A 72,089-nucleotide genomic window follows, 5' to 3' on the forward strand; every position below is an offset into this window, starting at 1 on the left:
CGATTCCACATCCTCCAGCCTAATGTCCTTCCTTTCTATTGCGTTAATCTCCTCTCTAACCAGCAATGCTACCCCACCTCCTTTTCTTTCCTGTCTATCCCTCCTGAATATTGAATATCCCTGGATGTTGAGCTCCCATCCTTTGTCACCCTGGAGCCATGTCTCTGTGAGCCCAACTATATCATATTCATTAATAACTATCTGCACATTCAATTCATCCACCTTGTTACGAATGTTCCTCGCATTGACACACAAAGCCTTCAGGCTTGTTTTTACAACACTCTTAGCCCTTATACAACTATGTTGAAAAGTGGCCCTTTTTGCTTTTTGCCCTGGATTTGCCTGCCTGCCACTTTTACTTTTCACCTTACTACTTTTTGCTTTTACCCTCATTTGACATCCCTCTGTCTCTCTGCTCCTGTTCCCATCCCCCTGCCACAATAGCTTAAATCCACCTGAACAGCAGTAGCAAACGCTCCCCCAAGGACATTGGTTCCAGTCCAGCCCAGGTGCAGACCGTCCTGTCTATACCGGTCCCACCTCCCCCAGAACTGGTTCCAATGCCCCAGAAATTTGAATCCCTCCCCCTTGCACCATTTTCAAGCCACGTATTCATCTGAAATGAACTAGTCTGAAATGGCAAACGAGTTGAACAGGTACTTTAGATTCGTCTTCACTAGGTAACACACAAACAAACTCGCAAATGTAATAGTGGCCAGAGGACCTAGGGTAACAGAGGAACAGAAGGAAATTCACATTAGGCAGAAAATGGTGCTGGGTAGGCTGATTGGCCAGAAAGCTGATAAATCCCCACGACCTGATGATCTGCATCCCAGACTACCTAAGGAGGTGGCTCTAGAAATCCTGGACGCATTGGTAATCATTTTCCAATGTTCTATAGATTCAGGATCAATTCTTGTGGATTGGAGGATAGCTAATGTTATCCCACTTTTTAGGAAAGGAGGGAGAGTGAAAACAGCGAATTATAGACCAGTTAGCCTGACATCAGTGGTGGGGAAGATGCTGGATTCAATTATAAAAGATGAAATAGCGGCACGTTTGGATAGCAGTAACAGGATCGGTCTGAGTCAGCATGGATTTACGAAGGGGAAATAATGCTTGACTAATCTTCTGGAATTTTTTGAGGTTGTAACTATGAAAATAGACAAGGGAGAGCCAGTGGATGTAGTGTATCTGGAGTTTCAGAAAGCCTTTGATAAGGTTCTACATAAGAGATTAGTTGGCAAGATTAGAGCACATAGTATTGGGGGGAAGGGTACTGACATGGATAGAAAATTGGTTGGCAGGCAGGAAACAGAGTAGAGATTAACGGGTCCCTTTCAGAATGGCAGACAGTGACTAGTGGGGTACCGCAAGGCTCGGTGCTGGGACTGCAGCCATTTACAATATACATTAATGATTTAGATGAAAGGATAAAAAGTAACATTAGCAGAAGTAACAAAGCTAGTGGCAGTGTGATATGTGAGGAGGATGTTATGAGAATGCAGGGTGATTTGGACAGGTTGGGTGAGTGGGCAGATGCTTGGCAGATGCAGTTTAATATGCATAAATGTGATGTTATTCACTTTGGTGGCAAGAACAGGAAGGCAGATTACTATCTGAATGGTGTCAAGTTAGGAAAAGGGGAAGTACAACGAGATCTAGGTGTTCTTGTCCATCAGTCACTGAAAGTAAGCATGCAGGTACAGCAAGCAGTGAAGAAAGCTAATGGCATTTTGGTCTTCACAACAAGGGGAGTTGAGTATAGGAGCAAAAACGTCCTTCTGTAGTTGTACAGAGCCCTGGTGAGACCACACCTAGAGTATTGTGTGCAGTTTTGGTCTCCAAATTTGAGGAAGGACATTCTTACTATTGAGGGAGTGCATCGTAGGTTCACGGGGTTATTTCCCGGGATGGCAGGACTGTCATATGTTGAAAGATTGGAGCGATTGGGCTTGTATACACTGGAATTTAGAAGGATGAGAGGGGATCTGATTGAAACATATAAGGTGATTAAGGGATTGGACGGGCTAGAGGCAGGAAACATGTTTTCGATGTTGGGGGAGTCCAGATGCAGAGGCCGCAGTTTAAGAATAAAGGGTAGGTCATTTAGAACGGAGTTGAGGAAAAACTTATTCACCCAGAAAGTTTTGGATCTATGGAATGCTCTGCCTCAAAAGGCAGTGGAGGCCAATTCTCTGGATGCTTTCAAGAAAGAGGGAGATAGAGCTCTTAAAGATAGCACAGTAAAGGGATATGGTGAGAAGGCAGGACAGTGAAAGACGGTGCTGGCTCGAACGGCCGAATGGTCTACTGCTGCACCTATTGTATACTATCTATTGTCTATTGTCTACAAAACAGAGATTGGCAATATGTGGAGACCGAAGGGATCGAGGAAATGAAGATCAGGCAGAAACATGTGGCTGAAATGGGAGAGCAGCAGCCAGCTTGTTGATGTTTAGAGGGGCTGAATGGTCACCTCCTGGTGTTTCTCACTTTATGTTTCAGTGTTCCTGTCCAGTGAGGCCAGAGGAATGTGAATAGAAATTAGTGTTTACAAACATAGACTGATTTAAAAGAAACCTGAATATTTCCTGTTTGGGTCTGAATTGTGTGTTGGACCGGGATGGGAATCAAACTATAACTCTGAAAACTCTGTGACCTGGGAGTGGACGGAAAGGTACAGGGAAGATATGGAGGGTAAAATTAAAAATATTACTGAAATAATACGGGAAGTGATGAAATAATGTGGGGAAATGCGGCGGTGGCTTGGGCAGCGTGTGAGGGGCGAGGAACAGTCACCGGGTCACGTGGGAGACCCTCCATTCTTCATGTAATCCCGTTTTACCGCGGATCGGCAGCACCTGCAGGTTTGTTTCCGACGCCCCGCCTACTGCCCGACGCGTGACGACATCACGCATGCTCAGTACGGGAATGGCGGTGTGGTTTGTCGTCCTTTGTGAAAGCCGGACGTCGGTGGGAACGGGATCGGTAGCGGGAGGGGGTCCTCACCCCATGGGACGGGGAGTCAGGACGGATAATTCTCTGCGGGGCGGTACCAACAATTTCCCTTCGGTGAGTATTGAAGCCGATCCCGAGCGGGGAGGTCTGATGTTAGGCAGTGAATCTCATTAACTTTCCTGAGCTCAAACAAGAAAAAATCTGCAAATGCTGGAAATCCGAGCAACCCGTGCAAACTGCTGGAGGAACTCAGCAGGCCGGGCAGCATCTTGGAAAACAGTACAGTCGACTTAACGGGCCGAAACCCTTCGCCAGGACTAGAGTAGAAATGGTTGGGAGTGGGGAAGGGGGAGAGAAAAACACAAGGTGATCGGTGAAACCTGAAGGGGGAGGGGATGAACTTCCCGAAAAAGCGACCTCACCTCGCTTTCAGTCCTTTCAGGTGAGGCGACACTTCACCTGTGAGTCGGCTGGTGTGGTATACTGCGTCCCGTGCTCCCGGTGTAGCCTTTTATATATTGGTGAGACCCGACACAGACTGGGAGACCGTTTCGCTGAATACCTACGCTCTGTCCGCCAGAGAAAACAGGATCTCCCAGTGGCCACATATTTTAATTCCACGTCCCATTCCCATTCTGATATGTCTATCCGTGGCCTCCTCTACTGTCAAGATGAAGCCACACTCAGGTTGGAGGAACAACACCTCATATACCGTCTGGGTAGCCTCCAACCTGATGGCATGAACATTGACTTCTCTAACTTCCATTACTGCCTCTCCTCCCCTTCTTACCCCACCCTTGATATATTTAGTTTTTCTCCCCCTCCCCTTTTTTTCTCCCTCTCTGCCCATCACTCTGCCTGTTCTCCATCTCCCTCCACATTTCTTTCTCCCTAGGCCTCCTGTCCCATGATCCTTTCCCTTCTCCAGCTCTGTATCCCTTTTTGCCAATCACGTTTCCAGCTCTCAGCTTCACCCCACCCCCTCCAGTCTTCTATCATTTTGCATTTCCCTCTCCCCCTCCTACTTTCAAATCTCTTACTATCTTTCCTTTCAGTTACCGTAGATTCCGGACTACAGAGCGCACCTGATTAAAAGCCGCTGGCTCTAATTTTAGAAAGAAAATCAATTTTTTACTTGTACAGGCCGCACCGGATTTTCGGCCGCAGGTGTCCCACGTTGTAATATGAGATATTTACACAGAAAGATATTACACGTGAGGATTTTTTAACTTTTAATTAAATCCATATGGTAACATAAACAAATACATATTGCAAATGCTTTTTTTCGAACCGTGCCTGTAACGCGGCTACTTTTAAATATATGTTGCGTATACTTTTTTACTGAACAACATTCCAATATCTCCTAACGACTGGTAAAAAATATATATACTGCAGCCTACCAGGAAAAGTTATTGATCGCCTTTAACTTAAAAGCAGCGTTTTCGCTCCGCCGCTCCCCCCCCGTCGTCCCGTTTATCGCAAACGGCATTTTTCCCACAAGACGCGGCGAAACCGGGTGTGACGTCATAGCATCCCGCGATGTAGCACAGAAAACAAATATAGTTAAAACACTTCTAACTTTAACTAACAAATGAATTACTAAGCAAAAATATTATAAACTAAATAACTGCCATAAAGGCAGCACAATGCTTTTCTTCGAGTGTTTTCCATGTTGATGAGGGTGAGTACAAATGACTGATTTACAATAATTTAATTGTGAAAGTGCGCTTGATTTATCGTACAATTTCATTGGACCTCTGTGAACTACTCATCAATTTTATTGGTCTACTGTTATGAGGCAAAATGTTTTTGGTGGCATGAAAAAAATAATGCATTAGCCGCTCCGTTTTAAAGGCCGCAGAGTTCAAAGCTGTTCAAAATGTGGCAAAAAAGTAGCGGGTTAAAATCCGGAATCTACGGTAGTCTTGACGAAGGGTCTCGGCCTGAAACTTCAGCCGTGCTTCTTCCTATAGATGCTGCCCAGCCTGCTGCATTCCACCAGCATTTTGTGTTTTGCTTGAATTTCCAGCATCTGCAGATTTCCTCGTGTTTGCTTTTCCTTTGCACCGAACCGTCTGAGATGAGCCGCCGCTCAGCCCCTGTTGTTCTGGTCCTATTAGCAGGATGAAGTAAAACATGTTTCTATATTGTTACTGACAGAGAATTGTACAATTTATGTTCCATGTGTTATCTGAATGTACTTGCCTGTGATACTGCTACAAGTCAGTGTTTCCCTCTACCTGTACCTTCCTGTACTTGTGCACTTCATAATAAATTCAGCAGGACCTGCGAAAACTCAGTGAGATTTGATTAGTGATGATCATCTTGGCAGCTCAATAGGTCAAATGTAAAGATACGGTACACTGTTAAATGCAAGACCCTGAACAGTGTAGATTATCAGAAGGACCTTAGGGTCCAAGTTCATCGCTCACTGAATGAGACTGCACAGATTGATACAGTGGCTCAGAAGGCAAATGGCATGGTTGCCTTTATCAGTTGAAGCATTGTGTTCAAAATTCAGAAGTTGTGTTGCAGCTTTATAAAACTAGTTAGACCATATCTCATGCTGGTGGAACACAGCAGGCCAGGCAGCATCTATAGGGAGAAGCATTATCGACGTTTCGGGCCGAGACCCTTCGTCAGGACTAACCGAAAGGAAAGATAGTAAAAGATTTGAAAGTAGTGGGGGGATGGGGAAATGCGAAATGATAGGAGAAGGCCGGAGGGGTCTTTCTCCCGAGGCCTCCCGTCCCATGATCCTTTCCCTTCTCCAGCTCTGTATCACTTTCGCCAATCACCTTTCCAGCTCTCAGCTTCATCCCACCCCCTCCGGTCTTCTCCTATCATTTCGTATTTCCCCCTGCCCCCACTACTTTCAAATCTCTTACTATCTTTCCTTTCGGTTAGTCCTGACGAAGGGTCTTGGCCCGAAACGTCAACAGCGCTTCTCCCTATAGATGCTGCCTAGCCTGCTGTGTTCCACCAGCATTTTGTGTGTGTTGTTGTTTGAATTTCCAGCATCTGCAGATTTCCTCGTGTAGACCACATCTGGAGTGTTTCATACAGTTCTGGTTGTCCCCATTCTAGGAAGGATGTCTGGGATTTGGAAAGGGTGCAGAAGAGGTTTACCAGGATATTGTCTGGATTAGAGGGCATGAGCTATAATGAGAAGTTGGACAAACTTGTGTTGTTTTCTCCAGAGCCGTGCCGGCTGGGGTGAGACTGGATCGACGTTTATAAGATTACCAGAGGATTAGAAGCAGTGTCTCAGAATGGCAGCGTCCATTATTAAGGACCTCCAGCACCCAGGGCATGCCCTTTTCTCAATGTTACCATCAGATAGGAAGGTAAAGAAGCCTGAAGGCACACACTCTGTGATTCAGGAATTGTTTATTCCTGTCTGCCACCTAATTGCTAAATTAACATTGAACCCTTGAACACAATCTTACTTTTTAAATATATAGTACAGTATTTCTGTTGTTTGCACAATTTTTAATCTATTCACAGAAACATAGAAAACGTACAGCACAATACAGGCCCTTCAGCCCACAAAGTTGTGCCAAACATGTTCCAACCTTAGAAATGACTAATGTTACCCATAGCCCTCTATTTTTCTAAGCTAGATTTTCACTAGTTTTCTCTAGTGTCCCCAGGTATCTATCGAAAACTCTCTTAAAAGACCCTATCGTATCTGCCTCTACCACCGTTGCCGGCAGCCCATTCCACACACTCACCATTCTCTGATTAAAAACCTTACCCGTGACATCTCCTCTGTACCTACTTCCCAGCTCCTTAAACCTGTGCCCTCTTGTAGTAACCATTTCAGCCCTGGGAAAAAGCCTCTGACTATCCACACGATCAATGCCACTCATTATCTTATACACCTCTATCAGGTTACATCTCATCCTCCGTCGCCCCAAGGAGAAAAGGCCGAGTTCACTCAAACTATTCTCATAAGGCATGCTCCCAAATCCAGGCAATATCCTTGTAAATCTCCTCTGCACCCTTTCTAAGGATTCCACATTCTTCCTGTAGTGAGGAGACCAGAATTGAGCACAGTGGGGTGTGACCAGGTTCCTATATAGCTGCAACATTACCTCTCGGCTTCTAAACTCAATCCCACAATTGATGAAGGTCATTGCACCATATGCCTTCATAACCACTGTTAAGAAACTGTCTTTCCCTCTGTTTCCGAGGCCCCACCATCCGGATGATGCAACAGTCTCTTTGCACATGCCCACAGTCTCCGGATTGGTGGTGTTTTCCTTTCCGCTCAGTGCTGAAGCGGATTGTCTGCAGGATCGCAAAAGTGTCCTCGCCTCCATGGTCAGGTAGCCAGGGGTTGGGATCACTGTGTGTGGGCCAAAGATATCGCTTTCCCATCGATGAGGATTTAGACCGATCCCGAGCAGGGACATCCGCTGTTGGCCATGAGCCCCGAACTGAGAGCCAATTACTCATTTATTTTCCAATTATCTGGGCTCATCAAAAACATGTCAACTTCACTTAATCCACATTGAATGATCCAAACCAGGGGCCAGGCTGTCTACTTACGCAGAGTTGAAATGGGAGACCCGCCAACAGGTCACGTGAGGCTGTTTACCACTGATTTGTCCTGCCCTCTGTTTTGTGAAGCAAGATGTTTGTGTACAGTTCCTGTATGGGTGGTGATGCTTCCTCCATGTTGTGTTGGGGAATCTGATGTTGGCCACTGAGTCCCGTTAACTTCCTCCAACTCATCTCACTTCCTGAGACACCTCGCATTTGTCCTTGAGCTTTATGGCTGTTGTGTCTTCTAACGGACTGAGGTGGGTGAGAAAGGAGAACGTCCCAGGTTGTGAGGATCTTTGATTTCAGTGTCTGCTTTACCAAGGGACTGGGAAGAGTAGGGGAGAGAATGGTTTCTGTGATGTGCTGATCTGTATCCAAAGGTCTCTGCAGTTCCTCGCAGTCATGGGCAGAGCAGTTACAGTGCAAAGGCAAGATGTGTCTGGATGGGAAACTTTTCTATGGTGTGTTGATAAAAATGTGGTGAGGGTCAAAGTGTAAATGCCAAAGTTCTTATTGTTTATTCTAACTTTGTGATCTTAAGATCTTTTATACAGTAGTGTATAAAAGTAGTGTATCTTTTAGTGTATCTTTAGATACAGTAGTGTATCTTTTATACTGATCTTTTATTCAGGATCTCTGTATTGCTGGAGAACCATCATTGATTGTCCTTGAACTCTTCTCCACCTGGTTCCATTTGCTCATTCCCTGCCCACCTTGTTCAAACTCTGTCCAGTCTCTCTCCCCTCCAGCTTCTGTGATGTGCATTAACCATCTGGGTCAACCTTGGTCCACCCTGTATCACACCTCTTCAATGTTATATATCAACAATCTTTCTTCTAACCCTTGTCATCATTATGGAGTATTCTTTTACACCTTTGGCCTCACTGAGCTATTTCCAAAATCTGTTTTAGTTAGCTGAAATGTCAGAGGGTCATCAGGCACTAGTTCTGTTGTGCATTGGTGTGGAGTTCCGAGGTTTTGAACTGTGACTGGCTGACACACTTCATCATATTACTGTCAGCAAAGAGTACTGGGAGAGTTGGTGCTTGGGCTCTAATCCTGTGTTTGGCATTCCAGGCAAATGGAACTGTCGGTGTTTTGCCTTTGCCTTTGGTTAATGTTTCTACAGATGGAGCTGGATGGTCATCCTGCAATAAAGCAGAAAATTCGAGCAGCTGAACATTGGTTGTAGGGAAATCCTAGATTGCACTACCCAGTGTGAGTTGCGGGGATGATGTGTGAGACTGTCAGGGTCAGTGAGTGGCAGATTCATCTGTGTGACTCTGTGAGGTTGGGTCCTGGGATTGAGCTGTTTAGGCTTATGAGGTGTTGCATGAGTATTTCTGGTTTGGGATCAGATGTTTGTTTCTGGAGTTCCTTTGGAAACAATGACTGCTAATCAGAGGAGAGAATGAGTTCCCATTCCATCCTCACAGTGAGAGGCTATGAGTAAGTGGGCTGTTCCATGTTTACAACAGTAGAAATAGATCCATAAGTTTGGTGTTCAAACTGTATTTGGAAATCCCCCCCCCCCCACTCACTATCACCTGTCTGTCACTCGGTGGAAATCAAGCAGAATCTCAAGTTGCTGGAGATCTGCACTAAAAACTAAATATGTTTGAAGTCATTCTGACAAACCGTTATTAACCTGAATTGTAAAGTTTGTTTTTCTCCCCACAGCTGTTCCTTACCTGCTGAGCATTTCTGGTAATTCCAGTTTCTTTTTATTACATTCACCCTGGAAATGGTTTATATTTCCTGAAATTAACCTGTTTTAACCTGGAAATGGAAATGGCTCATTCTTTGATAGTAGAACAGTAGTAAAGAAACCACAGCTTTCCCTGTAAATTATGCTGCTACTGTTACGTATTCAGGCAACAATAAATATATATGAGTTAGGCAAAGGTTTTTATAACAAATAACACGTTTATTAAACACTGAAAACAAACCCCCAAAAGTAAACAAACATTAGCTTAACCAGAATTCAGCTGCTGTGCGGCAGATTCACAGTTATTAATAGCGTTGCAGTTCAAACAGTTCTTAAAGCAGTATTGAAAAAAAACAGTTCTTTAAAGTGGTATGCCGAAAGTTCAAAAGCTCACAGTCCATTTAAAAGGGAGAGACTTTTTAAGGCGATTTAAATTCTCTTCCACGTCGATGTCCTTCAATCCCCGGCGTCGAACTTTCCCACGAAGAATTTTATGAAATATAACGGCTTAAAGGCACTGAACTTCCTTCCACACTATTCTCAATCTCCCGCTATCCCAGCGGAGATTAACACGAGAACAGTCAACGAAATCCTTCCGAATGAGGATCACACAAGGTCGAACTTTCCACCGTCAAAAAATCGATTCTCCTCGATCTTTATCTTCCAAATTCTTATCTTCACTCTCCACCAGCAAAGAAACCACTAGCAATGACCTTTTAAACTTTGGGCAATATATAAAACTTCATTTTTCAACTAAACTGCGTCATCACATTAAATCACGCAGTGACATGAAGTCAGCTTGGCAAATCTAGCCACGAACTGCCCCACCTGGCAGGGTGGGTCTTCCTTTTATAACCTGTAAAAAAAAACCTGTCACATGACCTCTACTGGCGGGAAAATGACATCACTCCACCATCACAAGACCATTACCTTAAGTCCAGTATAACTTCAACCCCAGTCACGTGACAAGGGTACCACTGTCACGTGTCACGGGTACGTAACACCTCCCTCCAAAAAAAACATTTTTGGTCTGACAAGAACAAAAATTTTAACAATTACTTATAAGAAAACAAATGTATAAATTATATAACATACACAATATACAATACAGTAGGAGTGTTACAATAAAAAAAACCACTCCAAAAAAAAATGACATTGTACATTCAACATCGAGATAGACAATCAGCAACCACATTATCTTTACCTTTAACGTGAGTTATCACAATATTGTACTCTTGTAACATCAAACTCCAATTTAATAATCTTCTGTTTTTGTTTTTCATCTTACTCAGAAAAACTAACGGATTATGATCAGTGTAAACAATAAGTGATTTTTGAGTTGTACCAATATATACCTCAAAATATTCCAAAGCTAAAACAAGAGATAACAATTCTTTCTTTATTGTTGAATAGTTTCTTTGATGCTTATTAAATTTCTTAGAAAAGTAAGCTACTGGATGATCAACCTCATCACCCTCATTCCTTTGCATCAATACTGCTCCCGCAGCTTCATCACTAGCATCTACAGCTAATGAAAAAGGTTTTCCAAAGTCAGGTGCCTTAAGCACAGGTTGTTGACATATCATTGTTTTCAATTTTTCAAATGCTTCTTCACAAGGCACTGTCCACACAAACTTCACATTCTTCTGCAGAAGGTTAGTTAATGGAAGGGCAACATTAGCAAAATTCTTACAAAATTTTTGATAATATCCTACCATTCCCAAAAATCTTCTGAGAGTTTTTTTTTCCCGTCGGAGTGGGAATCTCTAAAATTGCCTGAACTTTTGCCTGAACAGGAGCCACCTTACCTTGACCCACAACATAACCAAGGTAAGTCACAGTGGCATGTCCAAATTCACTCTTGGCTAAATTAATAGTCAAGTTAGCTTTTGAAAGCTTTTCAAACAATTTCTCCACCGCAATTATGTGTGCTTCCCAAGTATCATTTCCTGTCACTAAATCATCAATATAAGCATCAGTATCTTTCAATCCCTGAATCACAGAATTAATCATCCTCTGGAAAGTACCTGGGGCATTCTTCATCCCAAATGGAAGAACATTATACTCATATAACCCAGATGGAGTTACAAATGCAGAAATCTCTCTACCTCTGTCCGTTAATGGAACACACCAATACCCTTTCAATAAATCAATCTTTGTAAGGAACTTTGCTTTTCCAACTTTATCCACACAATCATCTACTCTAGGAATTGGATATGCATCTGTTTTCGTTACAGCATTCACCTTCCTATAGTCCGTACAAAGCCTAATACTACCATCAGGTTTTGGCACCATAACACATGGCGAACTCCAATTCGAGTTAGAATGTCTAATAATATCATTCTCTAACATGTATTCAATTTCTTTCTCAGCAAGTTCACATTTTTCCATGTTCATCCTATATGGATGTTGTTTAATAGATTTGGCATCTCCAACATCTACATCATGTGAAGCTATAGTAGTCCTTCTCGGAACATCTGGAAACAAATCCTTATACTTAAAAATCAATTCCTTCATCTGTTGTTTCTGCTCTAGCTGTAAATGTGCTAATTTCTCATCCATATTTTCCAGAATGGTCGAATTAGGTAACCTAACAGAAACAATGTTAGAATGAAAGTCAGATGAATCATCTATCATGTTCCCAGTTAAATCTAACTCATTCTCACTAACCACAACAGTCACAGTATCTGATTGTTTCCCAAAATATGGTTTAATCATATTTATATGGCAAAGTTGTGTTGACCTTCTACGATCTGGAGTTTTTATTACATAATCTACATCATTGATTCTAGACACAATTTCATAAGGACCATGAAATCTAGCTTGTAAAGGATTTGTCTGCACTGGGAAAAAAACCAACACCTTATCTCCAGGCTTAAACATCCTCATCCTAGCTTCTTTATCATACCAAGTTTTCATTTTCTCCTGAGCCAACTTTAAATTTTCCTTGGCTAAACTACAAGCTTTATGTAACCTGTCCTTAAATTTCAAAACATAGTCCAACAAATTAGTGCGCACTTCCTTACTAATCCACTGTTCTTTCAATAAAGCTAAAGGTCCTCTAACTCTATGCCCAAACACAAGTTCAAATGGACTAAAACCTAAAGATTCCTGTACTGATTCCCTTACTGCAAATAAAAGTAAGTTTATACTCTCATCCCAGTCACCTTCATTTTCCACACAATATGTCCTAATCATATTCTTGAGGGTAGAATGAAACCTCTCCAAGGCACCTTGCGATTCTGGATGGTATGCAGACGAAGTGATTTGCTTAGCTCCCAATTTATAAACTATCTGTTGAAACAATCCAGACATAAAATTACTGCCTTGATCAGTTTGTATTTCCTTAGGCAATCCAAAATAAGTAAAGAATTTTATAAGAGCCTTCGTCACAGTTTTAGCTTTTATATTCCTAAGTGGTACTGCCTCTGGAAACCTAGACGAAGTACACATAATAGTCAACAAATACTGATAACCAGTTTTTGTCTTTGGTAATGGACCAACACAATCTACAATAACTTTAGAAAACGGTTCACCAAATGCTGGAATAGGTTGTAATGGAGCTACTGGTGTAACCTGATTTGGTTTACCCACAATTTGACAAGTATGGCACGTCTTACAAAACATCGCCACATCTTTTCTTAGACCAGGCCAGTAAAAATGTTTTAAAATCTTGTCCACAGTTTTCCTTACCCCTTGATGTCCACCTAATGGCACACTATGAGCTAAAGTCAAAATCTCATTCCGATAAACTTTAGGAACAACCACCTGGTAAACAACATTCCATTCCTCACTTGCAGGAATTGTAGGTGACCTCCACTTCCTCATCAACACTCCTTTTTCCAAGTAATATCCTACTGACACCTTCTCAATTTCACTACCTAGTAAAGCTTGTTCCCTTAATTTTATAATCTCAGGATCTCTATTCTGCTCTGCTATCATCTCCTTCCGAGACAGAGATAAATCTTCATAGTCAGACTTACTCCCAGAATTTTGTTCAAACAACGAAGGTAAGAAAGTCCCTGACACATCCTCAAAACTCGAATCCTGAGTTGAACAGTCATGAGTAACAACCTCATTCTGCACATCAATTTTTTTAGCCATAGCTCTAGTCACAACACAGGAAGAATCTGTGTTAGAATTCATCTCTGGTTCCTCTGACTCCATTGTCAAATGCACTTCAGGAAAAACTTGTCCACCTGCCAAGTCATTACCTAACAATAAAGAAATACCCTTCACAGGTAAGCTATGCTGTAATCCTACTTTAACAAATCCTGTAACTAATCCTGACTTTAAATTTACTTTATGTAAATGTACAGGCATAAAATCACTTCCAACACCTCTTATGTAATTTACCTCACCAGTATCACTCTCTTCATTAAACTTCAACACACTATCTAACATCAGTGATTGAGAAGCTCCATTATCCCTAAGGATTTTTATTGGCACCAGAGTAGATCCTTCTTTCAAGGATACAAACCCTTCAGTTATAAAATGATCATATCCCTTTCTAACTTGGTCAGACTCTAACAAATCCTCATTTGTGTTTACCAAACCCTGTAACTTTACAGGTGCTTCAGTATGTTGCACACAAGCATCTGGAACTGCTTCCTTCTCTTTCTTTTTCAATTTGAAACAGTTAGCTATTACATGGCCAAATTTCTTACAATAGTTACGAATAAGACCAAACTGTCTTTCCTTCACAGGAAACTGTCTTTCCTCCTTACCTTTCTCATTAACCTCTGATTTAATTTCTGATTTACCTTGAGTCTCCATATTATTTATCCTCTTAAAAATTCTACCCTGAGGAAATTTATTCTTATGGATTTAAACATACTCATCAGCTAATCTAGCACAGTCCTGCAATTTATCAGTATCCCTCTCATTTAAGTAGGTCCTTACTTCAACAGGAATGCTTCTTTTAAATTCCTCCATTAAAATCAGCTCTCTCAATGTATCATAGTCCTCATTTACATTTTTAGAAGAAACCCATCTCTCAAAACACATAGCTTTATCATAGGCAAATTCCACATAAGTATTTTCCACAGACTTTTTCAAACTTCTGAATCTTTCCCTATAAGCTTCTGGGACTAATTCGTATGCTTTGAGAATATTCGTTTTCACAATATCATAATCTAATGCTTGCGCAGCAGTTAAAGCTGTGTAAACTTGCTATGCTTTGCCTTTAATCACACTCTGTAACAACACTGACCATTTATCTTTCGGCCAGTCTGACATCCGAGCAATAGTTTCAAAATGTTGAAAATATCTTTCCACTTCTGTTTCACTAAATGGAGGGACCAATTTAATTTCTTGGCTAGCAACAAACGGTTTTTTAGAATCAGAAGACTGATTCCCAGACCTTAAATTCACCATTGCATATTCAAACTCTCTTTTTTTCTGGTCAGCTTCCAATTTATAATGCTCCAATTCTGCTTTACTTTGATCCAACTTCATTTGTTCAATTTGCAACTGTATCTCCAGATTACTTATTGGAAACGATTCTAAAATCGATTCATCAAAATCACCCGAAGCCACAAAGTGTGATGCGATTTTTCTCTGTATTACAGCCTTTCATGTAGTCTTCAAAATACCTTTAAGTTGCAATCTATTAGCAATCTCAGATACTTCAGTTTTTTTCGCCTTCGCTAACAAATCCGCGGCTGGCGAATCCAGAAACTCATCAATATTCATCGTTGCCGAATACCACTCACAAGCCAATCAAACAAAAGAATCGAGCAATCCCCGTTACCAAAACACCAATTCAAAAGTTAACAAGCATTTAAACTCAAACGATCCAATTCCGGACGCAGCCTCCATATTTATGTTACGTATTCAGGCAACAATAAATATATATGAGTTAGGCAAAGGTTTTTATAACAAATAACACGTTTATTAAACACTGAAAACAAACCCCCAAAAGTAAACAAACACTAGCTTAACCGGAATTCAGCTGCTGTGCGGCAGATTCACAGTTCTTAATAGCGTTGCAGTTCAAACAGTTCTTAAAGCGGTATTGAAAAAAAACAGTTCTTTAAAGCGGTATGCCGAAAGTTCAAAAGCTCACAGTCCATTTACAAGGGAGAGACTTTTTAAGGCGATTTAAATTCTCTTCCACGTCGATGTCCTTCAATCCCCGGCGTCGAACTTTCCCACGAAGAATTTTATGAAATATAACGGCTTAAAGGCACTGACCTTCCTTCCACACTATTCTCAATCTCCCGCTATCCCAGCGGAGATTAACACGAGAACAGTCAACGAAATCCTTCCGAATGAGGATCACACAAGGTCGAATTTTCCACCGTCGAAAAATCGATTCTCCTCGATCTTTATCTTCCAAATTCTTATCTTCACTCTCCACCAGCAAAGAAACCGCTAGCAATGACCTTTTAAACTTTAGGCAATATATAAAACTTCATTTTTCAACTAAACTGCGTCATCACATTAAATCATGCAGTGACATGAAGTCAGCTTGGCAAATCTAGCCACGAACTGCCCCACCTGACAGGGTGGGTCTTCCTTTTATAAACTGTAAAAAAAACCTGTCACATGACCTCTACTGGCAGGAAAATGACATCACTCCACCATCACAAGACCATTACCTCAAGTCCAGTATAACTTCAACCCCAGTCACGTGACAAGGGTACCACTGTCACGTGTCACGGGTACGTAACACTACCAATTTGTCTGTTATTCCTGGAAGTGTGTTCAGTACAATTGTTGTTAACAAGACTTACAAGAATAATCTCAGGAATGATCGTCGTCATGTATGAGGAGCATGTGATGTTTCTGGACCTGTGCTCAATGCAGTTCAGAGAGACAGTGGGGGTGGTGGATGGATGTATGGTTAACTAAACCTATCAAATGCTGAAAGGCCTGGTTACAGTGGACATGGAGAGGATTTTTTCCATTTTTTGGAGAGTTTGTGATCTGACAGCACATCACTTTTACTTTACTTTATTGTCACCAGACAATTGATTCTAGAGCGTACAATCATCATAGCAATATTTGATTCTGCGCTTCACACTCCCTGAAGTACAAATTGAATTAAATATAATAAAAATTTAAGTTATAAATCATAATTAGAAAATAGAAAAGGGAAAGTAAGGTAGTGCAAGTCAGGTCTGGGTATTTGGAAGATACGGCCCAGATCTGGGTCAGGATTCGTTCAGCATTCTTATCATAGTTGGAAAGAAGCTGTTCCCAAGTCTGGCCATATGAATCTTTATTCTCCTGAACCTTCTCCCAGAGGGAAGTGGGACAAAAGTGTGTTGGCTGAGTGGGTCTTGTCCTTGATTATCCTGGCAGCACTGCTCTGACAGCGTGTGGTGTAAAGTGAGTCCAAGGATGGAAGATTGGTTTCTGTGATGTGCTGGGCTATGTTCACAATCTTCTGCAGCTTCTCCCGGTCTTGGACAGGACAACTTCCATACCAGGTTGTGATGCACCCTAGAAGAATGCTTTCTACGGTGCACCTATAAAAATTAGTGAGGGTTTTAGGGGACACAGTCTCAGAATAATGATGCTTACCTTTAAAACTAAGATGAGAAAAATTGTGGTGAAAAAATGTCTGATCAATGTTGTTTCTGCAGAAGTTGGTTGAGGCTGCCATTTGGGTATATTTATGAAAGAGATTAATATACTAATGATTGCTAAGCAGCTCAGGATGACAGGAGGAAGGCAGGAATATGATTTTGGAATGAAAATCGGCCATGGTTGAATGGTGGGGCAGACCAGATGGATCGAATCACCTAATTCTGTTCTTGTGTTTTATGTCTTACCATGACTGAATGATGGCTCCTTCTTATCCCATATCATTTTGTGATGTGTGAGGGACAATAAAAGATTGTTCACTGAGATCATTATTTCTGCCTTCAACATTTAAATTTCAGTGAGTTTGTTCTTAGTAACATTAAGCAGAAATGTTTGGTTCTGCTTTTTACTGCTGATGTGCTGCATTATCTCTCCGGTTAAAGTTAGATCTGTGGTGAGAGGTTTATTGGAAGAGAAACCCCAACTGCAGGCAAACCACAGCTGAAGACGAGGGAACAGCAACAAGTGAACCAGCCCAAGGACTGACAGCGTCAACTGGAGAGAACAACTCTGAATCCCATTGATTCCCATTGATTCAGTCAGGAGAAAGTTTGGTGAGTCTCATTTACTCAAACACCAGTCCTTTAGGTATTACACAAAAATACAACTGCAGATGCTGTGGATCAAAGAATACGTACACAACACTGGAAGAAATGCTACACATGTCCCCACACCTCCCCCCTTACCACCATTCCAGGCCCCAGACAGTCCTTCCAGGTGAGGCAACACTTCACCTGCAAGTCTGCTGGAGTCGTCTTTTGCATCCAGTGCTCCTGGTGTGGCCTCCTCTACATCGGCGAGATCAGACACAGATTGGGGGACCGCTTCGTTGAGCACCTACTTCATCCATCACAATAGACAGGACTTCCCAATTGCCACCCACTTCAACTCTGCCTCTCATTCCCATCTAGATATGTACATACATGGCCTCCTTTACTGCCATGATGAGGCTAAACTCAGGTTGGAGGAGCAACACCTCATCTACCGTCTGGGTAGCCTCCAGCCTGGTGGTATGAACATTGAATTCTCCAATTTCCGGTAATTTCCTCCCCCTCCCCCTTCCCCTATCCCAAGTCCCTCTCTGCCTCTTTCCCCTTTCAACTTTCTGCTTCTTTATCTCTACAGTTCTTTCATGCTTATCCCCTCCCCCTCCCCCTTTATCTTTCCTCTGATTGGTTTTCCACCTGGCCCCTCCCCTATCTCTATTACTGGGCTTCGGCCCTCTCTTCTCCCCCATTCCTGATGAAGTGTCTCAGCCCGAATCGTTGACTACTCTTTTCTCACGGATGCTGCCTGGCCTGCTGAGTTCTTCCAGTGTTGTGTACGTATTTAGATATTACATATCTGTACAAGGGAAGTTAGGAAATAGTTGGACTGATATTGAATATGCCCCAAAGTACCAGTTATGCCTCTGTCAGACCCAGTTGCAATCACTCCAAGTCTGGTAATGTGTTTCCAGCAGCCCAGATTGTAATGGTACCGTCCGTGAAGTCCGCGTTCCAGTTCACGGTCCGGTCCATTGAGCCCCAGCCCTACATCCTGTTCTAAGGAGAGGTCCCAGCTCTGTGTTCTGTGTTCCTGTCTCCCAAGACCAAGGCTCTGTGTTCTGCATTCCCGTCTCCCAAGTCTGAGTCTGAGCTTCATCTCCTTATCCAGCCCAGGTGTCCCACATCCTGCCCCCACATCCGAGCCCAAGTCAAGACCCAGGTTCTGGGTCCCTGTCTAGTCTCTGTCTTGGAGTCCTTATCCAGGTTCTATGTTCCTAGTTCCTCATCCAGGTCCCGCTTTCCTAGTCTAGTCCTAGCCCTGGCCCAATATCCTAGTCTTCTCCAGGGCCTGTGTCTCATCCAGCGTCGTTTCTTCCCCACTTCCCTTGCTTTCTTGATACACCTAGTCCTGTCCCTAGTTCTTCAGTCTCTATGTCTTGCATTTAGGTCCACACTCAATGCCCATCTTATGACGCAGCATTGCCTCTCCCATTCTGTGGAAGTCGAATCCGGAAAAAGTCACTCAAAGACCATATAAGTACAAACACTTTATTCCAAGCACCCAGGGCTTACTCAGTTAGTCGCTCAAACAGGAACAGTCTGTGACTGTTCCCACCCAATCCACTAACTGACTAACAATTCCCCTTACACCACAGATATATCCGTCCAGATATCTCACACAAGACAGGCTGGCACCAAAGTTATTTAGTACATGACAGCCCCTAAAGACAGATTACAAAATAGTCATCATGGCTTACACACAGAGAACAGACTGAAGCTGTCCCATCCCTACACATGAATGCACAAGGAGAGAAACATCCTGAAACCTGAGCTAGCTACCCTCAATAAGAAATATCGGTCAGCACATATGTTGATCATCAGCAGTTTCTTTCAGAAAAACAGGCTGCTATTTTTTAACAAAGTGTTAATTCTTTTACAAACTTTACCATTCCCTCCTTTTGATCATTACATGATCAACAAAGCAGTATTTTTTTACAGAGAAACAACCGAGGACAGCGCTGACTTATCAGTGGGTAAAAACAGTGTAAATCAATAATTATAACAATGATATGTACAACTATTAGACAATGATGCAGTATCATGCTCCACATATTACCGAACAGGCTTTGAAGACCACCATTTCGACCCTTCGGTGAACCCGTGTAAATCCTGCCCTACTGTCTTGTTGCAGTCAATCTCCTTGGCAGTGTGCTCGGAGAGGGATGTAATGTTAGACTCATCAGGGATATAGGTGCAGCATTCTGTGTCAATAAAAGCACGGGTTCCCCCTTCCTCAGCTAGGATAATATCTACAGCCATACGATTCTATAGGACTGTTTGCTGTATTGCAGTCATTTCAGTGGATATTTCTGTTACTTTGGCCTGTGTTTCTGTCAGGGCCCCTGCAATAGTTTGGCCTGCTCCTCAAGTGCTGTAGCCAAATTGATTATCTCCTGTGAATTCCTGGCTACTCCATAGGACAGAAAAGTGATCATCCAAAATTGCTCAGTCTCAGTTATTCCTCTCCACTGCTGGGCACCTGCAAGTATGGCCAGGATGCATGTTTCCCAGTTTAGTAAGTTCCTTTCTGTCAAAACACTGACAGCTGCAGTCATTCTGACTGGACCACAGTTCCTCATATCTCTTCCCCGGGTGTTATTTGAAAAAGCCCAGGCTGAGAATTCCTCACTCTGGTTGAGCGGGATTACTGACATTGGAATCATAGTTTTACCATGCTGTGGAATTTCAACACAACCCCAGCAGGCCCCTAGTTCTATCTGTTTGGCATAGGTGTGACAGACAGAATGCTGTTAACATGGGGGCTCCCGGATGCTGGGGTGAGTCCTCTCAAAGACATAAACATGAACACCACTGTTACGTACCCAAAACTGTTTAAATGAACCAGCAACAATAGACCGCACTTGGAGTCTGGTTTTGATGTTAAAATCACTATCTTTATTAGTATCTACTTATAATATAACAACTTCAGCAAAATAATCAGAAGTTAAAAGTGTTATGAGAATACATATGTGTAAATATAACTCCCAAACCATTGAGCTCAGGGAATACCAAGCTTAAAGTCTTGAGATGGTAAAGTATGAAAGTTCAGTTCATCCGCAGAATAAATGATGAGAGAGAGATTTGTAATCCAGGGTGAATGTCGAGAGAAGGCAATTACTTCGAGTTCCATGGAGGTAAAGCAGGATAACAGTTGCCGTAGGTATTATCCGTCGTTGTTCCAAATCCACATACAAATTACCAAAAGTAGCTTATCACAGGGGTACTGTCTTCAAAAGGGATTACCCCTCAGGCAAGGGTGAACACACAGGTAGATTCCACAAGGTACTCCCAATCCAGATCCAGCACACTAAGTATTACCGACAATGATTTCCACAGAATATCCCTTCTCACAAGTGGTTACCACATAACACACCCAAACCCAGCTAAGGGTTAACAAAGTGGTAGCCATGGGATATTCCAACAAAATGCACAAAGGGATTATACGATTTATACACATACCCACATTGTACTTGAAAAATTTTGCTTTGAAGGCCTCCTATTTCCCAAGCACACCTTTGCCATAAAGCAGCCTGTCCCAATCTGCAGTTACCAGATGCAAGTCTCATAATTCCAGGTGCTGTTCCATGCCCTGAACACATCAGCCTTTCATACACTGCTCCTTGTATTGAAATATACAGGGCTCAGCATATTCACTGCACCATGCTCAACTTTTTCATTCCTGATTTTGTATGAGGCCTGAACAACATCTGTCTCCACAACTGATGCACTCTCTGTTCTGTTATTCAGGCTCCCATTCTCCCTGCAAATTTAGTTTAATCTCCCTCACCCCTTACCATGCAGCACTAACAAGCCTTACCACTGGGATATTAGACACATTCTTGTTTTGTTCCCCAACATAACAGATTCTCTATCACTTCTTTGGCTTTCCTCACTCAGATCAAAGAACGAGGAGTGCATACCAGGTACAGGCAAATAGGAACAAGTGGGGTACATATGAGTTATAGGAAATTCAAGTTAACACTTATAACAGAAATAAAAGAAGGCATGAGGTTGTTCCAGCAAACAAGGTGAAAGAGAATCCTCAGTGATTCTGCAGTTATGATTACAGCAAAAAGATTGCAAGGGACAAATTTTGTCCTTTGGAGATTCAGAATGGTAATGCACACAATGAGACAAAGTAGATGGGAGAGAATTAAAATATATATATATTTTTTCCATCTGTATTTACTCAGGAGATGAACCCAGAGTCTACAGAATTGAGGCAAAGCAGCATCAACTTCATGGACTCTGTACAGATTACAAAGGTTTGCAAATTAAGGCAAATTAGCATGGATAAAGCACCAGCTCCTGACAAGTTTTTTCCCTAGGACCCTGCAGAAGATAAGTGCAGAAATTGTTGGGGCCCAAGCACAGATATTTAAATCATCTTGAATGACAGGTGAGGTACTGGAGGATTGGAGGATAGACAATGTTGTTCCACTGTTCAAGTAGGGCTCTAAAAATAAACTAAGAAATAATGGCAGTGGTGGGAAAGTTATTAGAATGTATGTGCAGGAACTGGATATATAAGTATTTGGATAGATGTGGACTGATTAAGGATAGGCAGCATGGCTAACCAATATTATATAGTCTCTGGAGGAAGTTACCAGGAAAGTGGATGAAGTCAAGGCAGTGGATGTTGTGTACATGGTCTTTATCAAGGCACTTGACAAATTCTCATATGGGAGGTTGGTCAAGAAGGTTCAGTCACTCAGCATTCAAGATGAAATAATAAATTGGATGACACACAGGCTTTGGGAGAAGCCATAGTGTGGTAGCAGATTGTTACCTCTCTGACCAGAGGCCTATGACTAGTGGTGTGCCATAGCAATCAATGATGGATCTGTTGTTGTTTGTCATCTGTATCAGTAATCTGGATGATAGTGTGGTTAACTGGATCAGCAAATTTGTGGATGACACCAAGGTAGGTGGTGTCGTGTGCATCGAGGAAGACTATCATGGCTTGTAATGTGATCTGGGCCAGCTGGGAAAATGGTTTGAGAAACGGAAAATGGAATTTAATGCAGACAAGTGTGAGGTGTTGCACTTTGGTAGGACATACCAAGGTAGGTCTTTCACAGTGATTGGTAAGGCACTGAGGAGTGTTGGAGAAGAAAGGGATCTGGGAGTACAAGTCCTTAATTCACTGAAAGTGGTTTCACAGTTAGATAGGGATGGAAAGAAAGATTTTGGCCCATCGGCCTTCATGAATCAAAGTACTGACAATAGATGGATGTTACGTTCACATTGTATAAGACATCAGTGAGGCCTAATTTGGAGTACTGTGTGCAGTTTTGGTCAGCTACCTACATGAAAGATGTAAAAGAGGTTTAAAGATGTTGCCAGGTCTGGAGGACTTGGGTTATAAGGAAAGATTGGACAGATTAGGACTTTAATCCTTGGAGTGCAGGAGATTGAGGGTAGATTTGATTGTGATAGACGGGCATAGATAGGGTAAATGCAAACTGGCTTTCTCCACTAAGATTGGGTGCAACCACAACCAGAGGCCATGAGTTAAGGGTGAAAGGTGAAACATTAAGGGGAACATGAGGGGAAACTTCTTCACACAGACTGTCATCCAGGTGGAGAATGAGCAGCCAGCACAAGTGGTGCATGCGAGCTTGAGTTCAATATTTAAGAGGTTTGTATAGGTACCTGGATGGTAGGGGTATGGGAGTCAACAGTTTAAATAGTTCAGTACAAACTAGATGGCCCAAAGGGCCTGTTTCTGTGTTGTATTTTTCTATGACTCTGACAAGAACCTGAAATAATACTAATATTTACGCTCAGTCCATTTAATAGCTGTGCGGACCAACCATTCATCTCAGCAAGAAATTTCTATATGGCATTAAACCTGTGGTACTTTAAGTTAATAGTACATAGAAGAAAATCCCAGCTGCACATCAACAAAGGCTATTTGTGTGAGAGTATTTCAGTTACTATGGGGCCTGGCACCCATGTAGCTCAGTGGGAACAGGGAATAAAACCAATGGAGAGAGTCAAACAGAGCCAAGTCACAAATTGGAGATGGGAGAAATGCCCTATTCTTATATATCCAGGAAGAGCATCAGAGAGTTTGAGGGTCATTTCAGATACCAGCACTGTGCCCAGTTAGAAGATTTGTCTCTCCAACTTGGGTTGAATCTCACAGTAACAGTGAGAAGCCAGATCACACTTTGACAACTCAAGTGATGACATCTAAAATGTTGTCCTTCACCCATTGATGGATTTTGTAAATCTTTTTACAGGTTAAAAACGAGAAAGAATTTGTCTCCGGGAATCTGGAACATGACATGCCAGTTTTGCTGTCGCTGTCTAGATATTTAAGAAGTATAACAAGGAATTCAATCGATCATTCTTCCGGCTCAGACTATGGGGAGGGATTCACTCAATCATCTGACAGATTAGCACGCCCATCATTTTTCACAGGGGAGGACGTTCAACTGCTCAGACAGTGGGAGGGGATTCACTCAGTCATCTCAACTGAAGGTACATCAGAGCAAGTTCACACTGGACAAGACCATTCACCTGTTCTTTGGGTGAGAAGGAATTAAGTTGGGCATCCCACCTATGAACACACCAATCAGTTCACACTGGGCAGAGGCTGGTCATCTGCTGAATTTGTGGGCAAGGATTCACTCGGTCATCTGAACAAATGGCTCACCAGCGAGTTCACGCCGGGGAGCAGCCGTTCTCCTGCCTCGACTGTGGGAAGGAATTCACTCAGGCATCTCACCTACTGAGACACCAGTCAGTTCACACTGCAGAGAGGGATTTCACCTGCTCAGATTGTGGGAAGAGATTCCCTCACTCTTCCACTCTACAGAGACACCAGTCAGTTCACACTGGGGAGAGGCCATTCACCTGCTCAGACTGTGGGAAGAGATTCACTCAGTCATCCAACCTACAGAGTCACCAGCGAATTCACACTGGGGAGAGGCCATTCACCTGCTCAGACTGTGGGAAAGGATTCACTTTGTCATCTCACCTCATGACACACCAGTCAGTTCACACTGGGGAAAGGCCGTTCACCTGCTCAATCTGTGGGAAGAGATTCACTCAGTCATCCACCCTACAGAGACACCAGCGAGTTCACACTGGGGAGAAGCCATTCACCTGCTCAGAGTGTGGGAAGAGATTCACTCAGTCATCCACCCTACAGAGACACCAGTCAGTTCACACTAGGGAGAGGGATTTCACCTGCTCAGTCTGTGGGAAGAGATTCCCTCTCTCTTCCACACTACAGAGACACCAGCGAGTTCACACTGGGGAGAGGCCATTCACCTGCTCAGACTGTGGGAAAAGATTCACTTCATCATCTCACCTACTGACACACCAGTCCATTCACACCGGGGAGAGGCCGTTCACCTGCTCAGTCTGTGGGAAGAGATTCACTCAGTCATCCACCCTACAGAGTCACCAGAGAGTTCATGCTGGAGAGAAGCCATTCACCTGCTCAGACTGTGGGAAGAAATTCACCCAGTCATCCACCCTACAGAGTCACCAACGAGTTCACACTGGGGAGAAGCCATTCACCTGCTCAGTCTGTGGGAAGAGATTCACTCAGTCATCCAACCTACAGAGTCACCAGCGAGTTCATACTGGGGAGAAGCCGTTCACCTGCTCAGAATGTGGGAGGGCATTCACTCAGTCATCCAACTTACAGAGACACCAGTCAGTTCACAATGGGGAGAAGCCATTCACCTGTTCAGAATGTGGGAAGGGATTCACGGACTCATCCCAACTACTGGCGCACAAGTCAGTTCACATGGGAGAGGCCGTGCACCTGCTGTGAATGTGGGAAAGGATTCATGCAGTCACCGCATCTACAGAGACACCAACAAGTTCACACTGGGGAGACTGGAAAGGGATTCACTTGATCATCTGACCTATTGGCACACTAGTCAGTTCACAGTGGGGAGTGGCGGTTCACTGTCCAGAATGTGGGAAGGGATTATCTTGGTCATCTGATCTGCAGGTACACCAGTCAGTTCACACTGGGGACAGGCCAGTCACCTACTGTGAATGTGGGGAGGGATTCACTCAGTAATCTAACCTTGTGACACACTGCTGGGTTCACACTGGGGAGAAAGTTTCAATAAGATGCAATATTTGTCCAACACCATTGCTGAATGCAATTTCGAGAGAGACTGTTGGTGCTGAATTCTGCACTTATTGCTGATGCTCACCACAACCAGTTCTGCAGCCTGGTTACTGGGCATGGGAGGAGTTTCTTCTGCTACATATTTGCCTTTTAAAGGGACTGGAGTTTAATATTTTGGATCTGAGACAAATAAATCAGTTCTATTTTGAACGCTGTATCTGGTTCTTAGTGAATTTATAATACACCTAGTTAACAGTAGAGTGTCAACTCAGGCCAGCTGGACCCTGCCAGTGAATCAGTTCCACGATGGTCCTTTTAAATCCTCCCCTGTTGTTCCCTGTGATGATGGGTTCCAAACAGTCACCACTCTGTGGGTGCAGAGGTTCCTCTTGAATTTTCTGCAGACTGAAGAAGTCGAGCTGACTGCAGTTCTGTCTGAGATGTTCTTTGCCCTTCAAATCTCTGGGCTGAGGAATTACATTGGTAGTTATTCACAGCTCATTCCACACTATGGGTCATTTTCCCTGCTTCTAAAGGGTTAGCAAATAAAACCTGCAGCACAATAGAGGCCCTTTGGGCCATAAAGTTGTGCGGAATATGTCCCTACCTTGGAAATTACTAGAGTTACCCATAGACCTCTATTTTTCTAAGCTCCATGTACGGATCCAAAAGTCTTTTAAAAACACAATTGTATCCGCCTCCACCACTGTTGCTGGCAGCCCATTCCATGCACTCACCACTCTCTGGGTAGAAAAATTTACCCCTGACATCTCCTCTCTACCTACTCCCAAGCACCTTAAACCTGTGCCCTCCTGTAGCAGCCATTTCAGCCCTGGGAAAATGCCTCTGTCTATCCACATGATCAATGTCTCTCATCATCTTATCCACCTCTATCAGGTCACCTTTCATCCTCCAAGGAGAAATGGCTGAGTTCACTCAACCTGTCTTCATAAGGCATTCTTCCCAATCCAGGCAACATCCTTGTAAATCTCCTCTGCACCCTTTCTATGGTTTCCACATCCTTCCTGTAGTGAGGCAACCAGAACTCCAAGTGGGGTCTGACCATGGTCCTATGTAGCTGTCAGGTTTGTTAGAAAACTGAAAGCAGAATGGGAAACCATTAGTTGGATGTTCTACAGAGCAGAGTCAGGAACCAGAGCTGGGTTTGCACAGCGCAGAGCTTTGGTCTGTGGATGATTGTCGGGGTAAGAACGTATGACGAGGAGAAGGGAATCAGCAGCAGGGCATGGCAATGAATGACAGAGTAGCTACATTTGGAGAAAATAATTCATTTGTCAGACTCCTGACACAATGCCTATTGTGAGGTGTTCCATTGGTTGAGGAACATGTGTGTTTTGGAATGATTATATCTATTTAGGTAGTTGTTCCTGCTTGTCCATCCTGTAATATTATATTTGGATGGTTATTATGGATTGTCCTATCTGTAATGTATTGATTATCATATAATTTGTAAGATTTTGACTCTAAAACTCAATCAAACTTGAATTTATGCTGCCTTTATGAAGTTATACTGGTCATTCATGAGTTTGTATTTTAAAGCAAAATTTTGGTGAATGATATTTGCCACTTGATTGTACCTGTGTAAGTAATCAGATTGAGTTAAACTGCTGCAGGATCCTGGAATGTATTGGCTTGTGTCTGGTTTCTCTTAGCATTTTTTGCATTTATTGCCTGGTTTGTTGGTCCTTTATGTATCTTTTTTGATTTTTTTTTAATGTTAACCCCTAGTCCTCTATTTTCATAAGGAACCTCTCTTTCTGCGAAGTGGTCCCGAACTCTGAGTTGGACATTTGATGCTTCCATGACAAACATCTCGTCTGCTCAGATCGTTGGGATGTTTTCCATGGAGGGTCATAATCATCCCACTGGTTAACATTTTCTTCAATAGTGATGATTTATTTTTCTGAGTTGGCCTCACATTTAAGTTTTCTGGTGTGTACTTCATATCACAAATGCATATGTTCACATGAAGTGCTGAATCCTGTTTAGTTTTTGGAGAAAATATATACGTAGAAGTTTATCTGACAGTTTTGTGAGTTTTGGATGTCTAATTTCTTGTCCTCCTCCTGTCTTAGGAGGTGTTGATCTAACTGTTTCAATGTAAATACTGTTCCCAAAATTTATCATTTCGGTTGTTATTTTTCTTTGTAAATTTTCAAGATCAGAATGGAACCAAGATATTTTCTCCTAAAGAATATATTAATATGGGTACAGTGAAAGTGTTTATTCCCTTTGTCGAATTTTATTATCATTGAGCTCTGCATGAGTTTTTTTTTTACGACTTGAAGTAAACGTTGTCAAAAGTTTTCACTACTTGACACTACTGTCTAATTTCTAATTACTTGCATCCAGATTCCTGGATATCAAGAGCCCTGATGAGGGGTCTTGACCCAAATCATTTATTCCGATTTATAGATGCTGCCTGAGCTTCTGAGCTCCTCCAGCACAGTGTGTGTATTGTTCTACAATATTTCCAGCATCTGCAGTATCTCTTGTGTCCAATATACTTGTATGTTTCTCGAAAGGACAGAGGTTGATAGATAATTTATTGGATTGGGCATGAAGGGGTACCAGGAGAAGGCAGGAGATTGGGGTTGAGAGGAAAATTGGATCAGCCATGATGAAGTTGTGGAGCAGATTCGATGGGCTAAATAATCTAATTCTGTTCCTACGTCTTATGGTCTTCTGTTTCATATTCATCTCTCAGTTGTATTGTGTTTTGCTGATCTGTTTCATATTCTACCAGCTCTACTGCAACTTGCATTTTTTTGGCTCTGCACTTATCCTGTCCAACGTTCATGTTTATATCTTTAGAAAGTATTCCTACTATTTAATTTAATTGTTCTACCTTTGACGATGAAGACACAATCATCCATCTACAGAGGGTTTTTCAACCCATACTAATTACAATGATACATATTCTCGTTTCTCAGTTTTCTAGGAACTTGTCTGCTCTAATCGCAGGGATATTTCGTATTCACCTCTCTTCTTCCTCTGCTGTCCCCTACATTTCTTACTCTGACATATTTTTTCCCAAAAAATGCAAATAATCCAAGAGTATCAAGGGCAAAAGAGAATATGGATGCTATTGCTAAAGATAGAATGTGCTTTGGAAGCTGAAAGGCCTGAAGGTTGATAAGATTCCTGGACCAGATGGAGTGCAGCCCAGAGTTCAGAAAGAGGTTGCTGAAGAGTTTGTGAAGGCATCGGAGTCATAGACCACTGCAACACAAGAGAATGCCATTCGGCCAATCTAGTCTGAGCCAAACTATTAATCTGCCGAGTTCCTGTAACCTCCACAGTGACCTTATCCCTCCATACCACTCACATCCATGTACCCATCTAAACTTCTCTGAAATATTGAAATCGACCCTGCCACTTACTGTGGCAGCCATTTCCATATTCTCACCGGCTCTGAGTGAAGAAGCTCCCCCTCATGTTTCTCTTAAAGAATAAGCGATGACCTCTCAACAATCACAAGATTTGGAAATGGTTCTGGTGGACTAGAAAGTTGTAAACGTCAGAAGAGAGGGAGGCAGAAGAAAGGAAATGATAGGACAGTTAGTCTGTCTTCAGTGGTTAGAGTCCATCCAGGATGATTTTTCTGAGTACTTGGAGGCACCTGATAAAATAAGCCGACGTCAGCATGGTTTCCTTCGGGGGAAAAATTGAGAAATCCGTTGGAATTACTTGATGAAATAGCAGGCAAGATAGACAAAGCAGAGACAGTGGATGTTGTTTGCTTGAATTTTCAGATGGTCTTTGACAAGTTCTTGCACATGAGGCTGCTTAACAAGATCACAGCTCATGGTATTACAGGAAAGATACCAGTATCGATCGTAGATTGTCTTACTGGCAGGAGGGAAAGAGCCATAACAATGCAAGCCTATTCTGTTTGCTGCCGGTTGCTAATGGCTTTCCCCTGTGGTCAGTATTGAGAGCGCTTCTTTTCATGTTAGGTAGCGACGATCTGGATGACAGAATTGATGGCTTGGTGATCAAATTTGCTGTTGATACGAAGGTAGGTTGATACGGGCAGCCAGATTAGATCAAAACTGGGAAGGTTACGGAGGGGAATGGTCCGCTTACATGTCAATGGGACATGGCAGAATAATACTTCGGCACAGTCTAGATGGGCCGTAGGTTCGATTTTTACCGCAGCGTTTTATGTTACTAACGAACTTGGAAGTCATGCAGGCATCTCGACCCTGCACGTTCTGGGACCAGGTTGTTGCAACTAAATATTTTTACTTGCGGCTTTTTAGAGAATTTATTTCAATTATTGCCTCATTTATATTTTTAGGACTGAGATACTTTGAGTTGCGAAAACCATTATCTCTGCATCTTTACCTGGCCGTGAACTGTGGTGAGACGTCGGATTACAAAATCCGAGGCAGATAAACGAGCATGACAGCGCAGTGCCAGGCAACTACATTAAAACAAGAAGTCATAAAAGAGAGGCAGAGAAACTCGAAGCAGGGTTCCGCGAAACTAAAGTATTATGCAAACAGTTTTAAAGCCGAATGCCAGCTCAGCTTTGTAGGGTATCACTGCTTTGATAGAAATAAACTGGAAGGGAGTTGCATTATCGTCTGGAGAGAACATCACGGCAAACACGTATATCACAGAGGACGGGGCACCCGTCGTCGTCCGCTGGGAACAGCTTATAAACACGAAATGGGTAATCAAACGTGTTGGGAGAACACAATTGGTATTTTTTTTAATTTATTTCTGACTGACTGACTGATTGATTAAGATACAGCACCGAATTGTTGCTTCAGGCCCTTCCATCTGTGCCGCCCAGTAATCCCCTGATTTAATCCGGGCCGGACGGACTGGGAGAAATATGTTTCGACGTCACAATTAATAATACGGTTTAAGGCTTGGTGAAATGATCTGCCCAAAATTGCCTGGGACTGTCGAAGTGCCAGTGATTTAGATTGGGTAAAATTGTGTTAAGTGTAAAATAAGAACCGGACTGTACTGAAAACCAAACGGTTGCGCTCGATCACTTGTGAGGGAATGAGGTCATTCACGGGGCTTCTGTACCAGTGGGGAATTCGTTTGGGACCAATATCCACCACTCCGCCCGCTGATAGGTTGTTGGAGAGAAAAGATAGAGCAGACAATCAAGTCAAATACCTAAATTATGTGAACCGTCATTTTGGTGGAAAGGAAGACACTCGCAGAAGTTACGTCAGTAAAGGACGCCGGACAAGTGTGAAGCTTGTGAGAAGACATCGGTGGCAGAATGCTCACGTTAAAGTAAAGGGCAGTGCTGGCAAAAATAGGCAAGCCCTTTTGAAAAGGCACATTAACGGAATGGTAGGAGTATGAGCAGCGGGGATCAAACCAAGTCCTTGTGGAGTATGAGGGTCATGACAGTACATTAGCAGGACAATGGTTGGCCATGGAATATTCCTTGCAGAAAGTATAAAACAGAAACCGAATAGATTCATTGAAATGTTTCACTGTAGGGAATAGACGTGGTTAGCTTCAACAATGATCTTTGTGTAGAACTACTGCATATGTTTCAACTGACAAATGAATGCATCTCATCTGTATTTATTCGTCAGACGAACATAGTTTGTGAGCTCGCTGCAGGGGACTGTGCTATTTGAGAACATAGCAATATTAGAGTGGTCGAAGTGTTAGAAATCGTCATGAATGTCCTCATACTCTGGCCATCTCCAAAGAAGGGTGCTGTAGGAACAAACGCGGAGATTATTGTGGCCCTAGCAAATGTCTTTCTGACCTCCTTATCAAAATATAATGTAGCGAGATGGCGGGAGATAGCTAATGTTCTGTAAAAAGAAGCAGAGATAAGCTAGCGGTTGTCGAGTAGGTGAACTTTACAACAGCGGAGGGTCAACTAATGAATGGGGCTCGGATGGACACGATTTACTTGTAGAGACAAGTAATGTCACTCGCAGGGGTCTGTAGAAGAATGTTCAGCTTCACAGAGTGGGTAAAGGAGTGCCTAGTGGAATACAACACATGGAGGTGTTGGGTATGTACTTTGGAAGGAGTGATTAATGCGCAGAAAGGTTTCCAATTGACGAGAAAACTCATACATAAGATATTCATTTGTAGTTATGAATCCTAGTTCTGGATTTCCAGAAGACTACTTTGCAGGTTAATTCGATAGTAAAAAAAAAGGCAAAAGCAATGCTGGCATTTCTTTGCAAGGGAATTGAGTGTAATGCATCAGCAGCCTTGAGGGCCAATCAACTGCGTGTAGTTCTTGACAGCTGAGAGGGTAATAGTGTCTGGGCAGAGGGAAAGGATTGGGGTTGATTAACACATCACGCAATAATGAAAGGTGTAAGCTTGATGGGACGAATGGCCTAATTTTTTTTTCTATACCCTGTGGTCCAATAGTCTTCTCCCATGTGAATGGACCGTCTGAGTTAACCATTGGGCCTTCGTCTAAAGCCTCACTAACGTGGGGATCAACATCACCTTGGTTAAAATTCTTTGTTACCTCCTAAAAAAAACACCCAAGAGAACGATGAAATCCGACGCCTTCCTCAGAAAGACATGCAAGCGAACTTTAGAAGTAGACTTTCTGAAGATGATGTTTGATTTGTGCAGACAGTCCACGTGCTGGTAAACAGATCATGAATTTCATGCCAACTCACTGGACACAGCTACACTCACAGATGAAGTTAGGGTGCCTGTACAACCTGATGTTTTCTGTTCATAGCCTGTTGTAAGACGTGCGGATGTTGGATCAATCAGCTAAATCTCTTACTGGTGCTCCGAGCATGGACCAGGTTCAGTCCGGTCTTCGCCTCTTTTCGTTGTGACTGCAGTATTTCCGGAATGTGTTCTGGTTCCTTTCCGTCACCGAGAAGCAACGGCTTCGTTGGTCAGTCTATCAATGTGCATTTACACTGGGGTGCCGGATTCACTACTGAATGACGTGGTGAAAAAAATTTAAAAAAAAGGTAATATGGGTGTAAATATGGAGGCGCGCGGGCTGCGGATACCGCAGTGTCTGTTCCCGGGCTCTAGACCAATTTTATTCTCCCTCCGGCCACGTTCTCCGATGACGGCCCGTCTGTACTATCAAAATAGAACACAGTGGGCCGAAGGGCCTGTATTGTGCTGTACGTTTTCTGTGTTTCTAATGCTTTTGGTTCCAGAGTGGAGTATCGCATGAATTTTACCCTGTCTGACCGCTAAATGATACCGCTGAGATGGCTCTTAATTATCTCTTCCCTTCACGTTTAATGAGCCCTGCTACACGAAGACGCACACAGATCATTGTCCGACTTTTGGAAACGCCTGATGGTACAGAGTATAACCCAAAGGAGATGTCTAACATTCTCTTTTCCATCCCACCGACGATTCGCTTCGCCCATTACTTTCAAACGCAGCAATTCCTTAAACCATTGTGCCATACCTTTCAACACACACATATGCCTTCTGGTGTTTGCTATTGGTGCCCTGGGAAACAGGTACTGACTATCCACCCTATCTATGCCTCTCATAATCTTGTAAACCTCTATCAAGTCCCCTTTCATTCTTCTACGCTCCAAAGAGAAAAGTCCCAGCTCTCCTAACCTTGCTTTTTATGACTTGTTATCCAATCCAGGCAACATCCTGGTAAATCTCCTCTGCACCCTCTCCATAGCTTCCACGTCCTTCCGATAATGAGATGACCAGAATTGAACAGAATACTCTGTGCGGTCTCACCAGAGATTTGTAGAGTTGCAACATGATCGCTCTACTCTTGAACTCAATCCCCGTGTTAATGAAGCCTAGCATCCCATAAGCCTTCTTAACTACCCTATCAACCTGTGCAGCGACCTTGAAGGATGTATGGATTTGAACCCCAAGGTCTCTTTGTTCATCCATACTCTTAAGTAACTGACCATTAATCCTGTACTCAGTCTTCTGGTTTGTCCTTCCAAAGTGCATCACCTCACACTTGTCCTGATTGAACTCCATCTGCAATTTTTCTGCCCTACTCTGCAGCCTGTCTATATCCTCTTGTAAACTTCGAACACCTATAGCTCCATCCACAGCTCCTCCAGTATTCGTGTCATCCGTAAACTTACTCACGCATCCTTCCACCTCTACATCCAAACAACACACACAAAATGCTGGTGGAACACAGCAGGCCAGGCAGCATCTATGAGGAGAAGCACTGTCGACGTTTCGGGCCGAGACCCATCGTCAGGACTAACTGAAGGGAGAGATACTAGGAGATTTGAAAGTAGTGAGGGGAGGGGGAAATGCGAAATGATAGGAGAAGACTGGAGGGGGTGGGATGAAGCTAAGAGCTGGAAAGGTGATTGGCGAAAGTGATACAGAGCTGGAGAAGGGAAAGGATCATGGGACGGGAGGCCTCGGGAGAAAGAAGAGGGGGGAGCACCAGAGAGATATGGTGAACAGGCAGAGAGAGAGGGGAAAAAACTAAATATGTCAGGGATGGGGTAAGAAGGGGAGGAGGGGAATTAACGGAAATTAGAGAAGTCAATGTTCAGGCCATCAGGTTGGTGGCTACCCAGCCGGTATACCTGATGGCATGAACAACACCTTAGATACCGGCTGGGTAGCCTCCAACCTGATGGCATGAACATTGACTTCTCTAATTTCCGTTAATGCCCCTCCTGCCCTTCTTACCCCATCCCTGACATATTTAGCTTATTTTTTTAATTTTTTTTCCCTCTATCTCTGCCCATCACTCTGCCTGTTCTCCAATTGCTCCTCCAATGGCAATGATTAACTTCTATTTTGTTCGATTGCAGCCTTTTCAGGTAGCAAATGGGAAGAGATAGAGAAGAAGAGTGACGGGCGGTGATATATTTCTCGGCAAAACAGATTTCATACTCGCAGCTAATTTCTGAGGTGGCGAGTATCCCGCCACAGTAGTTGTTGCTCCGGACGCTGAAGCTGCCGCTTGGACGGCATTGCACACAGTGCACCCTGCAGAGTGAAATATCATTAAGCGAGATTCCTTTCCTGGATGGTGTCAGTATTCCTGTGACGTGCTGTAAATATATTGTCTCGTTAAGCGAGGAATATTCCGTCATACTCTTGTTCCCTGCCATGTGTGGACAGAAAATACGATATTTTAAGTGGCGTGTAACAGAACAAGTCTTCACCGTAATTTTTGTCTCCTGTTGCAAGGCAGTTTGAAACCTAATTTGCCAATCAAACTCTGATTCTCTGCGTTCCAGCCTTACACACCGTCCGCAGATCCATTTGGATAGGAATACTGGGAAATGTGTCCACATTCATTCGCTAATGCAAAAGCCATGGGTTTTAGATGGTGCTTGTGAAACGATGGTGTTGGGCATTTCGGTATTCCAATCTACGGTGGGTGTCACCAATGTAGAGGCTGCCACACCATGCGAAATGGATATAAGCGTCTGACCTGGAAGGACAGATCTTCGTGAATGGTGTTTAGTGAGGGAGGACGTGTGGCACTTGTAACGTTTGCAGGGATAAGTTACAGGAAGGAGATCAGAAGGAAGAGACAATGGACAAGGGAGTAATATGGAAAGCGAAATCTGATAAAAGCGGAGTGTGGTGTGGGGTAGGGAATGTGAATCGTCGTAAGTTCCCATTGGACCCGGGGTAAGTTATGGAGGATGATATGCTCGTAGGGTGGTAGGTAACGACATGAACAGCCTTTACCCAGTTTTGATGCGGGAGGCTAAACTCTCCAGAAAGCTAGACAGATATTGACAAATTAACAACTGTTTCTGGGTAATAATTTTGTTGAGTCAAGCGAAGGCCAGAAAAAAAAGTGGTGAATCAAAGTACTGGAACATGCAAAATATTGGTGATTACTATCTGATGTAAATGAAGATACGGAGACCACGCCACACGTCAGGCGCGTGAGCTTGGCTTGTCGGGTCTTTCAAATGAGATGTTCGAGCGCTTCGGTGCGAACGGTCAATATGCGTGCTAGAAATGTTGTTCTTTCACTCTCCATAAATTTCAGGATTCTGTGTTGTATTCAAACACGGTCATTCTCGGCATAAATGAGTTGATATCTTACTGGTCACACAAATATCGGAAACCATTATTCTACTAAATATTATCAACTGCAACTAGTGATCAGCATTAAATTACTATAGACTCAGGTGAAACGGGCGTCTTCCTTCAGGAACACATGTAAATGTAGTTAATTTTACCTGCCAAAACTCCCGTTCTTTTAAAATAGAGAACCATTGTGTTCCGCCGAAGATTAGAGGTAATACTTATTTATGCTAATTGTTCATGTTATAAAAGTGCCTAATTATTATTATGTTTTAAATAAGCAGGTCAAGTTATAATAATGACTAATTAGTATAATTTCTCAAATTAAGCAGCTCTAGTTATGTATCGATATTAAACCTTCAAGTCCCTTTAATTAAAAATGTTATAAACAATAATTTGTTTGGCACCTCTGGTGGTGGGCCTGTCGTGCTCCTCCCAGGGGTAACTCGTCCATCTTTTGACCCCCATCTGCCAGCCAGCTCTCACATGTGGCTCCAAGAAACTGTTTGTATGGGAGAGCGACGGCACACCTGTATACCGCTTCGACTGACGATATAAACCATGTCCAAGTAGCCGGGAAACTACAACCCCGGTGAGATAGGGATTTGCCTACCAATGCGTACGAAGCCAGTTCCCGGACTGGGCAGATGAGATCACCTGCAAGATCGAGCGCCAAATTCGGTACCACAACTCTTCGTGGAGAGCGAAGGGCAAAACAAGGCACAGAAGACGTCACGACCAACCAGTGCATCCGAGGATATGTCCAATCCTGACGATTTTTTGGACCAGGATCTTTGGGCCGAGAGAGTGGATGGCTTTTCACTACGAAATTCTTCCGTCACGTGTTACGTCATGTCGGAAACGACGGACAACTAAAATCAACAAACAATAATTGAAAGGGATTAGAAAGTAAATAACAAACCAAATCAAGTAGGACATAACAGAGTGCTAACATTGATATAATTCCGGGATTTAACTTTGCCCGATTTTCACAATCATTCCTGGTATACATCTGTTTTTCAGTTATGATTCTGTATATTCCAATGAAATTGTCACCGCGGCGATGTCAAAGAAAGATTTTCATTTTATCGCCAATGTGTGCATGCAAATAGATAGATATACAGTTCGATAAATAGATAGATAGATTGAGAGGGTTAACTTTTAGGAGACAGATAACTTGATTCCCTTTCTCGGCTGTAAGGAGACAACTGGGATATTTCCCTCCTTCCAAGGGATCCATTACTGCACTGAACAGGGCTGTCACAGGTCTACAGGCACATCACGGACCACACCGGTGTGATCAGTGCTTACTCAGACAAGCAGAGACCACATGGATAATGCCACTGCTTGCCCATTTCCCTCAATATTGCAACGTTATTATCGCAACTCATTAGGTCCCACGGTCTCTCACACAGAGACTATCACTGCTTATTCAGAAACATCTCTGAGTATACTGGTAATTTCATTGCGTGTCCAGCCTCATGATGGACAAAGCGAAAATAAGATGTACGACCATAAGCCCATAAAAAAAACATAATATCGCTTTTTATAAAAATGCTTTTCAGTAGAATGATGCCCAGTGATCAATGTCGATGGATATCAGAACATATTACTCATGTCTTTATATCCCAATGGCCACTCCCTTGCAACGAATGAAATGGTGAAATGCTACATATTATAAACTGGAGAATCAATATCTCAAATGGGCCATCAATAGTGGTATTTAGAGAATTCTGCACTATATCCCCCAGGAGATGGCTACATGATGTGGACAGATTTTCTGTGGAACAGCGTTATGGACTTCTTTTAACCAGTTCTACAATGCAGAGGAGATGGATGTTACGGAGCCGCAGTGGAACATAAAGACATTGAACCTCGGCTTTTGTCATTGTTTTTGTACTGGTATCAGGAGTTACCGCGCTTCAGAAGAGATATTTAATCTTTTATTTTATCATCACTTTGGGCCGTGATTATATCTTGAGGCAGCGGTACGTTTTTATTTTGATATGTCTAAATGAAATTCGGCGTACTTTAATGCAAGTCCTGTTAGACTTTTATTTAGCCAATCCGCACCAAAATAAATCCAGCCGTTGTTTAGGGGGTTAAAGAACCTCAAAGACGAAAATAGGTGCAGCATGTGTTCAGTAGGTTTATATAATGGAAACCACACAAGAATGCCGAGCTTTCGTCACTTACACCTTTACATAACTGACATGGTTTTCTCTGATGTCTCATACCACAAGTAAAATGGTGAATATATATATATATATATATATGCTAAAATACACTGTGTACATGTAACCATACTTTTAAGATGCTTAATTATTGAGGAAAAAGTGCTGAATTCTGCGAATAAATTGTATGCTTCTGTTGTTTCAATCGGGCTGTGCAATTACAAAAAGGGAGAATTACTGCTTCATCAGTAAACAGATTAATCACAGACAAAGTGAGATGTAGTTATCCTGTTATACTTCGGCACTTGCAGAATTCTGGAATACGTTCAGTTATCTGTTTTTTGAAGAAAAACAACACAAAACAGTTTTAAAAAATATTTTGTGATGATTTGAAAATATTGATCGAATGAAATATGACATTGCAAGGAACAGAATAAAGCGGTCTCTACAGATGGGCAGCATCTGTTGAATATGCACAGACTCCCCACTAATCACACTCACGGTCATCTGTCTGAGCTACTGGGGATCCAATACCTAGACATCGGTTGGTCGACAGCAAACATCAAGCAGAGACATTTACTGTAATGCTGAAACGTCAGAATGATTATAGGCCTGCTTTACAGTTCAAAGAGGAACTTACTTTCAAAATGCAGAATGGTCTGTGCTTTAACTAACACGTCATTGACCACGCTAATGTTATCACTGCTTCTCCTGAACCATCGCAGAGCTGAATTGGCCAATCTGACAGCATCATTACCAATCTTGCTGTTTATCGTTAACCCGGCTGATAATGTTGTTTCTGCAGCTGCAAGTGGTCGTAGTGATGACGCCCAGGCGTAACCTCGCCATTGACTGCAATACATTCCGAAGACACACATATTTTGAATTTCTGTTTTCCGTACAAAATACAGCTTTTGGACTTTAAGACAGGTTACCCAGTCGAGTTGTTTGACTATCCGCCGAAGGCGGTTGGCATGGCGGCAGTTGTTGCGTTTGGAAGCTAGGATGGCTATTCATACCCTCATCCGGCAGTGGCGCACCAGGGCTCTTGCTGACCAGTCTTCCACCGCAAACCCATCTGCAGGGAACAACGGAGATTCGCAACCATGAATATATGAAAGGTTAACATACCGGTTGCAGATGAGGTGCGTAATTAGTGAGCTAGCCCGGCCCAGAGAAAATACATCTTCCACGTTGAAGGGTCAGAGTCGGCAAAGCAGCGCAGCAAACTGTTCACGTGCTGATTTGCTCTCACTGACTGAGCGTTAGTCTGCGGATTGTAATCAAATCAGAAACTGACTGAGGCGAGGAGGATCCCGTTCATGAAGGCTTGGAAAAAAGATGGACTATTGGAAGGTCGGAAAGGCGTCACCAAGCATTCGTAGTCACCAATGGGCGCGATGGTCGCTCTCTTCCAGTAATCACCTGGCAGATGCAGATTCATTGTACGCACTCTGTAGATCCAGTCTAGGGAAGGGCGGACCGTTTTGAGGGTCTTACATCCGCTCCGACGCCTGCTGTGGACTGGGATGAGCGATTGAAGCTGTGCTGTAGCGCTTTGACTGAATACCATTCATGACTTGGGTCTGATCATGGATGAGGTTGACGAGCTCGGGGAGAGGTAAAGCCCGCAAGGACGTCTCTCTCGCTGCGTGTTGTCCGAGAGGAGGCAAGGTGCTGTATTTTCATGCACACAAGGAGAGCTAAGTCGTGGTGTTGCTGAAGGAGTTCGCTGAGGTCGACGGTTTCATTCCTCTCTAGGGTTTTACAGGGGAAAAAAAGACAACTGAGGTAACAGGCCGATGGTCCGGCAAGTGGGTTAACAACTCAACAGCGAAGTGGATGACCAGACGAAATGAAGATCGTGAATATTGAAGCAGGCGTAACTCAAGATCAGAGGGCTTTTGGGTGTATCGAATATATGGGGGAAGATTTGGGGGAATCTCCTCTCAACCCCAGATCCATTGATGTCAATTGATGTCAATCCATTGATATTTCCATTCCTCCTTTCATCCACAATCAGTTCCTTTGTTTTAGTGACATTAAGGGTGAGGTTGTTTTCTTGACACCAGACGGATGTTGTTCAGACCTCAGACAAAGTCAGTAATCAACAGGTTGAGCATGGTGCGGCAAATCTGCTGAGCTGTTTATATCACAATGCAAGAAGCATCAGAGGAAAGCCAGATGAGATTAGGGCAGGAAATTATTATGATATTGTGGCCATTACTGGGACTTGGTTGCACCCAACAGTCTGAGGGATTTAGAGGAATAAAGTTGTAGAGAAATTGTAGATTATGCCAAGAAACAAAGGTTGATTCAGTAGGTGATTTTAATTTTCCATATATTGACTGGGCTCCCAAACTGTAAAAGGACCGTATGTGGTAGAGTGTGTCAAATGTGCCCTAAATCGGTACGTAGAATTCCCGACATAGAAGTGTATAAGAAGCTGTTAAGAAATGATCCAGGGCTAGGGACAGAAATTAGTATAGGGGAACACTTTGCACCTAGTGATCATAATGACATGAAATTCCAAATAAATATGGAAAATGAGAGGTCTGGACGACGGGTTGAAATTCTAAATTAGAGAACACTCAATGTTGACAAGTGTGGTTTGGGACAGGCTGTTTTCTGGCAAAGGAGTACTTGGTATGTGGGAGGCCTTCAGAAGTGAAATTTTGAGGGTGTAGAGTTTGTATGTGCCTGCTAAAATAAAAGTTGAAAGGTAACTGGTACGAGAAATCTTGTTTTTCAAGAGATATTGAGGCCCCAGATATGTTGATCCCTCAGGCTGTTGGGTGCTACCAAGACTCATTAATGTCTACAATATCATCATTCCACGCCCTCAGCTCATCAGACTTCTTTTTGGTCATTTTCTGTTGGTTGCTAAAAGCTTCTCAATAGTTTTTGCTCTTTTGTATGCCCTCTCTGGCTTTTATGTTGGCTTTGGCTTCTCATTTCAGCCACGGTTGTGTCCCCCTGCCTTTCCAATGGTTCCACTTCTTTCGGATGTATCGATCAATCAGCTCACGACCTGCTCACAGAAACTCCAGCCATTGCTGCTTCGTTGTCACTCCTACCTTCTCCCTCCCAAACAGGTTTGGTCAGCTTCTCTGTCATAGAATCATGGAGAAGTTTAGTACGGAAACAGGCTATTTGGCCCATCTAGTCAATGCCGAAAGAGCATTTAAGCTGTCTAATGAAACTGCCTCCACCGGGAGCATTACCCTCCATACCCCTACCATCTAGGCTCCCTTCCAAACTTCTTTTAAATGGAGAAACCGAGCTTTTATTCACCACTTGTGCTGGCATCTCATTCCACACTCTCACAACCATTTCAGTGAAGAGGTTTTCCACATGTTCCCTATAAATTTTCACCTCCCCAAGTTACCCATGACCTCTGGTTGTCGTCCAACTTAACATCAGTTGAAAAAGCTTTCATGGATTAACCCTTAGGATTATCCTTCATCTTTTCTGCGAGGGAATCCTCATGCCTTCTTTTAACCATTCTGATTTATTTATTTTGTGCTCTCTGGCATTTACTCCATAAAAACCTGCCTGCCTATCCCTGTTATGCAACTCCGTTTTGTGCTTCACCAGGATCTCAAAATCTTGCAAACCAAGGTTCCCTACAGTTTTTATCTTTACCTTTTATCCTGACAAGCACATACCTGTTTTCTGCTTTCAAAATTTCGCTTTGAAGGGCTCCCATTTACCAAGCACACCATTGCCATAAAGCAGCCTGTCCCAGTCCACAGCTGCCAGCTCCTAGTGGCATAATTCCAGGTGTTGATCTATGCATTGAACACATCCACCTTTCCTACGATGCTCCTTGCATTGAAATATACAGGGCTCAGCATATTCACTGCACCATGCTCAAGTTTTTCATTCGGGACTTTGTCTGATGTCTGAACAACATCTGTTTCTACATCCTCGCCACGATATGTTCTGTTATTCCGGCTCCCATTCTCCCTGCAGCTTTTGTTTCAAAGACCCCACACACCCTCCACAATGCAGTACTAGCAAGCCTTACCGCTGGGATATCGGACACATTCTTGTTTTGCTCCCCAAACTCATGTATCATCTATCATCCCTTCGGCTTCCTCTCGCAGATCAAAAAACAAGGAGGTGCATCCCAATACAGGCAGATAGGAACAAATGGAGTACTTATGAATTACAAGAAATTCAAGCGAACACTTATGAAATAAATAAAAGAAGGCATAAGGTTGCCCCAGCAGACAAGGTGAAGGAGAATCCTTAGGGAATGTGCAGATATGTTAAGAGCAAAAAGATTGCAAGGGACAAAATTAATCCTCTGGAAGATCAGAATGGTAATCCATATGAGGAGACAAACGGGTCATTTTTTTTTTGCAAGTGCATTTACACAGGAGATGGTCCCAGAGTTTATAGAAGTGAGGCAAAGTAGCATCAACTTCATGGACGCTGTACAGATTACAGAGATGGAGGTATTTGCTGTCTTAAGGCAAATTAGCATGGATACATCCCCGGGGCCTGACAAGTTATTCCTTAAGACCCTGCGGAAGCCAAGTGCAGAAATTGTCGGTGCCCAAGCACAGATGTTTAAATCATCCTCAGTGACAGGTGAGGTACTGAGGGTTTGGAGGACAGTCAATGTTGCTCCGCTGTTCAAGAAAGTCTCTAAAAATAAACTAGGAAATTATACGTTGGAGAGCTTGACATCAGTAGGGGTAAAGTATGTGCAGGAACCGGATATTTGGATAGAAATGGAGTGATTATGGATAGGCAGCATAACCTTGTGCATGGTAGGTCATGACTAACCAATCTTATAGAGTTTCTCGAGGAAGTTATACGGAAAGTGGATGAAGGTAAAGGCAGTGGATGTTGTCTACATGGACTTTACCAAGACACTTGACAAAGTCTCATATGGGAGGATGGTCAGGAAGGTTCAGTCACTCGGCATTCAAGATGAGATAGTAAATTGAACGAGACACAGTATTTGGGAGAAGCCAGAGTGTGGTAGCAGATGGTTGTCTCTCTGACTGGAAGCCTGTGATTAGTGGTGTGCCATAGGGATCAGTGCTGGATCTGTTGTTGTTTGTCATCTATATAAATAATCTGGATGATAACATTGTGAGCTGAATCAGCAAATTTGTGGATGAAACCAAGACTGGGGGTTTAGTGGACTGCGAGAAGACTGTCTTGGTTTGCAGTGCGAACTGGACCAGCTGGAAAAATGTCTTGATAAATGGAAAATGGAATTTAATGCAGACAAGTGTGAGGTGTTGCACTTTGGTAAGGTGGGTCTTACACAGTGACTGGTCGGGCATGGAGGAGTGTTGTAGACGAAAGGGATCTGGGAATACAGTTCTATATTTCACTGGAAGTGGTGTCACACTTCGATAGGGACAGGGAAAAAATGTTACATTGGCCTTCATAAACAAAAGTACTGAGTACAGGAGATGGATGTTATGTTGACTTTGTACAAGACATTGGTGAGGCCTAGTTTAGAGTATTGTGTGCAGTTTGGTCGCCTACCTGCAGGAAAGATGTAAAAGCGGTTGAAAGAGTTCAGAGAAAATACATAAGGATGTTGTCAGGTCTGGAGGACTTGGGTTATAAGGAGAGATTGAACAGGTCAGGGCTTTATTCCTTAGAATGTAGAAAATTAAGGGGAGATTTGATGGAGAAATACCACAATCATGAGTGTTATAGATGGGATAAATGCAAGTTGGCTTTTACCACAGAGATGGGGTGGTACTACAACCAGAGACAATGGGCTAAGGGTGAAAGGGGTAACATTAAAGAGAACATGAGGGGAAACTTCTTCACACAGAGTCATTCGCGTGTGGAATGAGCAGCCAGCACAAGTGGTGAATGCGAGCTCAATGTTAGTGGTTTGTATAGGTACCTGGATGGTAGGGGTACGGGAATAGACAGTGTAAAACAGTTCAACACAAACTAGATGGCCCAAAGGGCCTGTTTCTGTGTTGTACTTTTCTCTGACTGTGAAAGGAACCTTAAATAATACTTTTTTTCTAATTCCTTTTAACAGATGTGCAGACCAACCATACATGTGAGTAGGGGATGTTTACATGGCGTTAAAACTGTGGCATTTTAAATTAACAGTGCGTAAAAGAAAATCCCTGCTGCACGTCAACAAAGGCTACTTGCTTGAGAGTGTTTCAGTTACTGTGGGGCCAGGCACCCATGCAGCTCAGTGGGAACAGGGAATAATACTAATGGAGAGAGTCAAACTGAGCCATGTCACAGATTGGAGACGGCAGAAACATAGAAAATTTACAGCACAATACAGGCTCTTTGGCCCACAAAGCTGTGCCGAATATGACCTTACCTGAGAAATTACCTCTAATTTTCTAAGCTCCATCAACCTCTTCAGGGGTCTCTTAAAAGTCCCTATTGAATCCGCGTCCACCACCGTCGCCGGCAGCCCATTCCACGCACTCACCACTCTCTGCGTAACAAACGTACCCCTGACATCTCCTCTCTACTCATTCTTTTGGAGACAGAAAAACATCAAAGAATTTGAAAGTCATTCCAGATACCAGCACTGTGTTCAGTTAAATGATGATTTCTCTCTCCAACTTTGGTTGAACCTCACTGTGACAGTGTGATGCCAGATCACACCTTGGCAACTCAAGTGTTCTCAACTGAAATGTTGTCCTTCACCAATTGATGGATTTTGTAAATCTTTCTTCAGTTTAAAAAATGACAAGCAATTTATCCACGGCAATCTTGAATACAACACGCCGGTTTTGCTGTCTCTGTTCAGATATTTAAGAAGTGTAGCAAGGGATTCACTCTATCATCCTTCTTACACAGACTGTGGGGAGGGATTCACTCGATCAACTGACCGACTGGCACATCCGTTATTTTACACAGGGGGGAACTCATTCATCTGCTCAGACAGCGGGAACGAATTCAGTCTGTCATCTCAACTGAAGGCACCTCAGCAAGTTCACACTGGGGCAAGGCCATTCACCTGTTCTGTGTGTGAGAAAGGATTCAGTCGGTCATCCCACCTGTGGACACACCAGTTAGTTCACACCGGACAGAGGCTGGTCATCTGGTAAATTTGTGGAGGGATAGATTCACTCGGCCATCTGACCTAATGGCTCACCAGTGAGTTCATACTGGGGAGCGGCTGTTCACCTGTTCGGACTCTGGGAAGGGATCCATTTGCTCATCTAAGCGTAAGGTTCATCAGCGAGTTCACACTGGGGAGAGGCCGTTCACCTGCTCAGTCTGTGGGAAAGGATTCACTTCTTATATCACCTACTGACACACCAATCAGTACACATTGGGAAGAGGCCATTCACTTGCGCAGTCTGTGGGAAGGGATTCACACTGTCATCCAACCTACTGAGTCACCAACGAGTTCACGCTAGGGAGAAGCCATTCACTTGCTAAGACTGTAAAAAAGGATTCACTAGATTAACCTCCCTACTGGCAAACCAGTCAGTTTATACTGCAGAGAGGCCATTCACCTGCTCCGAATGTGGGAAAGGATTTACTCAGTCATCCGAACGACTGGCACCCCAGTCAATTCACACTGGGGAATGGCCATTCACTTGCTCACAGTGTGGCAAGGGATTCACTCGGTCATCTGATCTGCTGGCACACCAGCGAGTTCACATTGGGGAGAGGCCGTTCACCTGCTGTGAATGTGGGAAGTGATTCATACGATTATCTCATCTACTGAGATACAGGCGAGTTCATACTGGGTAGAGGCCGATCATCCGCTCAGACAATGGAATGATATTCTCTTACCCATCTCCACCAAATGTGCATCATTGAGTTCACACGGGGGAGAGGCCGTTCACCTGCAGTGAATGTGGGAAGGGATTCACTCAGTAACCTAACCTTGTAACCCACTACCGGGTTCACACTGTGGGGAAAGTTTCAATGAGCTGTATGGTGGATATTTGTCCATCGCCGTTGATGAATGCAATTTTGCGAGTGACTGTCGGTGCTGAACTCTGCAACTATTGCTGCTGCTCACCACACCCAGTTCTGCACCCTGGTCACTGGGCATGGGAGGAGTTTCTTCTGCTGCACATTCACCTTTAATTGGAGTGTTGTTTAATATTCTAGATCTGAGACAAATAAGTCAGTTCTATTTCAAACTCTGTCTCCAGTGCTTAGTGAATTTATAACACACCTAGTGTACAGTAGAGAGTCAACTCAGGCCTGCTGAATCCGGCCAGTGATTCTGTTCCATGACAGTCCTTTTAAATCCTCCCCTGTTGATTATCTCTCGCTCTCCTTGTGATGATGGGTTCCAAACAGTTACCACTCGTGTTTATGAAGAGGTTTCCTTTGAAATTTCTGAAGACTGTACAGGTCAAGCTGACTGAAATTCTGTCTGAGATGTTCTTTACCCCTCAAATCTCTGGGCTGAGGAAGAATGATATTGGTAGTTAACCTCCTTATTGATGGTTCATTTCCAAGTCATGGATCATTTTCCCTGCTTCTAAAGGGTTGTTAGAAAACACCACTGTCCTATAAAGACTGAAAGCAGAATGGGAAACCATCAGTTGGATGTTCAACGGAACAGGGTCAGAAACCAGAGGTGGGTCTACACAGGGCAGAGTTTGGGGCTCTGGACGATGTTCGGGGTAAGAACGTATGATGAGGAGAAGGGAATCAGCAGCGGGGCGTGGCAACGAATGCCAGAGTAGGAACATTTGGAAGCTGATTGACAGAGAAAATAATTTGGTTGTCTGACTGATGACACAAACAATGCCTGTTGTGAGGTGCTCCATTGTTCAAGGAACATGTGTGTTGGTAATGGGTTTACCTATTGAGGGAGTTGTTCCTGCTTGTTTATCCTGTAATATTATATCGGGGTGGTTAAAATGGATTATCCTATCTGTAATAATTTATTGATTATCTGTGATTTGAAAGATTTTGACTCTAAAACTGGGTCAGGCTTGAATTTATGACGCCTTTATGAAGTTACGTTGGTCATTCATGTGTTTAAAGCAAGATTTTGGTGAATGGTATTTGCCACTTGATTGTACCTTTGTAAGTAATCAGATTGAGTTAAACTGCTGCAGGATCCCGGAACGTGTTGGAGTGTGTCTGTTTTCTGTCGGCATTTTCTGCAATTATTACCTAGTTTGTTAGACTTATAAGTATTTTTGATAATTTTTATGTTAACCACCCTGTCCTGTATTTCCACAAGGAATCTCTCTTTCTGCGAAGATGTCTCGCACTTTGAGTCGGGCGTTCGATTCTTCCTTGGCAAACATCTAGTCTGCTCAGATCATTGAGATATTTCCCATGGAGGGTCATACTCATTCCATTGGTTAACATTTTCTTCAAGTGATGATTCACTTTTCTGAGTTGGCCTCTCATTTAAGTTTTCTGGTGTGTACTTCATATCACAATTGCATATAGAGTGCTGAATCCTGCTTATTTTTGAAGAAAATATACATTTAGGAGTTTTATCTGACCGTTGTGTCAGTTTTTATTGTCTGCAATTCCTCGTCCTCCGTCTGTCCTAGGTAATGTTGATCTAAGTCTGTTTCAGCGTAAATACTGTTTTCTAAATTTGTCATTTCAGTTGTTTTTGTTCTTTGTAAGTTTTCCAGATCAGAATGGGAACAAGGTACTTTTCCTAAAGAAGACATTAACGTGATTATAGTGTTACAAATCAGCAACAACGAATATATAATTGAGACAGGTCTTTTATAACAAATTAAACATTTATTAAACACTGCTAAAAAAAAAACCAAGATTGAACAAATGATTAACTTAACCGGAATTCAGCTGCAATACGGCAGCTCGACCAGTTCTTAAAGTAAGAATGCGAAAACATTTCTTGAAGCGATAATGCAAAAACATTTCTTAGAAGTAGTAATGCGAAAGTCCAAAGTTTTACCCAGTCGCTTGGGAGAGGCTTTCTTTCCTGTACTTAAATCCTTTCCACGTTGTGACTGCTGATCCCAGCCGGAGTATGTTATTTTCCCGGAGGATTTACGATCGAAGGAAATTAAACAGCTGAAAGGCACTGACCTTTCTTTGACGAAACTTTGTATCCAACCCTCTACTCTTCTGGCAGAACAGGGGTTATCATGGATACTCGTTACTAATTCCTCGTGCGAAGATTAAACAAAGGCCGAATCTGTTTCACCGTCGACATTAACTTTCCCAATCCTTCGGGATTTCCGAACTCCTTTAAAACCTTCACTCTCCATTGACCAAACTGGCAGTATTATAGCGAAACTGCCGGCAATAAGCTTTGAGACTTAAAACAGAAAGTAAAACTCCACTTTTAAACGAAACTGCGTCATAATATCGGAATACGCAGCAACATGGAGTCAGTGGCGAATTCAGCAACGAACTGCCCACGTCACAGGGTGGGGTTCTCCTATTATACCCTGTTAAAAAAACTATCACATGATCTCTCACTGGCGGGAAAATGAGGTCACTCCACCATCATAAGACAATTACCTCATCTCCAGCATAGCTTCAATAATATCATGGTCACGTGACAGGTACAAGATACCCACGGGTACGTAACACCTCCCTCCAAAAAAAAGTTAGTCTGTTAAGAACAACATTTTAACAATTAACTATTTACAAAAAAAATACAAATGGATAAAATTTACAACATGCACAGTATACACAGTATCATACATCAACTTATAAATTATTACACAGAAGTGTTATAAATGTTAAAACATCACTCCATAAAAATTGCATTGTACATTCAACATCGAGATAGACAATCAGAAATCACATTATCTTTACCTTTAATATGAGTTATCAAAATATTTTACTCTTGTAACATTAAATTCCAATTTAATAACCTTCTGCTTTTGTTTTTCATCTTACTCAGAAAGACTAACAGATTATGATCAGTGTAAGCGATACGTGGCTTTTGAGTTGTACCAACATATACGTCGTAATTTTCTAAGGCTAACACAAGAGATAACAATTCCTTCTCTATTGTCGAATAGTTCCTTTGATACTTATTAAATTTCTTAGAAAAGTAAGCTACAGGGCGATCAACTTCATCTCCTTCATTTCTTTGCAATAATACTGCTCCTGCAGCCTCATCTCTAGCATCTAGCATCATGCACTGCCTCAGAAGGCAGTGGAGGCCAATTCTCTGGATGCTTTCAAGAAGGAGCTAGATAGGTATCTTATGGATAGCGAAATCAAGGGATATGGGGACAAGGCAGGAACCGGGTATTGATAGTAGATGATCAGCCATGATCTCAGAATGGCGGTGCAGGCTGGAAGGGCCGAATGGTCTACTTCTGCACCTATTGTCTATTGTCTACAGCTAATGAAAAAGGTTTGTCAAAGTCAGGTACCTGTAGCACAAATTGTTGACATATCACAGTTTTCAATTTCTCAAATGTTTCTTGACAAGACACTGTCCACACAAACTTTTCATTCTTCTTCAAAAGGTTAGTTAATGGAAGGGCCATATGAGCAAAATCCTTACAAAATTTTCGATAATATCCTACCATTCCCAGGAATCTTCTGAGAGATTTTTTTTCCAGTTGGAGTGGGAATCTCTAAAATTGCCCGAACTTTTGCCTGAACAGAATCTACCTTAACTTGACCCACAACATAACCAAGGTAAGTCACAGTGGCATGTCCGAATTCACTTTTAGCTAAGTTAATAGTTAAGTTAACTTTGGAAAGCCTTTCAGACAATTTCTCGACCGCAATAATGTGTGCTTCCCAAGTATCATTTCCTATCACCTAATCGTATTTTTCAGTCCCTGAATCACAGAGTCAATCATCCTCTGGAAAGTACCTGGGGCATTCTACATCTCAAATGGAAGAACATTATATTCATATAATCCAGAAGGAGTTACAAATGTAGATATCTCTCTACCTTTATCCATTAATGGAACACACCAATACCCTTTCAATAAAAGAATCTTTGTAAGGAACTTTGTTTTTCCCACTTTATCTACACAGTCATCTACTCTAGGAATTGGATATGCATCTGTTTTCGTCACAGCATTCATGTTTCTATAGTCCGTACAAAACCTAATACTACCGTTTGGTTTTGGCACCATAACACAAGGTGAACTCCAATTCGAGTTAGAAGATCGAATAATATTATTCTCTAGCATATATTTAATTTCTTTCTCAGCAAGTTCACATTTTTCCATGTTCATCCTATATGGATGTTGTTTAATGGGTTTGGCATCTCCAACATCTACATCATGTGAAGCTACAGTGGTCCTCCTAGAAACGTCTGGAAACAAATCCTTATGTTTAAAAATTAATTGTTTCGTCTGTTGTTTCTGCTCTGGCTGTAAATGTGCTAATTTTTCATCAATATTTTCCAGAATGGTTGAGTTTGGTAACCTGACAGAAACAATGTAGGGTTTAAATTGGAATTCAGCTGAATTATTCATTATGTCCCTAGTGAGATCAGATTCATTATTATTGACCACAACAGTCATAGTAGCAGACTGTTTCTCATAATACGGCTTTATCATATCGATATGACAAAGTTGTGTTGGCCTTCCACGATCTGGAGTTCTTATCACGTAATCTACATAATTGATTTTTGACACAATTTCATAAGGACCATGAAATCTAGCTTGTAAAGGATTCGTTTGCACTGGGAAGAGAACCAACACCTTATCTCCAGGTTTAAACGTCCTCATCCTAGCTTCTTTATCGTACCAGGTTTTCATTTTCTCCTGAGCCAATTTTAAATTTTCCGTAGCTAAACTACAATCTTTATGTAATCTGTCATTAAATTTCAAAACATAGTCTAACAAGTTAGCGTGTACTTCTTTATTAATCCATTGTTCTTTTAATAAGGCTAAAGGTCCTCTAACTGTATGCCCAAATACAAGTTCAAATGGACTGAAACCTAAGGATTCTTGTACCGATTCCTTTACTGCAAACAGAAGTAAGTATATACCCTCATCCCAATCACATTCATTTTCCACACAATACGTCCTAATCATATTCTTGAAGGTAGAATGAAACTCTCCAAGGCACCTTGCGATTCTGGATGGTATGCAGATGAAGTGATTGGCTTAGCTCCCAATTTATAAACTATCTGTTGAAACAATCCAGACATAAAGTTACTGCCTTGATCAGATTGTATTTCCTTAGGCAACCCAAAATAAGTAAAGAATTTTATAAGAGCCTTTGTTACCGTTTTAGCTGTTATATTCCTAAGTGGTACTGCCTCTGGAAACCTAGACGCAGTGCACGTGACGGTCAACATGTGCTGATAACCAGTTTTTCTTTTTGGTAATGGACGTACACAATCGATAATAATTTTAGAAAACGGTTCACCAAATGCTGGAATAGGTTGTAGTGGAGCCACTGGTGTAACTTGATTAGGTTTTTCCACATTTTGACAAGTATGGCACGTTCTACAAAACATCGCCACATCTTTTCTTTAACCAGGCCAGTAAAAATGCTTTAAAATCTTGTTCACAGTTTTCCTTACCCCTTGATGTCCACCTAAGTGCACTCTATGAGCTAAAGTTAAAATCTTATTTCGATAAACTTTAGGAATAACTACCTGGTAAACAATATTCCATTCATCACTTGCAGGAATTATAGGCGGTCTCCACTTCCTCATCAACACTCCTTTTTCAAAATAATATCCTACTGGCACCTTCTCAATTTCACTATCTGGTAGAGCTTGTTCTTTTAATTTTATAATCTCAGGGTCTCTACTCTGCTCTGCTATCATCTCCTTCCTAGACAGAGACAAATCTTCATGGTCAGACTTACTCACAGAATCTTGTTTAAACAATGAAGGTAATAAAGTTTCTGACACATCCTCAAAATTCGAATCCTGAGTTGAACAGTCATGGATAACAACCTCATTCTGCACATCAATCTTTTTAGCCATAGCTCACGTTATCACACAGGAAGAATCTGTGTTAGAATCCATCTGTGGTTCCTCTAACTTTATTGTCAAATGCTCTTCAGGAAAAACTTGTCCACCTGCCAAGTCATTACCTAACAATAAATATCCTTCACAGGAAAGCTAGACCGTAATCCTACTTTAACAAGTCCTGTAACTAACCCTGACTTTAAATTCACTTTATGCAGATGTATAGGCATAAGGGCACTCCCAACACCTTGTATATAAGTTATCTCACCAGTATTAGTCTCTTCATTAAACTTTAACACATTATCTAACATCAGTGATTGAGAAGCTCAAGTATCCCTAAGGATATTTATTGGCATCGGAGTAGATCCTTCTTTCAAGGATACAAACCCTTCAGTTATAAAATGATCATATCCCCTTTTAACTTGGTCAGACTCTAATAAAATTTCATTTGTGTTTATCAAACCCTGTGGATTTACAGGTATTTCAGTATGTTGCACAAAAGCATCTGTGACTGTTTCCTTCTCTTTCTTTTTCAATCGGAAACAGTTAGCTATTACATAACCAGGTTTCTTACAATAATTACAAATGGGACAAAATTGTCTTTCTTTCACAGGTTTTCCTTCCTCTTTACCCTTCTCACTAACTTCTGATTTAATTTCTGGTTTACCTTGATTCACTATGTTATTTTTCCTTTTAAAAGTTCTACCCTGAGAAAATTTATTCTTATGAATTAAAGCATATTCATCAGCTAATATAGCAGAGTCTTGCAATGTAGCAGTGTCTCTCTCATTTAAGTATGTCCTTATCTCATCAGGAATGCTCATTTTAAACTCCTCTATTAAAATCAGCTCTTTCAATTTATTATTGTACCAATTTACATTTTTAGAAGAAACCCATCTTTCAAACCACACAGCTTTATCATAGGCAAATTCCACATACATTTTCTCCACAGATTTCTTCAAATTTCTGAATCTTTCTCTATAAGCTTCTGGTACCAACTCATATGCCTTCAATATCTGCTGCTTCAAAATATCATTATCAAGTGCTTGCTCAGCAGTTAAAGCTGTATAAGCCTGTTGTGCTATGCCTTTAATTACACTCTGCAACAACACTGACCATTTCTCTTCCGGCCACTCTGAAATCAGAGCAATAGTTTCAAAATGTTGAAAATAATTTTCTACTTCTGTTTCACTAAATGGAGGGAGCAATTTAATTTCCTGACTAATAACAAACGTTTTCCTAGAACCAGGAGACTGATTCTCAGATTTCCTCTTTTTATTTTCAGCTTCTAACCTGCAACGCTCCAAGTCTGCTTTACTTTGTTTCAACTTCATTTGTTCGATTTGTAACTGCATCTCTAGAGTACTTATTGGAAACGAATCTAAAACCGATTCATCAAAATCACCCGAATCTACATAGTGTGACGCGACTTTTCACTGCATTAGAGACTTTGATGTAGACCTTGAAATACCTTTAAGTTCCAACCTACTAGCAATCTCAAATACAACATTTCTATTCGCCTTCACTAATAAGTCTGCGTTTGGCGAAGCCAGAAAGTCATCAATATTCATTGTTGCCGAATACCACACGCAAGCCAATCAAACAAAAGAATCGAGTAATTCCCTTTTCCAAAACACCGATCAAAAATCGAACAAGCATTTAAACTCAAAAATAGATTTAAATCCCAGACGAGCCCCCATTTGCTACAAATCATATATTCACTGATGCTGATTTGTAACAAGAGTAAGACGCAGGCGCAGTGTCGACCTTAGGTGTCGCCATGGTTCTCCCTAGTGAGAAAGGGTATGATGTCGGGTTCGTGTAAGTCGGGGGCTGATTGTGGTAGGAAAGGGTCGGGACCGAGCGCTGTCGAACGACTGGAGGCTTCGCCCTCTCCAGTATCGTAGGTGCAGTTTTAGCTTTGCTCTCGACTCCGGGCTATGGGATCAATTAGTTGTGGCTCCCAAACCGGGGAAGGGATTTGGGATTTGTCTGTGTGTGTGGGGAGAGGTGGACGTGTAGGTGCGGGGTGAGTGATGGGAAAGGTGTGGGACTGTAGGCGATTGGGGGGAGGGTAGGGTGGTGATGTGAGAAAGTGGGATTTCTGTGACCTGGGTCAAATGAAGTAGGAGACAAGGGAGGATCGTGTCCATTGTACCGGACGCGCTTGTCCTTTCAGGAAGCATCAACTCTCGCTTTCTATTAACACTGACTGGTCTTGCTGTTAACGTTACGTTTGCTACAAAGCGCCAGAGTTGGAAACAGTTGTCACTGTCATGGGAAGTGGGTGTGGAGTGGTGGTCTGTGACTTCTGCGTCAAAGAAGAACACGGGTTTGTACAGAGGATTCGGATCTGTTGGCATATCTGCAGGTACAATGAGAAAGGGTAAAAGGAAGGAGCTGAGAAGGGGGGGGATTTAACCAGCGAAGCATGGTCAGGGGTAGAGGGATACAGGAGCTCTCTGCTAGATCATTTTAATTGTTTTTGTTTTACATAATCTCACTGATGGTGACTGAGGAAGAAGCTTTGTGAGGGAGGATACCCGGCGGTTAGCAGGTCAGACGCGATATCAGGAGAGTGACAGTGATGTGATTTCCTGTGTCACGGATATAGACACTAGTCTCATGTGAGCAGTTTGTGAAGGTGCAATTGTCAGTTGTTTAGCAGAACTCTTTTGGTGTTTGTATTGTCCAGGTGATCTAAGGCCGTGTGAAGAGCCATTGCGATCATATCTGCTATAGACCTATTGTGGTCAGACAGACATACTTTATTGATCCCGAGGGAAACTGGGTTTCGTTACAGTCGCACCAAACAAGAATAGTGTAGAAACATAGCAATATAAAACCATAAATAATTAAATAATAATAAGTAACTGATTCCAAGTGGAAATAAGTCCAGGATCAGCCTATTGGCTCAGGGTGTCTGACACTCCGAGGGAGGAGTTGTAAAGTTTGATGGCCACAGGCAGGAATGACTTCCTATGACGCTCAGTGTTGCATCTCGGTGGAATGAGTCTCTGGCTGAATGTACTCCTGTGCCTAACCAGTACATTATGGACTGGATGGGAGACATTGTCCAAGATGGCATGCAACTTGGACAGCATCCTCTTTTCAGACACCACCGTCAGAGAGTCCAGTTCCACCCCCACAAAATCACTGGCCTTACGAATGAGTTTGTTGATTCTGTTGGTGTCTGATACCCTCAGCCTGCTGCCCCAGCACACAACAGGAAACATGATAACACTGGCCACCACAGACTCGCAGAACATCTTCATCATCGTCCGGCAGATGTTAAAGGACCTCAGACTCCTCAGAAAATAGAGATGGCTCTGACCCTTCTTGTAGACAACCTCAGTGTTCTTTGACCAGTCCAGTTTATTGTCAATTCGTATCCCCAGGTATATGCAATCCTCCACCATGTCCACCCCTTGGATGGAAACAGGGGTCACCGTAGCCTTAGACCTCCTCAGGTCCACAACCAGCTCCTTAGTCTTTTTCACATTAAGCTGCAGATGATTCTGCTCACACCATGTGTCAAGGTTTCCCACCGTAGCTCTGTACTCAGCCTCATCTCTCTTGCTGATGCAACCAACCATGGCAGAGTCATCAAAAAACTTCTGAAGACGGCAAGACTCTATGCAGTAGTTGAAGTCCGAGGTGTAGATGGTGAAGAAAAAGGGGGACAGGACAGTCCCCTGTGGAGCCCCAGTGCTGCTGACCACTCTGTCTGACACACAGTGTTGCAAGCGCACGGACTGTGACCTGCCAGTCAGGTAATCAATAATCCATGACACCAGGGAAGCATCCACCTGCATCACTGTCAGCTTGTCACCCAGCAGAGCACGGTGTTTGGCGTTGAACTCACCGGAGAAGTCAAAAAACATTACCCTCACAGTGCTCGCCGGCTTGTCTAGGTGGGCGTAGACACAGTTCAGCAGGTAGACGATGGCATCCTCAACTCATAGTCGGGGCTAGTAGGCGAACTGGAGGGGGGTCTATGTGTGGCCTAACCATAGGCCGGAGCTGCTATAGAACAAGTCGCTCCAGGGTCTTCATGATGTGGGAGGTCAATGCCACCTGTCTGTAGTCATTGGAGCCACTAGGGCGCGGCATCTTTGGTACAGGGACGAGGCAGGACGTCTTCCGCAGCACAGGAACCCTCTGGAGACTCAGGCTCAGGTTGAAGGTGATGGGCAAATTGCAGTGGGTCCAGGTCCTTGCTGAGGCAGGAGTTCATTCTCACCATGAACAACCCCTCAACATTTCATCACCAGAGATGTGAGAGCCACTGGACGATAGTCATTGGTAGTGATGCTTCCCCCTCCCCCCACTTCAGTGGCATACATCAACCATCTGGATCAACCTCAGTCCACAATGTGTCCCGACACCTCAGTGTTATACATCAGCAATCTTTTTTCGAATCCTTGTTTTCATTGTGAAGTGTCCTATTGCACCTTCGGCCATGCTGAGTTATTTCCAGAATCAGTTTTTGTTAGCTGGAATGCCAGAGGGTCATCAGGTACCAGTTCGGTTGTGCATTGGTGTGGGTGTGCTAGTTTTTGAGCTGTGACTGGCTGACACACTACTGCATTTTACTGGCATTAAAGAGTACTGGAAGAGGTGGTGCTTGGGCTAAAATCCTGTGATCGGCATTCCAGGCATATGGAACTGTTGGAGTTTTGAGCCACCCGTATTCCTGGAAATGTGTTCAGTACAGTTGTTGCTAACAAGGTTTACGAGAATAATCTCATGAATAATCGGCTTTATGTATGAGGATCATTTGTTGGTTCTGGACCTGTGCTCAATGGAGTTCAGAGGGACGGTGGGGGTGGTGGAAGGATGTATGGTTAATTAAACCTACGGAATGCTGAAAAGCCTGGATACAGTGGACATGGAGAGGATGTTTCCATTAGTCGGAGAGTCTGTGATCTGACAGCACAGTCTCAGAATAAAGATGCTTCCCTTTAAAATTGAGATGAGAAAAAATATTTTGTCCAAAAGGTGTCTGATCTGTGGAATTTGTTGCGCCGAGGTTGGTTGATGCTGCTATTTCTGTATATTTATGACAGAGATTAATATATTCATGATTGCGAAGTAGCTTCAGGGTTACAGGAAGAAGGCAGGAATATGGTGTTGGAATAAAAATCAGCCATGGTTGAGTGGTGGGGCAGACACGATGGATCGAATCACCTAATTCTGTTCCTGTGTCTTATGTCTTACTATGACTGAATGATGGCTGCTTCTTATTCCATATCGTTTTGTGCCGTGTGAGGGACAATAAAAGATTGTTCACTGCGATCATTGCATGTATTTGCCAACAATGTTTAAATTTCAGTGAGTTTTGTTTTAGAAACATGAAGCAGAAATGCTTGGTTCTCCTTTTTACTGTTAACTTGCTTCAATATCTTTCATGTTAAATTTAGACCTGCGGTGAGAGATTTATTGGAAGAAAAACACCAACTGGAAGTAAACCACGACTTTGGTTAGGTCACACTTGGAGTACTCTGTTCAATTCTGGTCGCCTTACTATAGGAAGGATTTTGAAACATTGGAAAGGGTACAGAGGAGATTTACCAGGAGACTGCCTGGTTTAGAGAGTATGCATTATGATCAAAGATTAAGAGAGCTAGGACTTGACACTCTGGAGAGAAGGAGGATGAGAGTAGACATGATAGAGATATACAAGATTTTAAGAGGAATAGATAGAGTGGACACCCAGTACATCTTCCCCAGAGCATTAATGCTCAATACAAGAGGATATGGTTTTAAGGTAAGGTGCGGAAAGTTCAGGGAGATATTAGAGGTAGGTTTTTATCTCAGAGAGTGGTGTTAAGTGGAATGCATTGTCTGAGTCAGTAGTGGAGGCAGATACACTGGTGAAATTTAAGGGACTACTGGACAGGTATATGGAGGAATTTAAGGTGGAGGGTTATATGGGAGGCAGGGTTTAAGGGTCGGCACAACGTTGTGGGACGAATGGCCTGTACTGTGCTCTATTGTTCTATAAAATATAATTATCAAGCAAGTAAAACTACGTTGTGTGCTTAGAAGCCATAGGGTTTAGTGAGAAAAATTTACTTTTGTTTTAGCGAGTAATCCACGGACCACCACAGATGTAGCCTTACTAATAAGACTGAGTCAGAGCAGACAGCAGGACAGACTCTCCCATCGATTCCGCAATACCCCCTCAAGCCCGAGACAACGTTTTATGAGGATGGAAGCTCTTCTGTGGATCCAGCAGGAAAACGATATTCTGTCTATGTGTTATTGACGGTCAGTGAAATAGTTGAGCAGGCCTCTTTTGAAGTAGCTGTCTTATCCCAGAAGGCTGAGCAGTTTGCTCTGACCCGTGCCTGCATCCCAGCAACAGACAAAAGTGCGAACATTTACAGAGACTCCCGTTATGCATTTGGAATTGTACATGACTACGGAGCTCTCTGCGAACATGGGGATTTCTGACTTCCTCTGGCTGCCCCATTAGGAATGGCACCTTCGTAAACAACTTACTCACCGCTCTACAGCTACCTCGAGCTTTGGCTATTATTAAATGTGCGGACCACACCCACATGTCCGACCGGGTCACTAAAGGCAATGCTTTAGCAGATTAGACAGCGAAAATTGCGGCACAATCCTCGGTAGTTGTAGTCCCCTCGGGCTCCCGGCAGGCAACCTTCCGTGGGTTAAGCAGAATGGGTTTGCCAGACAAGCGGGAGGTACGTACCTTTCAGGGGGACGCCTCTGAGGAGGAGCGCCAACTGTGGTCCTAGGTTGGGCGCCAGACCTAGGTTTTTGTATCACCCCAGCGGGACAGGTTTATGTTCCTACACAGTTTTTACCAATATTGGTCGATTACTTACATAATTGTACACACCTTGGTACCCTGCATACTGGGTACAACTCTCTTAACAGGTGGACCTTTTTCGTGTCTACAAGTTGATTTTATTGAATTGCTTAAAGTACATTGCTATAGATACTGCTTAGTTATTATAGTTGCATTTAGTAGACGGATTGAAGCTATTCCAACTAACAATAATACCGTTATGACTGTTGTGAAGGTATTATTACGAGAAATAATTCCCAGGTACAGCCTACCAGAGATGCTGAGCTCTGACAATGGCCGACACTTTGTGGCGAAAGTAAACGAAGGGGTATGTAACAAGCTAGCTATTAAGCAACAATCCCACTGTGTACACCACCCATGGACCGCTGGCACAGTGGAGAGAGCCAATGGCACTCTGATGAGTAAATTGTCCAAACTAACATCACAGACTGGACTCACTTGGTTGACTGTCCTACCGCTACCGGATTCCACACGAGGGTTACCCCACAGGGGAAAACAGGGTTATCACCAGCTGAAATAATTTATGGATGGCCCATGAGGACATTCTGGGGACCAAGAGCTTGTGTACCATTTCTCCCAGAAAGTCTACCAGCAAAATTGGATATGCATACCCCAGAGGAAGAGATGGGGAAATATATCTGCCAACTAACCAAAATTCTCCAAGCATTACATTTGCAGTTAGGACAGGCTTACAAGGAAGAGAACAACCCCGCAGAGAGGAGTGACTACCTCTCTTCCCACCATAGAACCTGGGAATTTTGTCCTGATCAAGAACTGGGATCGAGGGAAACTTGGACCTCGGTGGAGAGGACCATATCAGGTGTTACTGACCACTCCCACGGCTGTGAAACTGATGGGGCAATCTGGGTGGATATATTGAACAGACTGCAAACATGTTACTGAGATTTATTGGAAGAAAAACCTACAACTGGATGCAACCCACGACTAAAGATGAGAGAACAGCAACAAGTGAACCAGCTTGAGGATTGAGAGCATCACCTCAATTTTAGGAATAATGGTGCATAGTTCCCTAAAGTTGGAATCTCATGTGGATAACGTGGTGAAGAAAGATTTTGGTATACTGGCCTTTATAAATCAGAGCGTTGAGTAATGAGTTGGGATGTAATGTTCAAATTGTACAAGGCATTGGTAAGGCCGAATTTGGAGTATTGTGTACAGTTCTGGTCACCGAATTATAGGAAAGGTGTCAACAAAATAGAGAGAGTACAGAGGAGATTTACTAGAATGTTACCTGGGTTTCAGCACCTAAGTTACAGAGAGAGGTTGAGCAAGTTAGGTCTTTATTCTTTGGAGAGTAGAAGGTTGAGGGGGGACTTGATAGAGGTATTTAAAATTATGAGGGGGATAGATAGAGTTGACGTGGATAGGCTTTTTCCATTGAGAGTAGGGGAGATTCAAACAAGAGGACATGGGTTGAGAGTTAAGGGGCGAAAGTTTAGGGGTAACACGAGGGGGAACTTCTTTACTCGAAGAGTGGTAGCTGTGTGGAACGCGCTTCAAGTAGAAGTGGTAGAGGCAGGTTCGATTTAGTCATTTTTAAAAATTGACAGGTATACGGACAGGAAAGGAATGGAAGGTTATGGGCTGAGTGCAGGTAGGTGGGACTAGGTGAAACTAAGCATTCGGCACGGACTAGAAGGGCTAAGATGGCCTGTTTCCGTGCTGTAATTGTTATATGGCTCTATGGTTATAGAAGGATTCCCTCGGACTAAAAGAAAAGGTATAGTTTGATAGTGGTGTTCGTGTCTATGTCTTTGAGAGGGCTCACCCCAGCATCTGGAGCCTCCATGTTAACACCTTTTTGTCTCTCTGTCATACCTATGCCAAACAGGTAGAACTAGGGGCCTGCTGGGTTTGTGCCGAAATTCTGCAGCATGGTAAAACCATGATTCCAATGTCAGTAATCCCGCTCAACCAGAGTGAGGAAATCTCAGCCCGGGCTTTCTTAAATAACACCCGGGGAAGTGAGGTGAGGAAATGTAGTCCAGTCAGAGGTGACTGTGGCTGTCAGTGTTTTGAGGGATAGTATCTCAGGCCCCCACCAAAAGGAACTTTCTATACTGGGAAAAATGCATCCTGGCCATATTTACAGGTGCCCAGCAGCACAGAGGAATAACTGAGACTGAGCACTTTTGGATGATCGCTTTACTCTCCTATGGAGTAGCCAGGATTTCACGAGATAATCAATTTCACTACAGCACTTGAGGAGCTGGCCACAATACTGCAAGTGCCCTTACGGAAACACAGGCCCAAGTAACAGAAATATCCACTGAAATGATTGTAATCAGGCAAACAGTCCTACGGAAGCGTATGGCTTTAGATTTTATCCTAGCTGAGAAAGGGGGAACCTGTGCTATTATTGACGCCGAATGCTGCACCTATATCCTTGATGTGTCTACTAGCATTACATCCCTCTCTGAGGACACTGCCAAAGAGATTGACAGCATCAAGAAAGTAGGGCTTGATTTACACGGGTTCACTGAATGCTCGGAATTGTGGTCTTCGAAGACCTGTTTGGTAATATGTGGTGCATGATATTGCATTATGGCCTAAAAGTCGTACATATCATTGTTATAATTACTGTTGTACACTGTTTTTACCCACTGATGAGCCAATGTTGTAATCAGGCGCTTTCTCTGTGAAAAAAAACTCAATTGTTGATCATGTAATGATCAAAAGGAAGGAATGATAAAGTGTGTAAAAGGGTTAACACTTCGTTAACCAATAGCAGCCTGTTTTTCTGAAAGAAACTGCTGATGATCAACAGATGTACTAAGCCATGCTGAGCCATATTTCTTCTTGAGGGTAGCTAGCTAGTGCTTCAGGATGCTTATATCATTGTGCACTCGTGCATAGAGATAGGACAGCATCAGTCTGTTTTGTGTGTGTAAGCCATTATGACTATTTTGTAACTTGTCGTTAGAAGCTCTCATGCAGTAAATAACTCTGGCTCCTGCGTGTCTTGAGTGGGGGTTATCTGGACGGATATATCTGTGGTGTAAGGGGAATTGTTAGTCAGTTAGTGGTCATAGACTGCTCCTGTTTGAGTGACTAACTGAGTAAGCCCTGGACGCTCGGAATAAAGAGTTTGTACTTATATGGTCGCTGAGTGACTTTATCTGAATTCGACTTCCACAGAATGGGAGTGGTTTTAAAGGTTTGGGCTGCTGGAAGCACATTACCAGACCTGGAGTGATTGCAACTGGGTCTGACAGAAGCACAACTGATTCTTCTGGGCACATTCAGTCTCACTCCAACTATTTCCTACCTTCGTTTGTACAGGTATATAATGTCCAAAGGACCAGAGTTTGAGTAAATGAGACTCACCAAACTTTCTCCTGACTGAGTCACTGGAATCTCTGAGTCAGATGGGACCTCACCAGTTGATACTCTCAATCCTCAACCTGGATCACTTGTTGCTGTCCCCTCGTCTTCAGTCGTGGTTCGCTTCCAGTTGTGGGTTTTTCTTCCAATAAATCTCTTACCACAGGTCTAACTTTAACCAGAGAGATAATGAAGCACATTAACAATAAAGACGAAAACAAGACATTTCTTCTTCATGTTTCTAAGAACAAAACTAACTGAAATTCAGAAGTTGAAGTCAGATATAATGATCTCAGTGAACAACCTATCATTGTCCCTCACACGTCACAAAACGATATGGGATAAGGAAGGAGCCATCATTCAGTCATGGTAAGACATAAGACACAGGAACAGAATTAGGCGATTCGATCCATCTGTTCTGCCCCGCCTCTCAACCATGGCTGATTTTTATTCCAAAACCATATTCCTACCTTCCTCCTGTAAACCTGAAGCTACTTCGCAATCATGATTATATTCATCTCTGTCTTAAATATACCCAAATGGCAGCTCGGCCAAACACTGCGGCAACAAATTCCACAGATCAGACATCTTTTGGCCAAAACATTTTTTCTCATTTCAGTTCTAAAGGGAAAAATCTTTATTCTGAGACTGTGTTGTCAGATCACAGACTCTCCGACTAATTGAAACATCCTCTCCATGTCCACTGTATCCAGGCTTTTCAGCATTCCGTAGGTTTACTTAACCATACTTCTATCCACCACCCCCGCCGTCCCTCTGAACTCCATAGAGCACAGGTCCAGAACCATCAAATGCTCCTCATTCATAAAGCCGATCATTCCTAAGATTATTCTTGTAAACCTCGTTATCAACAACTGTACTGAACATATTTCCAGGAATAACAGACAAATTGGTACCAGGATAATTTACAGGGGAAAGTTGAGCTTTGTTTACTGTTCTGCTAGCACAGAACGAGCCATTTCCATTTCCAAGTTAAAGCAGGTCCATTTCGGGAAATATAAGCCAGTCCAGGGTGAATGTAACAAAAAGAAACTGGAATTACCAGAAATGCTCAGCAGGTAAGGAACAGCTGTGGGGAGAGGAACAAACTTTACAATTCAGGTTAATAACGTTTCATCAGAATGACTTCAAACATTTTCAGTTTTTAGTTCAGATCTCCAGCAACTTGAGATTCTGCCTGATTTCCAGAGTGACAGACAGGTTACAGTGGTGGGGGCTGCATTTCCAAACACAGTTTGAACACCAACCTCACGGGACTATTTCTATTGTTGTGAACATGGAACAACCCATTTACTCATAGCCTTTTCCTGTGAGGATGGGATGGGAACTCATCCTCTCCTCAGATTAGCAGTCATTGCTTCCAAAGGAACTCCAGAAATATACATCTGATCCCAAACCAGAAATACTCGCTCAACATCTCGTAAGCACAAACATCTCGATCCCCGGGTCCATTTTACCTGGATCAAAAACTGTGCTATCCCAGGATCCAACCACACAGAGACACACAGCTGAATCTGCCACTCACCGACCCTGAGAGTCTTACACATCGTCCCCACATCTCACGCTGGGTAGTTCAATCCGGGATTTCCCCACAACCATTGCCCAGCTGCTTAAAATTTCTGCTTTATTTCACAAGGAGGAGCATCCAGCCCCATCTGTGGAAACATTAACCAAAGTCAAAGCCAAAACACCAACAGTTCCATATGCCTGTAATGTAGTTTACGGGATTATAGCCCAAGCACCAACTCTCCCAGTACTCTTTGCTGTCAGTAAAATGCTGCAGTGTGCCAGCCAGTCACTGTTCAAAAACTGCCACTCCCACACCAATGTGAACTTAAATTTGCCGGACCAAATAATCACACCACTCAAGACTTTTTCACCATTTTATTTGTTTGAGCTCAGCCGGTGAGAAACTCGGAGGCTAAGCATCGAAGAGAGAATCTCTCTCTCTCTCTCTCTCTCTCTCTCTCTCTCTCTCTCTCTCTCTCTCTCTCTCTCTCTCTCTCTCTCTCTCTCTCTCTCTCTCGTCTCTAACAAGCTTCTGAATACCACTCAGAAACAAAACAATTCATAGAACTGGTGAAACGAAGAACACTTAGTAACTGATAGAGATTCCCGACAAGTTTTTCCACTGAGGCTAGGGGAGAAAGAAAACAGAGGACATGGGTTAAGGGTGAAGGGGAAAAAGTTTAAAGGGTACATTGGGGGTGGGGTCTTCTTCACACAGAGAGTGGTGGGAGTGTGGAATGAGCTGCCAGATGAAGTTGTAAATGTGGGCTCACGTTTAACATTTAAGAAAAGCTTGGACAGGTACATGGAGGAGAGGTGTATGGAGGGATATGGTCCAGTTGCAGGTCAGTGGGACTAGGCAGAAAAATGGTTCAGCACAGCCAGGAAGGGCCAAAAGGCCTGTTTCTGTGTTGTAATGTTCTATGGTTCTATGGTCAGTTACAGCAAAACTTAATTACTTAGATAAGAGAGTACACTAAATGACGGATTTTAATTACAGACAACTTTTTGCCTAATCAGTAATACTTGAATAGACAAAGGTGGAAACATGGATAAGTGATGTTACATCGTAGGCATGACGTATGCAACGTATGTGAATACAGCCCACGGGTCGTTCTCAAAGGACAGCTGTGAGTTATTAATTTGACAGACTGAAGGCAGTTATTCTTCCATTCAAGGACAGTTTCTGCAAGTTTTCACACAACAGACTGGCACTTAATTTTAAACCGCTATTTACCAGAATCAGAGGATCACTTCTTATGTTCCCCAGTCCCTTAAAATTTCATCACCAATGCACAACAGAACTGGGTACCTGATGACCCTCTGGCATTCCAGCTAACCAAAACCTATTCTGGATATAACTCAGCAAGTTCGAAAGTGCAAAAGAACTCTTCACAATGAAGACAAAGTTTAGAAGAAAGATTGCTGATGTATAACATTGAGGTGGTGGGATACAGGGTGGAACGAGGTTGACCGAGATGGTTGATGTATATCACTGAAGCGGGTGGTGGGGGGTCGCGGCAGGAGACTGGACAGAGGTTGAACAAGATGGGCAGGGATGAGCAGATAGAACCAGGTGGGAGAAGGGATCAAAGACAATCACTGATGGTCCTCCAGCAATACACAGATACTGAATGAATTGTACACACTACTGTATAAAATATTCTAAAATGACAAAGTTAGAAAAAAACAATAAGAACTTTGCCATATATACTTTGACCCTCACCACATTTTTTATCAACACACCATAGAAAGTTTCCCATCCGGACACTTCAGACTTTGCATGGTAACTACTCTGCTCGTGACTCCGAGGAATGGCAGACACCTTTGGATACAGATCAGCACATCACAGAAAGCATTCTCCCCCTAGACTTCCCAGTCCCTCCGTAAAGCAGGCAGTGAAATCAAAGATCCCCACAACCTGGGACGTTCTCCTTTCTTACCAACCCCAATCCGGAAGAAGACAACAGCCATAAAGCTCAAGGACAAATGCGAGGAGCACTCCAGCTACCCAGCACTCTGTGGAAATAAACAAACTTGCTCCTCACATCTCCTTTCACCTTAAATGTATTAGACATTTCAACCCCCAGGGTAAACATACAGTCTGTCCACTCTATCTATTCCTCTCATAATCTTATAAACGTCCATCCAGTCTCATCCCAGCCTGCGCCACTCTGGGGAAAGCAACACAAGTTTGTCCAACCTCTCGTTATACCTCATGCCCTCTAATCTAGGTAATATCCTGGTAAACATCTTCTGCACCCTCTCCAAAGCTCCGACATCCTTCTGAGGATGAGGGGGACCAGAACTGTATGAAACACTCCAGATGTGGCCTAACTAGTTTTACAAAACTACAACACAACTTTCCGACTTTTGAACCACGCCTTTTGCCTTCTCAACCACCCGATCAATCAGTGCAGCCTCTTTCAGGGAGCGATGAACTTGATGTCTAAGATCCCTCTGATAATCGACATTGTTCAGGGTTTTGCATTTAACAGTGTACCTTCTCATACGTTCAGGGGTGCAGTGCTGCCGGTGCTCATCAGAGCGCCAATCCAGCACCTCTGTAAAAAAGGTCAAAATAAACAAACGGGGATTTTAACAGCAGCCGCATATTAAATAGAGGGAATTAGGATATTTGATCTTTTTTTGGTGAAATCCTGGAGCTGTGACTGCTTTTCAATTTAGGTGTTTGTGAAATTCCTCCTCGCTCGACACGTTGACCTTGGAAGCTGGAAAATACCTGTACACAAGTGTGAGTATTTTTCTGTTCTTTCCAATGGGTACCACTGGATTCCAGGAAGGAGCCATATTAAGCAAGGAATGAACATCGAAACCTAAGTTTAAACGTTGAAAATAATGAAAGAAAAATTCACTGCTTGCTTATCTTCGGCCTGATTTTAATGAAATATTCCAGGTAACCATCCAAAATCCTCTTCTACACCTGGATAAATATAATTGTTTTAACAAGTCAAATGCAAAAAAAAAAAAATCTCAAGGCTATAAGCTAATTTTACGTCATTTCAACTATCATTAATAGTTGAATCCCTTGGCCGCGCTCCACCAACTGTAGTTGATTGGAAAGAGGCTCTTTTTCTCTTTGAGTTGATAGGAAAAAGAGTAAGTTAGTGAGGCAATGAACGAGACAAAACGCATTCCCAAGCCTCCCAAATGGTTGCTCTCCTCCCTGCGAACATGTGTCAATTCCAAAATACGATTTTTTTTTATTCGTATAGTTAAAGGTTCTTTAACTTTTTATATATTTAAAGACTAAACAGAATCTCTATTGGTCTAACCATGCAACACCCAACATAGGAGGATATTGTGAGTATCGACACTCACAGGTACATTTCCTGTCCAACCATTTCTGCGACAGAAACGATACGAGGCAGAGTTGCCAACCTTTCACTTTCGATACTAATATTCAGCAATATTCATGGCTTCAGCAATAGTTCATTAGACATTCTTTTTTTCATACTTGATAACTTGGTTCTAATTTAGGTGGTCAAAAGTGTAAAAAAACATAATTGCTTTATGTCTGTTATTTTTATACCTGCTTAGGAACACCGCTAAGAGATTCATCCTCATAAAACGTTGCTTCAGGCTTGAGGGAGAATTGTGGTATGGATTGGAGAGTCTGTCCTTCTTTCACGGTGATTCATACAGGGGGGAAATTTGTGTGGCCAACATCATGGCCTGATATTGACCAGACATCGGGTACATCGTCTTGGGCTCAGTCGATATTAAACGAATATATTACCAGATGTCCCGTCTTTACCTCAGACTCCTCCCAGTATCGGAATTGGCCCGCGGCCAGGACTTGCAAGTCTCCCTCGGTACCAGAGGTTTGCTTCGTCAGAGTGTCGGCAAGGAACCCTAGGCCTGAACCCAGGGCAAACCCTAACAGGGAACCACCAGTCCTGTCAGTCGCCAAAGGAAATCCAGAACTTCGGCCAGTAATGCAATGCCCTCTCTTTCTTTAAGCTCTCCAATCACCGTGACTGGGAACTTCTGTTCCTCGAGGGGTGCACAATATTGGCTTTCTTCAGTTGAGTACCCCGGAGGGTCATAGCACAGAGTCACATAAGGTCGGCCGCTGGCAGAAGGGGTTCAAACACAGTGGAGTCCAGATTAAGTGCCCATTACTGGGGGAGCGGTCGGTTGTTCACTAGTCTCAGGGTGATATACTTGTCTGTGCATAGAATCACGGCTTCCAACGGACAAAGTAAGTGTCTCCCTGTTAGATTACACCCCCGACTGTGGTGACTGTAAATGAAACCTCACACTGATTCCCCTGGAATTCCACCTGCGGTGGCTGGGTACGTGAATACGTACGTTCCGAGCCTTCGAACCCAGAGAGTGTGATGGTTGTGTCTGATAGCTAAAATCCCTTTTCTGATACTATTTGTTGATGAAGACTGCATGTGATTGCCCCCATATCAATTATAAACTGAATTGGAAGTCCCGAAAATTACAATATTACATTGGGCTCTTCCTCGGGGGTGGGACTCACGGTAGGGAACATCCTTGCTTTTCAATTTCCAAACGGGTTGTTGTCCCCACCTGTCACTTGGTAGGTTTATGTTCCCATGTTTGATGCTCAGATATAGCCCACTCGCATCCTTCGTACAGCTGAACATATTCACCATTAATATTAGTTCCATCAGGGGATGATTGGGATTCGATATCCGGGTCCCAATAATATGTCAAAGCTCGTCGCATTTTATTTCGGTCAATATCAGGCCAATCTATATTATTTGTTTAAATCATGTTTGCTTACTTAGTTGGTAAATATTGGAGCAGTAAGGCATTAAACTGGGGGGACGGATTCCCATCATTAAAGGCTTGGTCTCCTGCGAAAGTGCTGTAGCAGGCCACAAATAACTTCCAATAGTCGAGTCTCGATTCCAGGCTTATGTTTGCCTTCAAGTACTTTAATAGACAATAGACAATTGGTGCAGAAGTAGGCTATTCGGCCCTTCGAGCCAGCACCTGTATTCAATGTGATCACGGCTGATCATCCACAATCAAATCGCCGCTCCTGCCTTCTCCCCATATCCCTTGACTCCACTATCTTTAAGAGCTCTCTCTAACTCCTTCTTGAAAGTATCCATAGAATTGGCCTCCACTGCCTTTTGAGGCAGAGCATTCCATAGATCCGCAACTCTCTGAGTGAAAAAGTTTTCCCTGAACTCCGTTCTAAATGGCCTACCCCTTATTCTTAAACTGTGGCCTTTGGTTCTGGACTCGCCCAACAGCAGGAACATGTTTCCTGCCTCTAGCGTGTCCAATCCCTTAATAATCTTATACGTTTCAATCAGATCCCTTCTCATCCTTCTAAATTCCAGTGTATACAAGTCCAGTCACTCCAATCTTTCAACATATGACAGTCTCGCCATCCCGTGAATTAACCTCGTGAACGTACGCTGCACTCCCTCAATAGCAGGAATGTCCTTCCTCAAATTTGGAGACCAAAACTGAACACAATACTCCAGGTGTGGTCTCACCAGGACCCTGTACAACTGCAGAAGGACCTCTTTGCTCCTATTCTCAACTCCCCTTGTTATGAAGGCCAAAATGCCATTAGCTTTCTTCACTGCTTGCTGTACCTGCATGCTTACTTTCAGTGACTGATGGACAAGAACACCTAGATCTCGTTGTACTTCCCCTTTTCCTAACTTGACACCGTTCAAATAGTAATCTGCCTTCCTGTTCTTGCCATCAAAGTGGATAACCTCAAATTTATCCGCATTAAACTGCATCTGCCATGCATCTGCCCACACACCCAACCTGTCCAAATCTCCCTGCATTCTCCAAGCATCCTCCTCATATTTCACACTGCCACCTAGCTTTGTGTCATCTGCAAATGTGCTAATGTTACTTTTAATCCCTTCATCTAAATCATTAATATATATTGTAAATAGTTGCGATCCCAGCACTGAGCCTTGTGTTACCCCACTAGTCACTGCCTGCCATTCTGAAAAGGACCCGTTAATCCCTACTATTTGTTTCCTGTCTGCCAAACAATTTTCTATCCATGTTAGTACGCTACCCCCAAGACCATGTGCTTTAATTTTGCCCACTAATCTCCTATGTGCGACCATATCAAAGGCTTTCTGACCCCTTTCACCCGTTTCTGCCTTCAAGGGCCCAACTTTGGTCTTAATTAATTTTTTCCTCTTCACATACCTAAAGAAGCTTTTACTACCCTCCTTTGTATTCTTGGCTAGCTTACCTTCGTACCTCATCTTTTCTCCCAGTATTGCCTTTTCAGTTATCTTCTGTTGCTCTTTAAAAGTTTCCCAATCCTCTGGCTTCCCGCTCATTTTTGCTATATTATACTTCTTCTCTTTTAATTTTATACTGTCCTTGACTTCCCTTGTCAGCCACGGTCGCCTCCTACTCCCTTTAGAATCTTTCTTTCTCTTTGGAATGATCTGATCCTGCACCTTCAGTATTATTCCCAGAAACACCTGCCATTGTTGTTCTACTCTTAACCCTGCTAGGGTATCTTTCCAGTTAACTTTTGTTAGTTCCTCCCTTATGGCTCCATTTTCAGCTGTAATACTGACACTTCCAGTTCTCCCTTCTCCCTCTCAAATTGTAGATTAAAAGTTATCATATTATGGTCACTACCTCCTAATGGCTCCTTTACCTCGAGTTCCCTTATCAAATCCGGTTCCTTACACAACACAAGATTCAGAATTTCTTTCTCCCTGGTAGGCACCAGTACAAGCTGTTCTAAGAATCCATCTCGGAGGTACTCCAGAAACTCCCTTTCTTGGGGTCCAGTACCAACCTCCCAGTCTACCTGCATTTTGAAATCCCCCATTACAACCGTAGCATTACTTTGTGACATGCTAATTTTAGCTCTTGATTCAGTAACATTCGTGATTGTCACAGGTCGCTGGAGAGCCCTTTCCAAAGCTTGAATAATCTGATATGTCTGTTCGTTCTCATTATGGTTTCATGCCTGTAACTCCTGACAGGTTTGGTATCTCAATTCTGTCTTCCATTTTCACCCTCATCAGCTGAGAGAATCGTGCAGCAGAGAACGAATAAATCTTGTGGGCTCGCATTAAACATTTGTATAGTACTGTGGACATACTGAGCAAACTGTGCTGGGTTATCTTTTCTATCTGGGGCCTGATTCTTGATCATTCTCACTTCCAGAGCGCATACACAGGAATCACTGAAGGCTGTCCCTCCTCCTACTCGTGGATTAGACAGCATTCGGGTAGGCAATTGTCTATGTGGAGCTGTTAACTCTGGGGTTTTATTGGATTCTTCCCTCCCTGTCTCAGAATAATCCTCAGTAATCCCTTTCTGGATGTCAGAGTATAGGGACCTCCCCTTCCCTTTGCAGCTGTTTTACCCGAGCTGCCACCGTATCTGGGTACTGGGAGGATTGGGGTTCTGGAGCACTGGGTGCATTCGGCCCCTGGTAAGGTGAGGGGGGTGGGGTTTACGGTGGGTGCCCACTCCTCATCACGGGCACTATCCTCAAACAGGGTCAGTATGCCAGACATGGGTTTGGGATCCCTTGTTCCCTTATCAGTTGGAACTTTAGATTGATGTTCCTGCCTTTCTTTCCTATCTAGACCTGCCTTGGTTTGCTTACGTTGTTTTTCCTCTGAATTCTTGTGGGGTCATTGACGTCAGCCCAACCCCTTCCTCCAGTTTGGATTTTACTTGCGGAGGCATAGCATCCAAAATGCTATGTCGGAACAGTGAGGTGATAAATAAACTAATTTCCACCGCTTGCTGAGTGTCCAGTCTCCACCTCTTCAACTGGTATTCTACATAGGCTGCTGGGTTTTCAGTGTCTCCCAGTGGATCCCCCTTTAAGGCTTTGCGGTCCACTTTGGGTGGATAAAGCTTCCTGAGGGCTTACTCACTCTGTGCCTCACTCTGTCGAACCCGGCTCCGTCAGTTCTCGGGTCGTAAGAGTTTATTATGCCAGCCATTTCCATTAGTTCCTTTAAATCTTCCATAGCCAATAATCGTCCCGCCGTTTCTTCTTCAAAGGCTCTAATCCATTTCCCTGCTCCTTCATGTAGACTGGACAGTGTTTTTCAGCCCTTCTAGGTCCTGGGATCCCCAATGGATATACTGCACTTGTCCTGATCCTTTTACTAACAACGGCATCATTCCTCCTCCTTCTTCCCACCTGCCCTGGCTCTCCTCCTCGCCTGACTCCCCATCCGTCTCTGGGTATGTTTTTACTGCCTCCCACACAAATTTCTCCGGGATCCTCTTCTTCCCTCGGTCTCCCTGTGGAGTCCTTCCTTTCTGTCCTGATTCAATACTTGGTCGGCCCCTGGAGTACTTTTCACAACAGGAAAATGCCATTCGCCAATCTAGTTCATGCCAAAACAGTAATCTGCCGAGTTCCAACAACTTCCACATGGGTCATAGCCCTCGATATCGCTCTCATCCATGGACCTAAGCAATCTTCTCTTAACGGTTGAAATCTTCCCTGCCACTTGCTCTGGCAGTTCGTTGCACACTCTCCCCGCCTCTGAATGGAGAAGTTCCCCCTTATTTTTCTCTTAATGTAATGAGTAATGATCTATGAATAATCACTGGGCTTTGGAACTCTTCTGGAGGACTAGAAATTTGCAAATGTCTCTGCACGCTTTAAGAAGAGAGGAATGCAGTTAGTATGATCTCAGTTATCTGGAAGATGTTGGAGTGTATTAAGGGTGAATTTTCTGGGTACTGTAATTAGGGACGCATGATGAAGTAGGCCAAAGTCAGCAGGATTGCTTTAGAGGAAATCGTGTCTGACAAGTCTCTCGGAATACTTTGAGGAAATAACAGGCAACATAGATAATGTAGAGGCAGTGGATGTTGTTTGCTTGGATTTTCAGA

General features: G+C 43.0%; 1 protein-coding gene across 8 annotated transcripts; it reads left to right on the top strand.

The window, feature by feature from the left end:
- The first annotated feature begins 2,922 nt into the window (after window positions 1-2,922).
- LOC140731915 (uncharacterized) lies at window positions 2,923-27,113 on the top strand. 8 transcript variants are annotated; one of them, XM_073053897.1, is made up of 4 exons: window positions 2,923-3,075; window positions 9,193-9,219; window positions 17,197-17,367; window positions 23,610-27,113. In XM_073053897.1, the coding sequence occupies exon 4, from the start codon at window positions 24,017-24,019 to the stop codon at window positions 25,154-25,156; it is 1,140 nt and encodes a 379-aa protein (XP_072909998.1). In that variant the 5' UTR covers window positions 2,923-3,075; window positions 9,193-9,219; window positions 17,197-17,367; window positions 23,610-24,016; the 3' UTR covers window positions 25,157-27,113. The 8 variants fall into 8 exon arrangements, 7 of the variants coding, with proteins under 7 accessions (XP_072909998.1, XP_072909999.1, XP_072909997.1 ...); XM_073053898.1 differs by having other exon boundaries at window positions 17,201-17,367; XM_073053896.1 differs by lacking the exon at window positions 9,193-9,219 and adding an exon at window positions 21,555-21,626.
- Window positions 27,114-72,089: the final 44,976 nt, after the last annotated feature.

Source organism: Hemitrygon akajei, chromosome 8, assembly GCF_048418815.1.
Source record: "Hemitrygon akajei chromosome 8, sHemAka1.3, whole genome shotgun sequence".
Taxonomy (NCBI): Eukaryota; Metazoa; Chordata; class Chondrichthyes; order Myliobatiformes; family Dasyatidae; genus Hemitrygon; species Hemitrygon akajei.

Bases quoted from the DNA above. Each gene is read 5' to 3' on its own strand.
- LOC140731915 (XM_073053897.1), top strand. From the start codon at position 24,017: ATGGCTCACCAGCGAGTTCACGCCGGGGAGCAGCCGTTCTCCTGCCTC.